Source organism: Homo sapiens, chromosome 17 (assembly GCF_000001405.40).
Source record: "Homo sapiens chromosome 17, GRCh38.p14 Primary Assembly".
Classification (NCBI taxonomy): Eukaryota; Metazoa; Chordata; class Mammalia; order Primates; family Hominidae; genus Homo; species Homo sapiens.
The window spans coordinates 22,685,746-22,753,508 of record NC_000017.11 but is presented as its reverse complement, the minus strand read 5'-3'; the positions used below and the strand labels follow the sequence as shown (position 1 = coordinate 22,753,508).

General features: G+C 41.1%; 1 long non-coding RNA gene and 2 pseudogenes across 1 annotated transcript, besides 15 other annotated features; 1 reads left to right on the top strand and 2 right to left on the bottom strand.

The window, feature by feature from the left end:
* Window positions 1-208: part of an enhancer, noted in NCBI's record as "OCT4-NANOG-H3K27ac-H3K4me1 hESC enhancer chr17:22252628-22253215 (GRCh37/hg19 assembly coordinates)", that runs on past the window's edge. NCBI's record gives its function as "activates a minimal SCP1, AML or CMV promoter by ChIP-STARR-seq in naive and primed H9 embryonic stem cells {active_cell/tissue: H9 hESC(naive and primed)}" and the evidence as "EXISTENCE:reporter gene assay evidence [ECO:0000049][PMID:30033119]".
* Window positions 209-795: an enhancer, noted in NCBI's record as "OCT4-NANOG-H3K27ac-H3K4me1 hESC enhancer chr17:22252041-22252627 (GRCh37/hg19 assembly coordinates)". NCBI's record gives its function as "activates a minimal SCP1, AML or CMV promoter by ChIP-STARR-seq in naive and primed H9 embryonic stem cells {active_cell/tissue: H9 hESC(naive and primed)}" and the evidence as "EXISTENCE:reporter gene assay evidence [ECO:0000049][PMID:30033119]".
* Window positions 796-1,384: an enhancer, noted in NCBI's record as "OCT4-NANOG-H3K27ac-H3K4me1 hESC enhancer chr17:22251452-22252040 (GRCh37/hg19 assembly coordinates)". NCBI's record gives its function as "activates a minimal SCP1, AML or CMV promoter by ChIP-STARR-seq in naive and primed H9 embryonic stem cells {active_cell/tissue: H9 hESC(naive and primed)}" and the evidence as "EXISTENCE:reporter gene assay evidence [ECO:0000049][PMID:30033119]".
* Window positions 1,385-1,971: an enhancer, noted in NCBI's record as "OCT4-NANOG-H3K27ac-H3K4me1 hESC enhancer chr17:22250865-22251451 (GRCh37/hg19 assembly coordinates)". NCBI's record gives its function as "activates a minimal SCP1, AML or CMV promoter by ChIP-STARR-seq in naive and primed H9 embryonic stem cells {active_cell/tissue: H9 hESC(naive and primed)}" and the evidence as "EXISTENCE:reporter gene assay evidence [ECO:0000049][PMID:30033119]".
* Window positions 1,972-2,559: an enhancer, noted in NCBI's record as "OCT4-NANOG-H3K27ac-H3K4me1 hESC enhancer chr17:22250277-22250864 (GRCh37/hg19 assembly coordinates)". NCBI's record gives its function as "activates a minimal SCP1, AML or CMV promoter by ChIP-STARR-seq in naive and primed H9 embryonic stem cells {active_cell/tissue: H9 hESC(naive and primed)}" and the evidence as "EXISTENCE:reporter gene assay evidence [ECO:0000049][PMID:30033119]".
* Window positions 2,560-3,147: an enhancer, noted in NCBI's record as "OCT4-NANOG-H3K27ac-H3K4me1 hESC enhancer chr17:22249689-22250276 (GRCh37/hg19 assembly coordinates)". NCBI's record gives its function as "activates a minimal SCP1, AML or CMV promoter by ChIP-STARR-seq in naive and primed H9 embryonic stem cells {active_cell/tissue: H9 hESC(naive and primed)}" and the evidence as "EXISTENCE:reporter gene assay evidence [ECO:0000049][PMID:30033119]".
* Window positions 3,148-3,736: an enhancer, noted in NCBI's record as "OCT4-NANOG-H3K27ac-H3K4me1 hESC enhancer chr17:22249100-22249688 (GRCh37/hg19 assembly coordinates)". NCBI's record gives its function as "activates a minimal SCP1, AML or CMV promoter by ChIP-STARR-seq in naive and primed H9 embryonic stem cells {active_cell/tissue: H9 hESC(naive and primed)}" and the evidence as "EXISTENCE:reporter gene assay evidence [ECO:0000049][PMID:30033119]".
* Window positions 3,737-4,323: an enhancer, noted in NCBI's record as "OCT4-NANOG-H3K27ac-H3K4me1 hESC enhancer chr17:22248513-22249099 (GRCh37/hg19 assembly coordinates)". NCBI's record gives its function as "activates a minimal SCP1, AML or CMV promoter by ChIP-STARR-seq in naive and primed H9 embryonic stem cells {active_cell/tissue: H9 hESC(naive and primed)}" and the evidence as "EXISTENCE:reporter gene assay evidence [ECO:0000049][PMID:30033119]".
* Window positions 4,324-4,911: an enhancer, noted in NCBI's record as "OCT4-NANOG-H3K27ac-H3K4me1 hESC enhancer chr17:22247925-22248512 (GRCh37/hg19 assembly coordinates)". NCBI's record gives its function as "activates a minimal SCP1, AML or CMV promoter by ChIP-STARR-seq in naive and primed H9 embryonic stem cells {active_cell/tissue: H9 hESC(naive and primed)}" and the evidence as "EXISTENCE:reporter gene assay evidence [ECO:0000049][PMID:30033119]".
* Window positions 4,912-5,499: an enhancer, noted in NCBI's record as "OCT4-NANOG-H3K27ac-H3K4me1 hESC enhancer chr17:22247337-22247924 (GRCh37/hg19 assembly coordinates)". NCBI's record gives its function as "activates a minimal SCP1, AML or CMV promoter by ChIP-STARR-seq in primed H9 embryonic stem cells {active_cell/tissue: H9 hESC(primed)}" and the evidence as "EXISTENCE:reporter gene assay evidence [ECO:0000049][PMID:30033119]".
* Window positions 5,500-6,087: an enhancer, noted in NCBI's record as "OCT4-NANOG-H3K27ac-H3K4me1 hESC enhancer chr17:22246749-22247336 (GRCh37/hg19 assembly coordinates)". NCBI's record gives its function as "activates a minimal SCP1, AML or CMV promoter by ChIP-STARR-seq in primed H9 embryonic stem cells {active_cell/tissue: H9 hESC(primed)}" and the evidence as "EXISTENCE:reporter gene assay evidence [ECO:0000049][PMID:30033119]".
* Window positions 6,088-6,675: an enhancer, noted in NCBI's record as "OCT4-NANOG-H3K27ac-H3K4me1 hESC enhancer chr17:22246161-22246748 (GRCh37/hg19 assembly coordinates)". NCBI's record gives its function as "activates a minimal SCP1, AML or CMV promoter by ChIP-STARR-seq in naive and primed H9 embryonic stem cells {active_cell/tissue: H9 hESC(naive and primed)}" and the evidence as "EXISTENCE:reporter gene assay evidence [ECO:0000049][PMID:30033119]".
* Window positions 6,676-7,263: an enhancer, noted in NCBI's record as "OCT4-NANOG-H3K27ac-H3K4me1 hESC enhancer chr17:22245573-22246160 (GRCh37/hg19 assembly coordinates)". NCBI's record gives its function as "activates a minimal SCP1, AML or CMV promoter by ChIP-STARR-seq in naive and primed H9 embryonic stem cells {active_cell/tissue: H9 hESC(naive and primed)}" and the evidence as "EXISTENCE:reporter gene assay evidence [ECO:0000049][PMID:30033119]".
* Window positions 7,264-7,851: an enhancer, noted in NCBI's record as "OCT4-NANOG-H3K27ac-H3K4me1 hESC enhancer chr17:22244985-22245572 (GRCh37/hg19 assembly coordinates)". NCBI's record gives its function as "activates a minimal SCP1, AML or CMV promoter by ChIP-STARR-seq in naive and primed H9 embryonic stem cells {active_cell/tissue: H9 hESC(naive and primed)}" and the evidence as "EXISTENCE:reporter gene assay evidence [ECO:0000049][PMID:30033119]".
* Window positions 7,852-8,440: an enhancer, noted in NCBI's record as "OCT4-NANOG-H3K27ac-H3K4me1 hESC enhancer chr17:22244396-22244984 (GRCh37/hg19 assembly coordinates)". NCBI's record gives its function as "activates a minimal SCP1, AML or CMV promoter by ChIP-STARR-seq in primed H9 embryonic stem cells {active_cell/tissue: H9 hESC(primed)}" and the evidence as "EXISTENCE:reporter gene assay evidence [ECO:0000049][PMID:30033119]".
* WEE1P2 (WEE1 pseudogene 2) lies at window positions 47,873-49,390 on the bottom strand (annotated as a pseudogene).
* On the top strand, window positions 59,116-60,181 carry LOC100533640 (WEE1 homolog (S. pombe) pseudogene; annotated as a pseudogene).
* LOC124904098 (uncharacterized) lies at window positions 59,896-60,761 on the bottom strand. The gene is made up of 2 exons (XR_007065974.1): window positions 60,604-60,761; window positions 59,896-60,351 (listed from the first exon to the last, which is right to left on the bottom strand). It is a non-coding gene; the product is annotated as an uncharacterized LOC124904098 (long non-coding RNA).
* Window positions 60,762-67,763: the final 7,002 nt, after the last annotated feature.

The window sequence follows — 67,763 nt, the reverse complement described above, 5'->3', positions numbered from 1 at the left end:
GGAAGATAATTCCTTTTCCACCTCAGGCCTCAAAGCCCTCCAAATATCCACTTGCAGATTCTAGAAAAAGAGTGTTTCAAAGCTTCTCTCTCAAAAGGAAATTTCAACTCTGTGAGTTGAAAGCAAACATCACAAAGAAGTTTCTGAGAATGCTTCTGTTTAGCTTTTCTGTGAAGATTATCCCGTTTCCAACGAAATCTTCAAAGAGGCCCAAACATCCACTTGCAGATGCCACAGAAAGAGTGTTTGGAAACTGCTGTTTGAAAAAGAACCTTCAACTCTGTGAGTTGAATGCAGTCATCACAAACAAGTTTCTGACAATGCTTCTCTCTAGTTTTTACGTGACGATAATTCGTTTTCCACCGCAGGTGGGAAATCTCTCCAAATGTCCACTTGCAGACCCTACGAAAAGCATGTTTCTCATCTGCTCTATGAATAGCAACGTGAAACTCTGTGAGTTGAACAGAAACATCACAGAGAAGTTTCTGAGAATGCTTCTGTTTAGTTTTTATGTGAACATATTCCCGTTTCCAAAGACATCTTCAAAGAGGACCACATATCCACTTGCAGATTCCACAAAAAGAGAGATTCAAAACTGCTCTATCCATAGGAGGGTTCAACGCTTTGAGTTGAATGCAATCATCACAGAGAAGTTTCTGAGAAGGCTTCTGTCTAGATTTTATTTGAAGATGTACCCGTTTCGAACGAAGGCCAAAGAGTGGTCTAAATATGCACTTGCAGATCCTACAAAAAGAGTGTTTCAAAGCTGAACTATCAAAGGAAGGTTCAACTCTGGGATTTGAATGCAAACATCACAAAGAATTTTGTGAGAATGCTTCCGTGTAGTTAGGTGCAGTTATCCCGTTTCCAACGAAATCCTCAGAGAGGTCCAAATATCCACTCGCAGATTCTACAGAAAGTGTGTTTCAAACCTTCTCCATCCAAAGGAATGTTCAGCTCTGTGTGTTAATCTCAATCATCACAAAGTATTTTCTGAGAATGCTTCTGTCTAGATTTTATGTGAAGCTCTTCCCTTTACTACCATAGGCCTCAAAGCGCTCCAAATCTCCACTAGCAGATTCTACAACAAGAGTGTTTCCAAACTGCTCTGTCAATAGGAATGCTCCACTCCGTGAGGTGAATGCAATCATCACAAAGTAGTTTCTGAGAAGCCTTCTATCTAGTATTTATGTGGAGATATTTCCTTTTCCACCACAAACCTCACAGCCCTCCCAATGTCCACTTGCAGATTCTAGAAAAAGAGTGTTTCATAGCTGCTCTTTCAGAAGGAAAGTTCAACTCTGGAAGTTGAATACAAACATCACCAAGGAGTTCCTGAGAATGCTTCTGTGTAATTTTTATGTGAAGATGATTCTGTTTCCAACGAAACCTTCAAAGAGGTCTGCATGTCCCCTTGCAGATTCCAGAGAAAGAGAGTTTCAAAACTGCGCTCTCAAAAGGAGTGTTCAACTCTGTGAGTTGAATGCAGTCATCACAGAAAAGTTTCTGAGAATGCTTCTGTCTAGATGTTATGTGAAGATATACCCGTTTCGAACGAAGTTCACAGAGTGGTCCCAATATCCACTTGTAGATCCTGCAAAAAGAGTGTTTCCAACCTGAACTTTCAAAGGAAGGTTCAATTCTGGGATTTGAATGCAAACATCACAAGAAGATTCTGAGACTGCTTCTGTTTACTTTGCTGAAATTATCCCGTTTGCAACGAATTCCTCAGACAGGTCCAAATACCCACTTGCAGATTCTACAGAAAGTGTGTTTTGAAACTACTCCATCCCAAGGAAAGTACTGCTCTGTGAGTTCAACTCAATCATCCCAGAGAATTTTCTGAGAAAGCTTCTGTCTTGTTTTTATAGGAAGTTATTTCCTTTACTACGATAGGCCTCAAAGAAGTGCAGTTATCCTCTTGCAGTTTCTACAAAAAGAGTGTTTCAAACCTGAACTATCAAAGAAAGGTTCAACACTGTGGGTTGAATGCAAACGTCACGAAGAAGGTTCTGAGAATGCTTCTGTTTAGTTCTGTGCTGTTTATCCCGTTTCCAAGGAAATCCTCAGAGAGACCCAAGTATCCGCTTGCAGATCCTACAGATAGTGTGTTTCCAAACTGCTCCATCCAAAGGAATGTTCAGCCCTGTGAGTTAAACTCAGTCGTCACAAAGAGTTTTCTGAGAATGCTGCTGTCTAGTTTTTATATGAAGCTGTTTCCTTTACTACCATAGGCCTCAAAGCGGTCCATATCTCCACTTGCAGATTCTACACGAGAGCTTCCAAAGTGCTCTCTGAAAGGGAATGTTCACCTCTGTGACTTGAATGCAATCGTCACAAAGTAGTTTCTGAGAATGCATCTATCTAGTTCTTACGGGAAGATAATTCCTTTTCCACCACAGGCCTCAAAGCCCTCCAAATATCCACTTGCAGATTCTAGAAAAAGAGTGTTTCAAAGCTTCTCTCTCAAAAGGAAAGTTCAACTCTGTGAGTTGAAAGCAAACATCACAAAGAAGTTTCTGAGAATGCTTCTGTTTAGCTTTTCTGTGAAGATTATTCCGTTTCCAAAGAAATCTTCAAAGAGGCCCAAACATCCACTTGCAGATGCCACAGAAAGAGTGTTTGGAAACTGCTGTTTGAAAAGGAACCTTCAACTCTGTGAGTTGAATGCAGTCATCACAAACAAGTTTCTGACAATGCTTCTCTCTAGTTTTTACGTGACGATAATTCGTTTTCCACCACAGGCCTGAAATCTCTCCAAATGTCCACTTGCAGACCCTACGAAAAGCGTGTTTCTCATCTGCTCTATGAAAAGCAACGTGAAACTCTGTGAGTTGAACACAAACATCACAGAGAAGTTTCTGAGAATGCTTCTGTTTAGTTTTTATGTGAAGATATTCCCGTTTCCAAAGACAACTTCAAAGAGTACCACATATCCACTTGCAGATTCCACAAAAAGAGAGATTCAAAACTGCACTATCCATAGGAGGGTTCAAAGCTTTGAGTTGAATGCAATCATCCCAGAGAAGTTTCTGAGAAGGCTTCTGTCTAGATTTTATTTGAAGATGTACCCGTTTCGAACGAAGGCCAAAGAGTGGTCCAAATATCCACTTGCAGATCCTACAAAAAGGGTGTTTCAAAGCTGAACTATCAAAGGAAGGTTCAACTCTGGGATTTGAATGCAAACATCACAAAGAATTTTGTGAGAATGCTTCCGTTTAGTTAGGTGCAGTTATCCCGTTTCCAACGAAATCCTCAGAGAGGTCCAAATATCCACTCGCAGATTCTACAGAAAGTGTGTTTCAAACCTTCTCCATCCAAAGGAATGTTCAGCTCTGTGTGTTAATCTCAATCATCACAAAGTATTTTCTGAGAATGCTTCTGTCTAGATTTTATGTGAAGCTCTTCCCTTTACTACCATAGGCCTCAAAGCGCTCCAAATCTCCACTAGCAGATTCTACAACAAGAGTGTTTCCAAACTGCTCTGTCAATAGGAATGCTCCACTCCGTGAGGTGAATGCAATCATCACAAAGTAGTTTCTGAGAAGCCTTCTATCTAGTATTTATGTGGAGATATTTCCATTTCCACCACAAACCTCACAGCCCTCCCAATGTCCACTTGCAGATTCTAGAAAAAGAGTGTTTCATAGCTGCTCTTTCCGAAGGAAAGTTCAACTCTGGAAGTTGAATACAAACATCACCAAGGAGTTCCTGAGAATGCTTCTGTGTAATTTTTATGTGAAGATGATTCCGTTTCCAACGAAACCTTCAAAGAGTTCTGCATGTCCCCTTGCAGATTCCAGAGAAAGAGAGTTTCAAAACTGCGCTCTCAAAAGGAGTGTTCAACTCTGTGAGTTGAATGCAGTCATCACAGAAAAGTTTCTGTGAATGCTTCTGTCTTGATGTTATGTGAAGATATACCCGTTTCGATCGAAGTCCACAGAGTGGTCCGAATATCCACTTGTAGATCCTTCAAAAAGAGTGTTTCAAACCTGAACTTTCAAAGGAAGGTTCAATTCTGGGATTTGAATGCAAACATCACAAGAAGATTCTGAGACTGCTTCTGTTTACTTAGCTGAAATTATCCCGTTTGCAACGAATTCCTCAGACAGGTCCAAATATCCACTTGCAGATTCTACAGAAAGTGTGTTTCGAAACTACTCCATCCCAAGGAAAGTACTGCTCTGTGAGTTTAACTCAATCATCCCAGAGAATTTTCTGAGAAAGCTTCTGTCTTGTTTTTATAGGAAGTTATTCCCTTTACTACGATAGGCCTCAAAGAAGTGCAGTTATCCACTTGCAGTTTCTACAAAAAGAGTGTTTCAAACCTGAACTATCAAAGAAAGGTTCAACACTGTGGGTTGAATGCAAACGTCACGAAGAAGGTTCTGAGAATGCTTCTGTTTAGTTCTGTGCGGTTTATCCCGTTTCCAACGAAATCCTCAGAGAGGCCCAAGTATCCGCTTGCAGATCCTACAGATAGTGTGTTTCCAAACTGCTCCATCCAAAGGAATGTTCAGCCCTGTGAGTTAAACTCAGTCGTCACAAAGAATTTCCTGAGAATGCTGCTGTCTAGTTTTTATATGAAGCTGTTTCCTTTACTACCATAGGCCTCAAAGCGGTCCATATCTCCACTTGCAGATTCTACACAAGGAGAGTTTCCAAAGTGCTCTGTGAAAGGGAATGTTCACCTCTGTGACTTGAATGCAATCGTCACAAAGTAGTTTCTGAGAATGCATCTATCTAGTTCTTACGGGAAGATAATTCCTTTTCCACCACAGGCCTCAAAGCCCTCCAAATATCCACTTGCAGATTCTAGAAAAAGAGTGTTTCAAAGCTTCTCTCTCAAAAGGAAAGTTCAACTCTGTGAGTTGAAAGCAAACATCACAAAGAAGTTTCTGAGAATGCTTCTGTTTAGCTTTTCTGTGAAGATTATCCCGTTTCCAACGAAATCTTCAAAGAGGCCCAAACATCCACTTGCAGATGCCACAGAAAGAGTGTTTGGAAACTGCTGTTTGAAAAGGAACCTTCAACTCTGTGAGTTGAATGCAGTCATCACAAACAAGTTTCTGACAATGCTTCCCTCTAGTTTTTACTTGACGATAATTCGTTTTCCACCACAGGCCTGAAATCTCTCCAAATGTCCACTTGCAGACCCTACGAAAAGAATGTTTCTCATCTGCTCTATGAAAAGCAACGTGAAACTCTGTGATTTGGACACAAACATCACAGAGAAGTTTCTGAGAATGCTTCTGTTTAGTTTTTATGTGAAGATATTCCCATTTCCAAAGACATCTTCAAAGAGGACCACACAACCACTTGCAGATTCCACAAAAAGAGAGATTCAAAACTGCTCTATCCATAGGAAGGTTCAACGCTATGAGTTGAATGCAATCATCACAGAGAAGTTTCTGAGAAGGCTTCTGTCTAGATTTTATTTGAAGATGTACCCGTTTCGAAGGAAGGCCAAATAGTGGTCCAAATATCCACTTGCAGATCCTACAAAAAGAATGTTTCAAAGCTGAACTATCATAGGAAGGTTCAAATCTGGGATTTGAATGCAAACATCACGAAGAAGTTTGTGAGAATGCTTCCGATTAGTTAGGTGCAGTTATCCCGTTTCCAACGAAATCCTCAGAGAGGTCCAAATATCCACTCGCAGATTCTACAGAAAGTGTGTTTCAAACCTGCTCCATCCAAAGGAATGTTCAGCTCTGTGTGTTAAACTCAATCATCACAAAGTATTTTCTGAGAATGCTTCTGTCTAGATTTTATGTGAAGCTCCTCCATTTACTACCATAGGCCTCAAAGCGCTCCAATTCTCCACTAGCAGATTCTACAACAAGGGTGTTTCCAAACTGCTCTGTCAATAGGAATTCTCCACTCCGTGAGGTGAATGCAATCATCACAACATAGTTTCTGAGAAGGCTTCTATCTAGTATTTACGTGGAGATATTTCCTTTTCCACCACAAACCTCACAGCCCTCCCAATGTCCACTTGCAGATTCTAGAAAAAGAGTGTTTCATAGCTGCTCTTTCCGAAGGAAAGTTCAACTCTGGAAGTTGAATACAAACATCACCAAGGAGTTCCTGAGAATGCTTCTGTGTAAATTTTATGTGAAGACGATTCCGTTTCCAACGAAACCTTCAAAGAGGTCTGCATGTCCCCTTGCAGATTCCAGAGAAAGAGAGTTTCAAAACTGCGCTCTCAAAAGGAGTGTTCAACTCTGTGAGTTGAATGCAGTCATCACAGAAAAGTTTCTGAGAATGCTTCTGTGTAGATGTTATGTGAAGATATACCCGTTTCGAACGAAGTCCACAGAGTGGTCCGAATATCCACTTGTAGATTCTGCAAAAAGAGTGTTTCAAACCTGAACTTTCAAAGGAAGGTTCAATTCTGGGATTTGAATGCAAACATCACAAGAAGATTCTGAGACTGCTTCTGTTTCCTTAGCTGAAATTATCCCGTTTGCAACGAATTCCTCAGACAGGTCCAAATATCCACTTGCAGATTCTACAGAAAGTGTGTTTCGAAACTACTCCATCCCAAGGAAAGTACTGCTCTGTGAGTTCAACTCAATCATCCCAGAGAATTTTCTGAGAAAGCTTCTGTCTTGTTTTTATAGGAAGTTATTTCCTTTACTACGATAGGCCTCAAAGAAGTGCAGTTATCCACTTGCAGTTTCTACAAAAAGAGTGTTTCAAACCTGAACTATCAAAGAAAGGTTCAACACTGTGGGTTGAATGCAAACGTCACGAAGAAGGTTCTGAGAATGCTTCTGTTTAGTTCTGTGCGGTTTATCCCGTTTCCAACAAAATCCTCAGAGAGGCCCAAGTATCCGCTTGCAGATCCTACAGATAGTGTGTTTCCAAACTGCTCCATCCAAAGGAATGTTCAGCCCTGTGAGTTAAACTCAGTCGTCACAAAGAGTTTTCTGAGAATGCTGCTGTCTAGTTTTTATATGAAGCTGTTTCCTTTACTACCATAGGCCTCAAAGCGGTCCATATCTCCACTTGCAGATTCTACACAACGAGAGTTTCCAAAGTGCTCTCTGAAAGGGAATGTTCACCTCTGTGACTTGAATGCAATCGTCACAAAGTAGTTTCTGAGAATGCATCTATCTAGTTCTTACGGGAAGATAATTCCTTTTCCACCACAGGCCTCAAAGCCCTCCAAATATCCACTTGCAGATTCTAGAAAAAGAGTGTTTCAAAGCTTCTCTCTCAAAAGGAAAGTTCAACTCTGTGAGTTGAAAGCAAACATCACAAAGAAGTTTCTGAGAATGCTTCTGTTTAGCTTTTCTGTGAAGATTATCCCGTTTCCAACGAAATCTTCAAAGAGGCCCAATCATCCACTTGCAGATGCCACAGAAAGAGTGTTTGGAAACTGCTGTTTGAAAAGGAACCTTCAACTCTGTGAGTTGAATGCAGTCATCACAAACAAGTTTCTGACAATGCTTCCCTCTAGTTTTTACTTGACGATAATTCGTTTTCCACCACAGGCCTGAAATCTCTCCAAATGTCCACTTGCAGACCCTACGAAAAGAATGTTTCTCATCTGCTCTATGAAAAGCAACGTGAAACTCTGTGATTTGGACACAAACATCACAGAGAAGTTTCTGAGAATGCTTCTGTTTAGTTTTTATGTGAAGATATTCCCGTTTCCAAAGACATCTTCAAAGAGGACCACACAACCACTTGCAGATTCCACAAAAAGAGAGATTCAAAACTGCTCTATCCATAGGAGGGTTCAACGCTTTGATTTGAATGCAATCATCACAGAGAAGTTTCTGAGAAGGCTTCTGTCTAGATTTTATTTGAAGATGTACCCGTTTCGAACGAAGGCCAAAGAGTGGTCCAACTATCCACTTGCAGATCCTACAAAAAGGGTGTTTCAAAGCTGAACTATCAAAGGAAGGTTCAACTCTGGGATTTGAATGCAAACATCACAAAGAATTTTGTGAGAATGCTTCCGTTTAGTTAGGTGCAGTTATCCCGTTTCCAACGAAATCCTCAGAGAGGTCCAAATATCCACTCGCAGATTCTACAGAAAGTGTGTTTCAAACCTTCTCCATCCAAAGGAATGTTCAGCTCTGTGTGTTAAACTCAATCATCACAAAGTATTTTCTCAGAATGCTTCTGTCTAGATTTTATGTGAAGCTCTTCCATTTACTACCATAGGCCTCAAAGCGCTCCAAATCTCCACTAGCAGATTCTACAACAAGGGTGTTTCCAAACTGCTCTGTCAATAGGAATGCTCCACTCCGTGAGGTGAATGCAATCATCACAACGTAGTTTCTGAGAAGGCTTCTATCTAGTATTTATGTGATTTAGCTTCCATAGATTCTCAGGAAGCTTCTGTGTAGTTCTTATATGAAGATATTTCCTTTTCCACCATAGGCCTCAAACTGCCTACATATTTCTCTTTGCAGATTCTGCAAAAAGACTGTTTCCAAACTGCTCCATGAAAAGAAATGTTCAAATCTCTGTGATGAATGCATACATCACAAAAAGTTTCTCAGAAAGCTTCTGTCTAGGTTTTATGTGAAGACATTTCCTTTTTCACCATGGGCCACAAAGGGATCACAAATATCCTTATGCAGATTTTAAAAAAGACTGTTTCAAAACTGCTCAATCAAAGGAAAGTTTGAACTCTGTGAGATGAATGCACCCATCACAAAGAAGTTTCTCAGAAAGCCTCTGTCTATTTTTTGTGTGAAGATATTTTCTTTTTCACCATTGGCCTCAAAGCACTCAAAAATGTCCCTTTGCAGATTCTAGAAAAAGACTGTTTCCAAACTGCTCAATCGAAACAAAGGTTCAACTCTGAGATGAATTCACACATCACAAAGAAGTTTCTTGGAATGCTACTGTCTAGTTTTTATGTGAAGATACTTCATTTTTCACCATGAGCATAAAAGCGTTCTCAAATATCACTTTACAGATTCTGCAAAAAGACTGTTTCCAAACTGCTCAATCAAAACAAAGGTTCAACTCAGTGTGGTGAATGCACACATCACAAGGAAGATTCTCAGAAACCTACTGTCTAGTTCTTATATGAAGATATTTACTTTTTCAAAATTAGCCTATAACTGCCTGCATATATCTCTCTGCAGATACTACAAAAACACTGTTTCCAAACTGCTCAACAAAAGAATGGTTCAACTCTGTGAGATGAATGTACACATCACAAAGTAGTTTCCTAGAAAGGGTCTGTCTAGATTTTATTTGTCAATATTTCCTTTTTCAACATCGGCATCAAACAGCTCACAAAAATCCTTTTGCAGAATTTACAAAGAGACTTTTTACAAACTGCTCAAAAAAAAGAAAGGTTCAGCTTTGTGAGATGAAAGCACACATCACAAAGAAGTTCCTCAGAAAGCTTCTGTCTAGTTTTTATATGAAGATATTTCCCTTTTCACCATATGCCTCAAACCCCTACAAATATCCCTTGGCAGATTCTACAAAAAGACTGTTTCATAACTGCTCAATCAAAAGAAAGGTTGAACTCTTTTAGATGAATGCACACATTATAAAGAAGTTTCTCTGAAAGCTTCTGTCTAGGTTTTATATGAAGATATTTCCTGTTTCACCCTAGGCCTTAAAGCGCTCACAAATGTCCCTATGCAGATTGTACAAAAAGTCTGTTTCCAAACTGCTCAATCAAACGAACTGTTCAAATCTGAGAGAGAAATGCAAATATCACAAAGAAGTTTCTCAGAAACTTCTGTCTAGTTTTTATGTGAACATATTTCCTTTCTCACCATAGGCCTCATACCGCTCACAAATATCCCTTTTCAGATTCTCCAAAAACACTGTTTACAAACTGCTCAATCAAAAGAAAGGCTCATCTGTGTGTGATCAATTCACACAACACAGGGAAGATTCTCAGAAAGGTTGTGTCTAGTTTTCATATGAAGTTATTTCCTATTTCACCATCAACCTCAAATCGCCTACATATTTCCCTTTGCAGAATCTACAAAAAGATGGTTTGCAAACTGCTCAATCAAAAGAAACATTCAACTCTGCAAGGTGAATGCACACATCACGAAGAAGTTCTCAGAAAACTTCTCTCTAGGTTTTATATGAAAATGTTTCCTTTTCACAGTAGTCCTCAAAGTGCTCACAAATGTACCTTTGCAGATTGTACAAAAAGACTGTTTCCAAACTGCTCAATCAAAAGAAAGGTTGAATCCTGTGAGATGAATGCACACATCACACAGAAATTTCTCAGAAGGTTTCTGTTTAGTTTTTATGTGAAGGCATATCCTTTTTCACCATAGGCCACAAAGGTATCACAAATATCCCTTTGCAGATTCTACAAAAACACTGTTCCCAAACTGCTCAATCAAGAGAATGGTTCCACTCTGTGAGACGAATGCACACATCACAAAGAAGTTTCTCAGAAAGCTTCTGTGTGGTTTTTATGTGAATATATTTCATTTCTTGCCAAAGGACTTTAACTGCTAACAAATATCCCTGCACAGAATATACAAAAAGACAATTTCAAAAGTGCTCAATCTAAGGAAAGATTCAGCTCTGTGATATGAATGCACACATCACAAAGAAGTTTCTCAGGAATCTTCTGTCTAGTTTTTATTTGCAGATATTTCCTTTTTCACCATAGGCCTCAGAGGGCTTACTTGTATCCATCTGTGGATTCTACAAAAACAGTGTTTCCAAACTGATTAATCATAAGAAAGTTTCAACTCTGTGAGATGAATGTACACATCATAAGGAAGTTTCTTAGAAGGCCTCCGTCTAGTTTTTATGTGAAGATATTTCCTTTCTCAGAGTAGGCCTCAAATCCCACCAAATATCCTTTTGCAGATTCTACAAAAAAACTGTTTCCAAACTGCTTGATCAAAAGAAAAGTTCAACTCCATGAAATGAATGCACACATCCCAAAGATATTTCTCTGAAAGCTTCTGTCTAGTTTTTATATGAAGATATTTCCTTTTTCATCATAGGCATCAAATGGCTCACAAATATCTCTCTGAAGATTCTACAAAAAGACTGTTTCCAAACTCCTCAATCAAAACAAAGTTTCAACTCTGTGAGATGAATGCACGCATCACAAAGAAGTTTCTCAGAAAGCTTCCACGTAGTTTTTAGGTGAATATATTTCCTTTTTCACCATAGGCCTCAAAGCGCTCAAAAACATTACTTTGCAGCTTCTACAAAAAGACTATTTCCAAACTGCTCAATCAAAAGAAAGTTGCAAGTCTGTGAGATGAATGCACACATCACAAAGTAGTTTCTCAGAAAGCTTCTTTCTAGTTTTCTTTTTTTTTTTCATTTTTCTTTTTTTTTCTTTTTTTTTTATTGATCATTCTTGGGTGTTTCTCACAGAGGGGGATTTGGCAGGGTCATAGGACAATAGTGGAGGGAAGGTCAGCAGATAAACAAGTGAACAAAGGCCTCTGGTTTTCCTAGGCAGAGGACCCTGCGGCCTTCCACAGTGTTTGTGTCCCTGGGTACTTGAGATTAGGGAGTGGTGATGACTCTTATGGAGCATGCTGCCTTCAAGTATCTGTTTAACAAAGCACATCTTGCACCACCCTTAATCCATTTAACCCTGAGTGGACACAGCACATGTTTCAGAGAGCACAGGGTTGGGGGTAAGGTCACAGATCAACAGGATCCCAATGCAGAAGAATTTTCCTTAGTACAGAACAAAATGAAAAGTCTCCCATGTCTACTTCTTTCTACACAGACATGGCAACCATCCGATTTCTCAGTCTTTTCCCCACCTTTCCCCCCTTTCTATTCCACAAAACCGCCATTGTCATCATGGCCCGTTCTCAATGAGCTGTTGGGTACACCTCCCAGATGGGGTGGTGGCCGGGCAGAGGGGCTCCTCACTTCCCAGTAGGAGCGGCCGGGCAGAGGCGCCCCTCACCTCCTGGATGGGGCGGCTGGCCGGGTGGGGGGCTGACCCCCCACCTCCCTCCCGGACGGGGCGGCTGGCCGGGTGGGGGCTGACCCCCCACCTCCCTCCCGGACGGGGCGGCTGGCCGGGCCGGGGGCTGACCCCCCCACCTCCCTCCCGGATGAGGCGGCTGGCGGGGCGGGGGGCTGACCCCCCCCACCTCCCTCCCGGGCGGGGTGGCTGCCGGGCGGAGATGCTCCTCACTTCCCAGATGGGGCAGCTGCCAGGCGGAGGGGCTGTTCACTTCTCAGATGGGGCGGCTGCTGGGCGGAGGGGCTCCTCACTTCTCAGACGGGGCGGTTGCCAGGCAGAGGGTCTCCTCACTTCTCAGATGGGGCGGCCGGGCAAAGATGCTCCTCACCTCCCAGACGGGGTCACGGCCGGGCAGAGGGGCTCCTCACATCCCAGAAGGGGCAGCGGGGCAGAGGCGCTCCCCACATCTCAGACGATGGGCGGCCGGGCAGAGACGCTCCTCACTTCCTAGATGGGGATGGCGGCCGGGAAGAGGCGCTCCTCGCTTCCTAGATGGGATGGCGGCCGGGCAGAGACGCCCCTCACTTTCCAGACTGGGCAGCCAGGCAGAGGGGCTCCTCACATCCCAGACGATGGGCGGCCAGGCAGAGACACTCCTCACTTCCCAGACGGGGTGGCGGCCAGGCAGAGGCTGCAGTCTCGGCACTTTGGGAGGCCAAGGCAGGCGGCTGGGAGGTGGAGGTTGTAGCGAGCCGAGATCACGCCACTGCACTCCAGCCTGGGCACCACTGAGCACTGAGTGAATGAGATTCCGTCTGCAATCCCGGCACCTAGGGAGGCCGAGGCTGGCGGATCACTCGTGGTTAGGAGCTGGAGACCGGCCCAGCCAACACAGCGAAACCCCGTCTCCACCAAAAAAATGCAAAAACCAGTCAGGCGTGGTGGCGCGTGCCTGCAATGGCAGGCACTTGGCAGGCTGAGGCAGGAGAATCAGGCAGGGAGGTTGCAGTGAGCCGAGATGGCAGCAGTACAGTCCAGCTTTGGCTCGGCATCAGAGGGAGACCATGGAAAGAGAGGGAGAGGGAGACTGTGGGGAGAGGGAGAGGGAGAGAGAGAGGGAGAGAGCTTCTTTCTAGTTTTCATGTGAAGATAATTCTCTTTTCACCATAGGCATCAAAGAGCTCAAATATCCATTTGAAGATTCTTCAAAAAGACTGTTTTTAAACTGTTCAATCAAAAGAAAGTTTCAACTCTGTGAGATGAATGCACACATCACAAAGAAGTTTCCCAGAAAGCTTCTGTCTAGTTTTGATGTGAAGATATTTCCTTTTCACCATAGGCCTCAAAGGGCTCACATTTATCTCTTTACAGATTCTACAAAAAGACTGTTTCAAAACTGCTCGATCAAAAAAAGGTTCAAATGTGTGAGATGAATGCACACATCACAAAGAATTTTCTCAGAAAGCTTCTGTCTACTTTTTATGTGGAGATATTTCCTTTTTCACCAAAGGCTTCAAATCGCTCCAAATATCCCTTTGCAGATTCTACAAAAAGACTGCTTCCAACCTGCTAAATCAAAAGAAAGTTTCAAGTCTGTGAGATGAATGCCCACATCACAAGGAGTTTCTCAGAAAGCTTCTCTCTAGTTTCTATGTGACGATAATTCCTTTTTCAACATAGGCCTCAAACCACTCAAAATATCCCTTTGCAGATTCTACAAAAAGACTGTTTCCAAACTGCTAAATCAAAAGAAAATTTCAGCCCTGTGGGATGAATGCACACATCATAAAGAAGTTCCTCAGAAATCTTCCATCTGGTTTTTATGTGAGGATGTTATCTTTTTCACCATAGACCTCAAAGCGTACCAAATATCCTTTTGCAGATTCCACAAAAAGACTGTTTCCAAACTGCTCAATCAAAAGAAAGTTTCAACTCTGTGAGATGAATCCACACATCACAAAGAAGTTTCTCAAAAAGCTTCCATCTAATTGTTATGTGAAGATATTTCCTTTTTCACCACAGGCCTCAAAGTTCTCCAAATATCCCTTTACAGATTTTACAAAAAAAACTGTTTCTAAACTGCTCAATCAAAAGAAAGGTTCAACTCTGTGAGATGAATGCAGCCATCACAAAGAATTTTCTCATTAAGCTTCTGTCTAGTTTTTATGTGAAGATATTTTCTTCTTCACCAAAGACCTCAAAGCACTCCAAATATCCTTTCGTAGATTCTACAAAAGACTCTTTCCCAATGGTTCAATCAAAAGTAAGGTTCAACTATTTGAGATGAAAGCACACATCACAAAGAAGTTTCTCAGAAATCTTCTGCCTAGTTTTTATGTGAAGATATATCCTTTTTCAAAATAGGCCTCAAACTGCTCTCCAATATCCCTTGGCAGATTCTTCAAAAAGACTGTTCCCATACTGCTCAAAGGAAAGGTTCAACTCTTTGAGAAAAATGAACACATCACAACGAAGTTTCTCAGAAAGCTTCTGTCTAGCTTACATGTGAAGATATTTCCTTTTTCACCATAGCCCTCAGGGTGCTCCAAATATCATTTTACCAATTCTACAAAAAGACTGTTTCCGAACTGATCAATCAAAGGAAATGTTCAACTCTGTGAGATTAATGCATACATACATAGAATTTTCTGAAAAACCTCTATCTAGTTTTAATATGAATATATTTCCTTTTTCACCACAGGCATCAAAGCGCTCCAAATATCCCTTGGCAGATTTTACAAAAAGATTGTTTCCAAACTACTCAATCAAAAGAAATGTTCAACTCTGTGAGATGAATGCACACATTACAGAAAAGTTTCTCAAAAATCTTTTGTCTATTTTTAAGGTGAAGACATTTCCTTTTTCAACATAGGCCTCAAACCATTCATGAATATTCCTTTGCAGATTCCACAAAAAGATTGTTTCTGATCTGCTCTATCAAAAGAAAGATTCAACTGTGTGAGATGAATGAATACATCACAAGGAAGTTTCTCAGAATGCTTCTTTCATGTTTTTATGTAAAGATATTTCTTTTTTCACCATAGGCCTCAAAGGGCTCACAAATATCCTTTTGCAGATTCTACAAAAAGACTGTTTCAAAATTGCTCAATGAACAGAAAGATTCAACTCTGTGAGATGAATACACACATCACAAAGAAGTTTCTCTGAAAGCTTCTGTCTAGTTTTGACGTGAAGATATTTCCTTTTTCACCATAAGCCTCAAAGGGCTTATGCATATCCCTTTACAGATTCTATAAAAATACTCTTTCCAAACTGCTCAATCAAAAGAAAAGTTCAACTCCATGAGATGAATGCAAACATCACAAAGAAGTTTCTCAGAAAACACCTGTCTAGTTTTCATGTGAAGATATTTCCTTTTTCACCTCAGGCCTAAAAGCTATCCCAATATCACGCTGCAGATTCTACAAAAAGACTGTTTCCATACTGTTCAATCAGAAAGCAGGTTTAGCTCTGTGAGATGAATGCACAGATCACAAGGAAGTTTCTCAGAAATCTTCTGTCTAGTTTTTATGTGAAGATATTTCCTTTTTCACCAAAGGCCTCAAAGGGCTCACAAATATCCCTGTGCAGATACTACAAAAAGACTCTTTCCAAACTGCTAAATGAACAGAAAGGTTCAACCCTGTGAGGTGAGTGCACAGATCACAAGGAAGTTTCTCAGAAAACTTCTCTCTAGTTTTTATGTGAAGATGTTTCCTTTTTCACCACAGGCCTCAAAGAGCTCACAACTATCCCTTTGCAGATTATACAAAAAGACAGTTTCCAAATTGCTCAATGAACAGAAAGATTTAACACTGTGAGATGAATGCACACATCACAAAGAAGTTTCTCAGATAGCGTCTGTCTAGTTTTTATGTAAACATATTTCCTTTTTCACCATAGGCCTAAAAGTGGTTCAAATATCACTTGGCAGATTCTACAAAAAGACTGTTTCCAAACTTCTCAATGAAAAGAAAGGTTGACCTCTATGAGATGAATGCAGACATCACAAAGAAGTTGCTCAAAAAGCTTCTGTCTAGTGTTTATGTGAAGATATTTCCTTTTTCACCATAGGCCTGAAAGTGCTCATATATCCCTGTACAGATTCTACATAAAGACTGTGTCCAAACTGCTCAACCAAAAGGAAGATTCAAATCTCTGAGATGAAAGCACACATCACAAAGAAGTTTCTCAGAAAACTTCTCTTTAGTTTTTATGTGAAGAAATTTCCATTTTCACCATAGGCCTCAAAGCGCTCACAAATATCCTTTGCAGATTCTAGAAAAAGACTGTTTCCAAACTGCTCAATCAAAACAAAGGTTCAACTCTGTGAGATGAATTCACACATCACAAAGAAGTTTCTCGGAATGCTACTGTCTAGTTTTTATGTGAAGATACTTCATTTTTCACCATGAGCATAAAAGCGTTCTCAAATATCACTTTACAGATTCTGCAAAAAGACTGTTTCCAAACTGCTCAATCAAAACAAAGGTTCAACTCAGTATGATGAATGCACACATCACAAGGAAGATTCTCAGAAACCTACTGTCTAGTTCTTATATGAAGATATTTACTTTTTCAGAATTAGCCTATAACTGCCTGCATATATCTCTCTGCAGATACTACAAAAACACTGTTTCCACAACTGCTCAACAAAAGAATGGTTCAACTCTGTGAGATGAATGCACACATCCCAAAGTAGTTTCCTAGAAAGGGTCTGTCTAGATTTTATTTGTCAATATTTCCTTTTTCAACATCGGCATCAAACAGCTCACAAAAATCCTTTTGCAGAATTTACAAAAAGACTTTTTACAAACTGCTCAATAAAAAGAAAGGTTCAGCTTTGTGAGATGAAAGCACACATCACAAAGAAGTTCCTCAGAAAGCTTCTGTCTAGTTTTTATGTAAAGATATTTCCTTTTTCACCATGGCCTCAAAGCACTCCAAATATCCCTTGGCAGATTCTACAAAAAGATTGTTTCCAAACTGTTCAATCAAAGAAAACATTCAACTCTCTGAGATGAATGGAAAAATCACAAAGAAATTTCTCAGAAATCTTCTGTCTAGTTTTTATGTGAAGATATTTCCTTTTACATCATAGGCCTCAAAGCACTCCAAATATCCCTTGGCAGATTCTATAAAAAGACTTTTCCAAACTGTTCAATCAAAAGAAAAGTTTAATTCTGTGAGATGAATCCACGCATTACAAAGAAGTTTCTCAGAAAGCTTTTGTCTAGTTTTTATGTGAAGATATATCCTTTTTCACCCTAGGGCTCAAAATGCTCACAAGTATCCCTTTGCAGACTCTACAAAAAGACTGTTTCCAAAGTGCTCAATCAAAAGAATGGTTAAACTGAGTGAGATGAATGCACAGATCACAAAGAAGTTTCTCAGAAATCTTCTGTCTAGTTTTATGTGCAGATATTTCCTTTTTTACCATGAGCCTCAAAGTGCTCACATATATCCCTTTACAGATTCTACAAAAAGACTGTTACAAAACTGCTCAATCAATAGAAATGTTCAACACTGTGAGATGAATGCACACATCACAAGGAAGTTTCTCAGAAAGGTTCTCTGTAATTTTTATGTGAAGATATTTCCTTTTTCACCATAGGTCTCAATGCGCTCCAAACATCCCTTTGCAGATTCTGCAAAAAGACTGTGTCTAAACTGCTCAATCAAAAGAATGGTTCAAATCTGTGAGATGAATGCACACATCACAAAGTGGTTCCTCAGAAAACTTCCGTCTACTTTTTAGGTGAAGATATTTCGTTTTACACCATAGGCCTCAAAGTGTGCCAAATATCCTTTTGCATATTCTACAAAAAGACTGTCGCCAAACTGCTCGATCAAAAGAAACGTTCAACTCTGTGAGATGAATGCACACATCATAAGGAAGTTTTTCTGAAAGCTTCTGTCTAAATTTTATGTGAAGATATTTCCATTTTCACCATAGTCCTCAAAGTGCTCCAAATATTCCTTTGCAGATTCTACAAAAAGACTGTTGTCAACTGCTCCGTGAAAGGAAGGTTCAACTCTGTGAGATGAATGCACACATCAGAAAGAAGTTTTTCAGAAAGCCTCTGTCTAGTTTTTATATGTAGATGTTTCCTTTTTCACCATAGGCCTCAATGCGCTCCAAATATCCCTTGGCAGATTCTACAATAAGAGTGTTTGCAAAATGTTCAATCAAAAGAAATGTTCGAATATGTGAGATGAATGTACACATTACCAAGAAGTTTCTGAGAAATCTTTGGTCTAGTTTTTATGTGAAGATATTTCCTTTTTCACCATAGGCCTCAGACCACTCACAAATATCCATGTGCAGATTCTACAAAAAGACTGTATCCAAACTGCTCAATCAAAAGAAAGTTTCAACTCTCTGACATGATTGCAGAGATCACAAAGAAGTTTCTCAGAAAGATTTTGTTTAGTTTTTATGTGAAAATATTTCCTTTTTCAACATAAGCCTCAATGCACTCCATATATCCCCTGGCAGATTCTACATAAAGAGATTTTCCATATTGATCAATCAAAGGAAAATTTCTCCTCTGTGAGATGAATCCACGCATCACAAAGAAGTTTCTCAGAAAGCTTCTGGCTAGAAGTTATGTGAAGATATTTCCTGTTGCACCAGAGGCCTCAAACGACTCAGAAATATCCCTTTGCAGATTCTACAAAAAGACTGTTTACATACTGCTCAATTAAAAGAAATGTACAACTCTGTGAGATGAATAGAGCTATCACAAAGAAGTTTCACAGAAAGATTCTGTCTAGATTTATTTGAAGATATTTCCCTTTTCACCATAGGCCTCAAAGTATTCAAAATATACATTTGCAGGTTCTACAAAAAGTCTGTTATCAGACTGCTCAATTCAAAGAAGGCTTCTAATCTGTGAGATGTATCCACACATCAAAAAGCAGTTTCTCAGAAAGCTTCTGTCTATTTTTAATGTAAAGATATTTCTTTTTCACCACAGGTCTCAAACTGCTCACAAATATCCCTCAGCAGATTCTTCAAAAAGACTGTTTCCACACTTCTCAATCAAAGGAAATGTTCAGCTCTGTGCGATGAATGGACACATCACAAAGAAGTTTCTCAGAATGTTTCTGTCTTGTTTTTATTTGAAGATATTTCCTTTTTCACCCCAGGCCTCAAGAGGCTCACATATATCCCATTACAGATACTACAAAAGGACTGTTTCCAAACTGCTCAATCAAAAGGAAGGTTTTGCTCTGTGAGATGAATGCACAGATCACAAAGAAGTTTCTCAGAAAGCTTTTGTCTAGTTTTTATGTGAAGATACTTCGTTTTTCAAGATAGGTCTCATAGCAATCCAAATATCTCTTTGCAGATTCTACAAAAAGACTGTTTCCAAACTGATCAATCAAAAGAAAGGTTCACCTCTGTGAGATGAATGCACACATAACAAGGAAGTTTCCCAGAAAGCTTCTGTCTAGTTTTTATATGAAGAAATTTCATTTTTCACCACAGGCCTCAAAGCACTCAGAAATATCCCTCTGCAGGATCTACAAAAAGGCTGCTTCCAAACTGCTGAATCAAAAGAAAAGTTCAACTGGGTGAGAGGAATGTGCAGATCACAAGGAAGTTTCTCAGAAAGCTTCTGTCTAGTTTTCATGTGAAGATCGTGTCTCTGAGATGTATGCACACATCACAAAGAAGTTTCACAGAAAGCTTCTGTATAGTTTTTATGTGGAGATATTTCCTTTTTCACCATAGGCCTCAAAGGACTCCAAATATCCCTTTGCCAATTCTACAAAAGACTCTTTACAAACTGCTCAATCAAAAGAAAGGTTCAGCTCTGTGAGATGAATGCACACATCACAAACAAGTTTCTCAGAAAGCTTCCATCTACTTTCTTGTGAAGATATTTCCTTTCTCACCATAGGCCTCAAAGTGCGGCAAATATCAATTTACAGATTCTACAAAAAGACTGTTGCCAACCTGCTCAATCAAAAGAAGGTTCAACTCTGTGAGATGAATGCAGACACCATAGAGAAGTTTCTCAGAAACGTTCAGTCTAGTTGTTATGTGAACATATTTCGTTTTTACCACAGGCCTCAAAGAGTGGCAAATATCAATTTGCAGATTCTAGAAACGACTGCTTCCAAACTGTTCAATCAAAAGAAAGGCTCACCTATGTGAGATGAATGCACACATCACAAAGAAGTATCTCAGAGATTTTCCATCTAGCTTTGATGTGAAGATATTTCCTTTTCACTATAGGCCTCAAAGTGCTCACATATATCCCTTTACAGATTCCACAAAAAGACTCTTTGAAAACTGCTCCATCAAAAGAAATTTTCAACTCTGTGAGATGAATGCACACATCACAAAGAGGTTTCTCAGGAACATTCTGTCTAGTTTTTATGTGAAGATATTTCCTTTTTCACCAGATGCCTCATAGCGCTCCATGTATCTCTTTACAGATTCTACAAAAACACTGTTTCCAAACTGCTCAATTCAAAGAAAGCTTCAACTGTGTGAGATGAATGCACACATCACAAAGTAGTTTCTAAGAAAGCTTCTGTCTAGTTTTGATGTGAAGATATTTCCTTCTTCACCAAAGACTTCAAAGTTCTCCAAATATCCCTTTCCAGATTCTACAAAAAGACTGCTTCCAAACTGCTCAAAAAAAGGTTTAAGTCTGTGAGACGAATGTACACATCACAAAGAATTTCTCAGACAGCTTCTGTCTAATTTTTATGTGAAGATATTTCCTTTTTCACCACAGGCCTCAAAGAGTGGCAAATATCAATTTGCAGATTCTACAAAAAGACTGTTTCCAAACTGTTCAATCCAAAGAAAAGTTCAACTCTGTGAGGTGAATGCACACATCACAGAAAAGTTTCTCAGAAAGCTTCTGTCTAGTTTTTATGTGAAGATATTTCCTTTTTCACCATAGACCTCAAACAGCTCAAAACATCCCTTTGCAGATTCTACAAAATGACTGTTTCCAAACTGCTCAATCAAAAGAAAGGTTCAACTCTGGGAGATGAGTGCTCACATCTTAAGTAAGTGTCTTAGAATGCTTCCATCTAGTTTTTATGTGAAGATATTTCCATTTTCACAGTAGGTCTCAAAGCACACCAAATATCCTTTTGCAGATTCTACAAAAAGACAGTTTCCAAACTGCTCAATGAAATGAAAGGTTCAACTCTCTGAGATGAATGCCCACATCACAAAGAAGCTTCTCAGAAAGCTTCTGTCTAGTTTTTATGTGCAGATATTCCCTTTTTCAACTTAGGCCTCAAAGCGCTCCAAATATCCCTTTGCTGATACTACAAAAAGACTGTTTCCAAATTGCTCAATCAAAAGAAAGGTTCAGCCCTGTGAGTTGAATGCACACATAAGAAAAGTTTCTCAGAAAGCTTCCATATACTTTTCATGTGAAGATATTTCCATTTTCACCATAGGACTCAAAGCGTGACAAATACTGAATTGCAGATTTTACAAAAAGACTGTTTCCAAACTGCTCAATCAAAGGAAGGTCCAACTCTGTGAGATGAATGCGCACATCATAAATAAATTTCTCAGAAAGCTTCTGTCTACTTTTTATGTGAAAATATTTCCTTTTTCACCACAGGCCTCAAAGAGCGGCAAATATTGATTTGCAGATTCTACAAAAAGACTGTTTCCAAACTGTTCAATCCAAAGAAAGATTCAACTCTGTGAGATGAATGCACACATCACAGAGAAGTTTCTCATAAAGCTTCTCTCTAATTTACATATGAGGAATTTCCTTTTTCACCATAGGCCTCAAACTGCTTCACAAATATCCCTTTGCACATTCTATAAAAAGACTGCTTCCAAACAGCTCAATTAACAGAAAGGTTCAAGTCTGTGAGATGAATGCACACATCGCAAAGAAGTTCCTCAGAAAGCTTCTAACTAGTCTTTATGTATAGATATTTCCTTTTTCACCATTGGCCTAAATGCAGTCCAATTATCACTTGGCAGATTCTATAAAAAGACTGTTTCCAAACTGCTCAATCAAAAGAAAGGTTCAACTCTCTGAGATGAATGCACACATCACAGAGAAGTTTCTCAGAAAGCTTCCATCTAGTTTTTCTGTGAAGATATTTCCTTTTTCACCATAGATGTCAAAGCACTCACAAATATCCCTTAACAGATTCTACAAAACGACTCTTTCCAAAATGCTCAATCAAAATAAAGTTTCAACTCTGTGAGATGAATGCAGAGTTCACAAACAAGTTTTCCAGAAAGCTTCCATATAGTTTTTATGTGAAGATATTTCTTTTTTCACCATAGACCTCAAAGCACTCCAAAGTATCCCTTTGCAGATTCTACAAAAAGACTGTTTCAAAGCTGCTCTATCAAAAGACAGGTTCAACTCTGTGACATGAATCCACAGCTCACAAAGAAGTTTCTCAGAATGCTTCTGTTTAGTTTTTATGTGAAGATATTTCCTTTTCACCATAGGCCTCAAAGCACTCACAAATATCCATTTGCTAATTCTACAAGGAGACTTTTTCCAAACTGCTCAATGAAAAGGAGCATTTATGTCTGTGAGACAAATGCCCACGTCATAAATCAGTTTCTCAGAAACCTTCTGTCTAGTTTTTATGCGAAGATATTTCCCTTTTCACCGTAGGCCTAGAACTGCTCACTAAAATCCCTTTGCAGATTCTACAAAAAGACTTCTTCAAAACTGCTCAATCAAAAGTAGGGTTCAACTCTGTGAGATGAATGGACATATCACAAAGAAGTTTCTCAGAAGGCTTCTGTCTAGTTTTTATGTGAAGATATTTTCTTTTTCACCATAGGCTTCAAAGGGCTCACAAATATCCCTTTGCAGATTATACAAAAAGACTGTTTCCAAACAGCTCAATGAAAAGAAAGTTTCCAATGTGAGAGATGAATGCACACATCACAAAGAAGTTTCTCAGAAATGTTCAGTATAGTTTTTATGTGAAGATATTTCCTTTTTCACCATAGGCCTCAAAGCCCTCACAAATATCCATTTGCAGATTCCACAAGAACAGAGTTTGCAAACTGCTCAATGAAAAGAAGCATTTACGTCTGTGAGATGAATGCACACATCAAAAATCAGTTTCTCAGAAACCTTCTGTCTAGTTTTTATGTGAAGATATATCCTTTTTCACCAAAGGCCTCCAAGTGCTCAAAAATATCCCTTTGCAGATTCTACAAAGAGACTGCTTCCAAACTGCTCAATGAAAAGAAAGGTTCAACACTGTAAGATGAATGAACACATCCCAAATCAGATTTTGCGAAAACTTCTGTCTAGTTTTTATGTGAACATATTTCCTTTTTCACAATAGGCCTTAAAGCACTCCAAATATCTCTTGGCAGATTCTACGGAAAGACATTTTCCAAACTGCTCAATCAAAAGAAAAGTTCAACTCCGTGAGATGAATGCACACATCTCAAAGGAGTTTCTCAGACAGCTTCTGTCTAGTTTTAATGTGAAGATATTTCCTTTTTCAACATAGGCCTCAAACCTCTCACAAATTTCCTTATGCAGATTCTATAATAAGATTGTTTCCAAACTGCTCAATTGAAAGAAATGCTCAAGTCTGTGTGTGTTGAATGGACACATCACAAAGAAGTTTCCCAGAAAAATTTGTCTACTTTTAAAGTGAAGATACTTTCTATTTCACCATAGTCCCCAAGTGCTCCAAATATCCATTTGCAGATTCTAAAAAAAGACTGTTTCCAAACTACTCAATCAAAAGAAAGTTTCAACCCTCTGAGATGAATGCACACATCACAAAAAAAGAGTCCAGGACCAGATTGATTCACAGCCGAATTCTTCCAGAGGTACAAGGAGGAACTGGTACCATTCCTTCTGAAACTATTCCAATCAATAGAAAAAGAGGGAGTCCTCCCTAACTCATTTTATGATGCCAGCATCATCCTGATACCAAAGCCTGGCAGGGACACAACCAAAAAAGAGAATTTTAGACCAATATCATTCATGAACATTGATGCAAAAATCCTCAGTAAAATACTGGCAAACTGAATCCAGCAGCACATCAAATAGCTTATCCACCATCATCAAGTAGGCTTCATCCCTGGGATGCAAGTCTGTTTCAACACACACAAATCAATAAATGTAATCCAGCACATAAACCGAACCAAAGACAAAAACCTCATGACTATCTCAATAGATGCACAAAAGGCCTTTGAAAAAATTCAACAACTCTTCATGCTAAAAACTCTCAATAAATTAAGTATTGATGGGATGTATCTCAAAATAATAAGAGCTATCTATGACAAACCCACAGCCAATATCATACTGAATGGGCAAAAACTGGAAGCATTCCCTTTGAAAACGGGCACAAGACAGGGATAAACTCTCTCACCACTCCTATTCAACATAGTGTTGGAAGTTCTGGCCAGGGCAATTAGGCAGGAGAAGGAAATAAAGGGTATTCAATTAGGAAAAGAGGAAGTCAAATTGTCCCTGTTTGCAGACGACATGATTGTATATCTAGAAAACCCCATTGTCTCAGCCCAAAATCTCCTTAAGCTGATAAGCAACTTCAGCAAAGACTCAGGATAGAAAATCAATGTGCAAAAATCACGAGCATTCTTATACACCAATAACAGACAAACAGAGAGCCAAATCATGAGTGAACTCCCATTCACAATTGCTTCAAAGAGAATAAAATACCTAGGAATCCAACTTACAAGGGATGTGAAGGACCTCTTCACGGAGAACTACAAACCACTTTCCAATGAAATAAAAGAGGATACAAACAAATGGAAGAACATTCCATACTCATGGGTTGGAAGAATCAATATCATGAAAATGGCCACACTGCCCAACGTAATTTATAGATTCAATGCCATCCCCATCAAGCTACCAATGACTTTCTTCACAGAATTGGAAAAAAACTACTTTAAAGTTCATATGGAACCAAAAAAAGCCTGCATCGCCAAGTCAATCCTAAGCCAAAAGAACAAAGCTGGAGGCATCACCTTACCTGACTTCAAACTATACTACAAGGCTACAGTAACCAAAACAGCATGTTACTGGAACCAAAACAGAGACATAAATCAATGGAACAGAACAGAGCTCTCAGATATAATGCTGCATATCTACAACTATCTGATCTTTGACAAACCTGACAAAAACAAGAAATGGGGAAAGGATTCCCTATTTAACAAATGATGCTGGTAAAACTGGCTGGCCATATGTAGAAAGCTGAAACTGGATCCTTTCCTTACAACTTATACAAAAATTAATTCAAGATGGATTAAAGACTTACATGTTAGACCTAAAACCATAAAAACCCTAGAAGCAAACCTAGACAATACCATTCAGGACATAGGCATGGGCAAGGACTTCATGTCTAAAACACCAAAAGCAATGGCAACAAAAGCCAAAATTGACATATGGGATCTAATTAAACTAAAGAGCTTCTGCACATCAAAAGAAATACCATCAGAGTGAACAGGCAACCTACAAAATGGGAGAAAATTTTCACAACCTACTCATCTGACACAGGGCTAATATCTAGAATCTACAATGAACTCAAACAAATTTACAAGAAAACAAAACCCATCAAAAAGTGGGCAAAGGATATGAACAGACATTTCTCAAAAGAAGACATTTATGTAGCCAAAAGACACATGAAAAAATGCTCATCATCACTGGCCATCAGAGAAATGCAAATCAAAACCACAATTAGATACCATCTCACACCAGTTAGAATGGTGACCATTAAAAAGTCAGGAAACAAAAGGTGCTGGAGAGGATGTGGAGGAATAGGAACACTTTTACACTGTTGGTGGGACTGTAAATTAGTTCAACCATTGTGGAAGTCAGTGTGGCAATTCTTCAGGGATCTAGAATGAGAAATACCATTTGACCCAGCCATCCCATTACTGGGTATATAACCAAAGGACTATAAATCATGCTGCCAAAAAGACACATGCACACATATGTTTATTGTGGCACTATTTACAATAGCAAAGACTTGGATCCAACCCAAATGTCCAACAACAATAGACTGGATTAAGAAAATGTGTCACATATACACCATGGAATACTATGCAGCCATAGAAAATGATGAGTTCATGTCCTTTGTAGGGACATGGATGAAACTGGAAATCATCATTCTCAGCCAACTATCACAAGGACAGAAAAACCAAACACTGCATGTTCTCACTCATAGGTGGGAATTGAACAATGAGAACACATGGACACAGTAAGGGGAACATCACACTCTGGGGACTGTTGTGGGGTGGGGAGAGTGGGGAGGGATAGCATTCGGAGATATACCTAATGCTAAATGATGAGTTAATGGGTGCAGTACACTAACATGGCACATGTACACACATGTAACAAACCTGCACATTGTGCACATGTACCCTAAAACTTAAAGTATAATAATATTACACTTTAATATTTTTATTAAAGTATGGTAATAATATTATACTTTAATATTTTTAAGTATAGTAATAATATTATACTTTAATATTTTTATTAAAGTGTAATAATACTATAATATTTTTATTAAAGTATAATACTTTAATATTTAATGCTAACCCTAAAACTTAAAGTATAATAATAATAAAAGAAAAAAATAAGTACAGCTAAAGTGGAAAACAAAATTATGTTGTGGAACAACATATAAAGTGGAAACAAAATTATGTTAAATTTACATGGCCAATTGCCTTGACTTATTTTGGTAATGACAACTCTACTTACTTTCTTTGAAGATATTATTAAATCATCATTTCTTAGCATAAAAGACTATGATAGAATCAGCGTAAGCCACGTGTCACATTAAAATCCTGTATGATACTTTTCCTAATAATACATTCTTTCATTAGCAGCTCAAAAAGACAGAGTTTACATATTCTACATTGAAGAATATTTACTTCCCTTCCATATTCTGTGTTGGTTTTACAAATATAAATGTTGTTTTCAAATTAATCCCTATGAATTTCAAAAAACAACAAGTATTTTGTTTCACACAATAATTTGATACATTTCACATGACAAAGATAAATTCTCTAACAGCTCTGTAATTGGGACTGACAGAGTCCCAACCAGAATTTTCTGTGTCTGTAAAAGTAGGCAAGCAAGTATCTAGTGTTTCCTGAGGAAGTTACATCAGCTAATTAATTCCCCATGAGTGGAAAAGTAGTATTAAATCCAGTGCCAGAAATAGCAACAAAAGCTCTTATATCTAAGTTTTGCACCACAGCTGCATTCATGCAAATGTATACACACTTTTGTTAAAGGAAAGAGAAAAACGGTTTTTTACAATCTATACAGTTTTCCTTTCTCTTCAACATAGTAAGACTTACTCCATGTTTGTAATACTTTCAGAACTCTTATTAAATAAAGACTGAGAAATTATTTTTAAAAAAAAGCTTCTGTCTAGTTTTAATGTGAGGATATTTCCCTTTTCACCATGGCCTCATACCGCTCACAAATATCTCTTTGCAGATTTTTCAAAAAGACTGTTTTGAAGTTGCTCAATGAAATGAAATTTTCAACTCTTTGTGATGAATGGACACCTCACAAAGAAGTTTCTCAGAAATGTTCTGTCTAGTTTTTATGTGAATGTATCTCCTTTTTCACAGTAGGCCTCAAAGCTCTCACAAATATCACTTTGTAGATTGTATAAGAACAGAGTTTCCAATCTGTTCATTGAAAAGAAGCGTTTATTTCCGTGAGATGAATGCACACACCATGAATCAGTTTCTCAGAAAACTTCTGTCTAGTTTTTATGTGAAGATATTTCATTTTTCACCATAGACCTCAAAGCACACACAAATATCCCTTTGCAGATTCTACAAAAAGACTGTTTCCAATCTGCTCAATCATAAGAAATGTTCAACTCTGTAAGATGAATGCACACATCACAAAGAAGTTTCTCAGAATGCTTCTGTCTAGTTCTCACGTGAAGATATTTCCTTTTTCACCATAGGCCTCAAAGGGCTCACAAATATCCCTTTGCAGATTCTACAAAAAGACTGTTTCCAATCTGCTCAATCATAAGAAATGTTCAACTCTGTAAGATGAATGCACACATCACAAGGAAGTTTCTCTGAAAGCTTCTGTCTCGTTTTCATGTGAAGATATTTCCGATTTCTCCATAGGCCTCAAGGTGCTCACAAATATCCCCTTGCAGATACTACAAAAAGACTGTTTGCAAACCGCTCAATCAAAAGTAACTTTCATCTCTGTGAGATGAATGGACACATAATAAAGAAGTTTCTCAGAAAGCTTCTCTCTACTCTTTATGTGAAGATATTTCCTTTTTCACCATAAGCCTCAAAGTGCTCACAATTATCCCTTTGCAGATTCTAAAAAAAATACATTTCAAAACTACTCAATCAAAAACAAGGCTCAAATTTGTGAGATGAATGCACACATCACAAAGAAGTTTCTCAGAAATGTTCTGTCTAGTTTTTATGTGAAGGTATTTCCTTTTTCACCATAGGCCTAAGAACACTCACAAATATCCCTTTGTAGATTCTACAAGAAGAGAGTTTCCAATCTGTGCAATGAAAAGAGTCATTTACCTCTGTGAGATGAATGCACACATCACAAATCAGTTTCTCAGAAAACTTCTGTCTAGTTTTTATGTGAATATATATCCTTTTTCACCATAGGCCTCCAAGGGCTCACAAATATCCCATTGAAGATTCTACAAAAAGACGCTTCCAAACTGCTCAATCAAAAGAAAGTTTCAACTCTGTGAGATGTATGCACACATCACAAAGCAGTTTCTCAGAAAGCTTCTGTCTAGTTTTTATGTGAAGATATTTCCTTTTTCACCATAGGCCTCAATGGGTTCACAAATATCCCTTTGCAAAATCTACAAAAAGACTGTTTCCAAACTGCTGAATCAAAAGAAAGATTCTACTCTGTGAGGTGAATGCACACATCACGAAGATGTTTCTCAGAAAATTCAGTCTAGTTCTTGTGTGAAGATATTTGGTCTTTCACCATAGGCCCCAAAGCACTCACAAATATGCCTTTGCAGATTCTACAAAAAGACTGTTTCCAAAGGGCTCAATCAAAAGAAATTTCCAACTCTGTGAGATGAATGTACACATCACAAAGAAGTTTCGCAGAAAGCTTCTACCTGTTTTTTACCTGAAGCTATTACCTTTTTCAACATAGGCCTCAAAGCACTCCGAATATCCATTTGCAGAATCCACAAAAAGACTGTTTCCAAACTGCTCAATCAAAAGAAAATGTCAACTCTGTGAGATGAATGCACACATTACAAAGAACTTTCTCAGCGTGCTTCTCTCTAGTTTTTACGTGAAGATATTTCCTTTTTCATCTTAGGCCTCAAGGAGCTCACAAATATCCCTTTGCAGATTCTACAAGAATGGAGTTTCCAGTCTGCTCAATGAAAAGATACATTTACATCTGTGAGATGAATGCACACATCGCAAAGTAGTTTCCCAGAAACTTTCTGTCTAGTTTTTATGTGAAGATATTTCCTTTTTCACCGTAGGCCTCAAAGGGCTCACAAATACCACTTTGCAGATTCTACAAGAATAGAGTTTCCAATCTGCTCAATGGAAAGAAAGCATTACCTCTGTGGGATAAATGCACACATCACAAAGAAGTTTCTCAGAAAGCTCCTGTCTGGTTTTTATGTGAAGATATTTCCTTTTTCACCATAGGCCTCAAAGCGCTCACAATATCCCTCTGCAGATACTACCAAAAGACTTTTTCCAAAATGCTCACTCAAAAGAAAGATTCAACTCTTTGAGATGAATGCACACATCACAAAGAAGTTTCTCAGAAAGCTTCTGTCTGGTTTTTATGTGAAGATATTTCCTTTTTCACCATAGGCCTCAAAGCACTTGCAATATCCCTCTGCAGATACTACCAAAAGACTTTTTCCAAAATGCTCACTCAAAAGAAAGATTCAGCTCTTTGAGATGAATGCACACATCACCAATAGTTTCTCAGAAAGCTTCTGTCTAAATTTTATGAGAAGACATTTCCTTTTTCACCATAGGCCTTAAATCGCTCACAAATATCCCTTTGCAGATTCTACAAGAACAGAGTATCCAATCTGCTCAATGAAAAGAAACGTTTACTTCTGTGAGATGAATGCACACATCACAAAGCAGTTTCTCAGAAACATTCTGTCTACTTTTTATGTGAAGATATTTCCTTTTCAACAATAGGCCTCAAAGGGCTCACAAATATCCCTTTGCAGATTCTACAAGAACAGAGTATCCAATCTGCTCAATGAAAAGAAACGTTTACTTCTGTGAGATGAATGCACACATCACAAAGCAGTTTCTCAGAAACATTCTGTCTACTTTTTATGTGAAGATATTTCCTTTTCAACAATAGGCCTCAAAGGGCTCACAAATATCCCTTTGCAGATTCTACAAAAAGACTGTTTGCAAACTGCTCAATCAACAGAAAAGTTCAACTCTGAGAAATGAAAGCGCACATCATAAAGAAGTTTCTCAGAAGTCTTCTGTCTAGTTTTTATGTGAAGATATTTTTCAGCATAGGCCTCAAAGTGCTCACAAATATGCCTTTGCAGATTCTACAAAAAGACTGTTTACAAACTGTTCAATAAAAAGGAAGGTTCAACTCTGTGCGATGAATGCACACATCACAAATAAGTTTCTCAGAAATCTTCTGTCTAGTTTTTATGTGAAGATATTTCCTTTTTCATCATAGGCCTCAAAGCGCTCACATTTATCCATTGCAGATTCCACAAAAAGACTGTATCCAAACTGCTCAATCAGTAGAAAGGTTGAGCTCTGTGAGATGAATGCACACATCACAAAGAAGTTTCTCAGAAAGATTTTGTCTAGTTTTAATGTGAAGATATTTCTATTTTCACCATAGGCCTCAAACCACTCACAAATATCCCTTTGCAGATTCTGTAAAAAGACTGTTTCCAAAGTGCTCAATCTTAAGAAAGGTTCAGCTCGTGAGATGAATGCAAACATCACAAACATGTTTCTCAGAAATCCTCTGTCCAGTTTTCATATGAAGATACTTACTTTTTCACCACAGGACTCAAATCGCTCACCAATATCCCTTTGCAAAGGTTCAACTCTGTGAGATTAATGCACAAATCACAAAGAAGTTTCTCAGAAAGCTTCTGTCTAGTTTTTAGTAGAATATATTTCCTTTTTCACCTTAGGCCTCAGTGCGCTCAAAAATATCCCTTTTCAAACTCTACAAAAACACTCTTTCTAAACTGCTCAATCAAAAGAAATTTCAACACTGTGACCTGAATATCCATATCAAAAAGAACGTTCTCAGAAAACTTCTGTCTAGTTTTTATGTGGAGATATTTCCTTTTCCACAATAGGTCTCAAAGCACTCACAAATATCCCTTTGCGGATTCTACAAGAACAGATTTTCCAATCTGCTCAATGAAAAGAAACGTTTACCTCTGTGAGATGAATGCACACATCACAAAGCTGTTTGTCAGAAACCTTCTGTTTAGTTTTTAAGTGAAGATATTTCCTATTTCATCATAGGCCTCAAATCGCTCAAAAACATCCCTGTTTGGATTCCACAAAAAGACTGTTTCTAAACTGCTCAGTGAAAAGAAGAGTTCAACTCTTTTAGATGAATGCACACATCACAAGGAATTTTTTTCAGAAAGCATCGTTCTAGTTCTTATGTGAAGATATTTCCTTTTTCACCATAGGCCTCAAAGCACTGACAAATAAACCATTGCAGATTCTACAAGAACAGAATTTCCAATCTGCTCCAGGAGAAGAAGTGTTTGACTCTGTGAGGTGAATGCAGAAATCTCAAATCTGTTTCTCAGAAACTTTCTGTCAGCTTAAGGATATTTTGGGCTGAGACAATGGGGTTTTCTAGATAAACAATCATGTCGTCTGCAAAGAGGGACAATTTGACTTCCCCTTTTCCTAATTGAATACCCTTTATTTCCTTCTCCTGCTTAATTGCCCTGGCCAGAACTTCCAACACTATGTTGAATAGGAGTGGTGAGAGAGGGCATCCCTGTCTTGTGCCAGTTTTCAAAGGGAATGCTTCCAGTTTTTGCCCATTCAGTATGATATTGGCTGTGGGTTTGTCATAGATAGCTCTTATTATTTTGAAATACGTCCCATCAATACCTAATTTATTGAGAGTTTTTAGCATGAAGCATTGTTGAATTTTTTCTAAGGCCTTTTCTGCATCTATTGAGATAATCATGTGGTTTTTGTCTTTGGCTCTGTTTATATGCTGGATTACATTTATTGATTTGCGTATATTGAACCAGCCTTGCATCCCAGGGATGAAGCCCACTTGATCATGGTGGATAAGCTTTTTGATGTGCTGCTGGATTCGTTTTGCCAGTATTTTATTGAGGATTTTTGCATCAATGTTCATCAAGGATATTGGTCTAAAATTCTCTTTTTTGGTTGTGTCTCTGCCTGGCTTTGGTATCAGAATGATGCTGGCCTCATAAAATGAGTTAGGGAGGATTCCCTCTTTTTCTTTTGATTGGAAAAATTTCAGAAGGAATGGTACCGGTTCCTCCTTGTACCTCTGGAAGAATTCGGCTGTGAATCCATCTGGTCCTGGACTCTTTTTGGTTGGTAAGCTATTAATTATTGCCACAATTTCATATCCTGTTATTGGTCTATTCAGAGATTCAACTTCTTCCTGGTTTAGTCTTGGGAGAGTGTATGTGTCTAGGAATTTATCCACTTCTTCTAGATTTTCTAGTTTATTTGTGTAGAGGTGTTTGTAGTATTCTCTGATGGTAGTTTGTATTTCTGTGGGATCGGTGGTGATATCCCCTTTATCATTTTTTATTGCATCTATTTGATTCTTCTCTCTTTTTTTCTTTATTAGTCTTGCTAGTGGTCTATCAATTTTGTTGATCTTTTCAAAAAACCAGCTCCTGGATTCATTAATTTTTTGAAGGGTTTTTTGTGTCTCTATTTCCTTCAGTTCTGCTCTGATTTTAGTTATTTCTTGCCTTCTGCTAGCTTTTGAATGTGTTTGCTCTTGCTTTTGTAGTTCTTTTAATTGTGATGTTAGGGTGCCAATTTTGGATCTTTCCTGCTTTCTCTTGTGGGCATGTAGTGCTATAAATTTCCCTCTACACACTGCTTTGAATGCGTCCCAGAGATTCTGGTATGTTGTGTCTTTGTTCTCGTTGGTTTCAAAGAACATCTTTATTTCTGCCTTCATTACAGCAATAGCAAAATATGCCTATCAATTGGAGATCATTTAAGTAAATTATGGTTGATTCATAATTTGAATCAATATGGCTGATTTGAATATGTTTGAGTCTATGGAATATTGGCTAAAGAGAAAGATGTAAATATATTTGTGCTAACTTAGAAAGATCTCCACCATTAACTAGCAAGATGGAGAGCTGTATGTAATATGCTTGTAAACAGTATTTTAACAGATACACAAGAAACTGCTAACATTGGTTCTCTGGGTTGTGGAATTGGGAGGATTTGGATTAAGATGAAGATTTAATTTTATTGTATGCATGGGATTGTTTTACTTGTTTTCTTATATGTATGTGTTAATTTTTCCAATTAAAAACAAAAATAATTTAGACAGTAGACAGAGGAGCTCAGTAGCCTGGTATTCACTGTAAAATACTATGTCAGAAGTCTCTTTGTGGTCTCAAAATAGAAAAATCTATCAACTTAGGCTTTTTTATCTCTAATAACATTTCTAATTATATTTCCTGGTTCTGGAGCTCCAGTGAACCAGGGAGAGTTCATCAAGATCTACCACATGCTGAAATCCAACCCTAAGGGAAGAATATTTTACTGAATGACTATGATGAAATGCTAGGATGGGTCTCTAAGATGGAGGAGATAGCATTGTGGTATTGCTTGTTTTATTTTATTGACTTAAAAACATGTCATTTAAAGGGGAGCAACTAAACATCACCTAGTTAGTACTCTTCCCAAAATCTAAGCATGAGGAAACAAGCAAATAGAAATTTAGGGACATTCTACAAAAAACCAACTTGTCTTCTTAAAAAAAAAACCAATGTCACAAAACTAAAAAAAGAAGGGATTTATAATAAAGGGCACTAAAGAAACAACAAAAAAAGAAACTTTCTGTCTAGTTTTTATGTGAAGATAGTTCCTTTTTCAACAATAGGCCTCAAAGGCCTCACAAATATCCTCTTGCAGATTCAACAAAAAGACTGTTTCCAAACTGCTCAAGCAAAAGAATGGTTCAACTCTGTGAGGTGAATGCACTCATCACAAAGAAGCTTCTCAGAAAGCTTCTTTCTAGTTTTTATGTGAAGACATTTCCTTTTTCACCATAGGTCTCAAAGCACTCACAAATATCTCTTTGCAGATTCTACAAAAAGTCTGTTTCCAAACTGCTGAATAAAAAGAATGGTTCAAATCTATTTGATTAATGTGCACATCACGAAGAAGTTTCTCAGAAACCTTCTGTCTAGTTTTTATGTGAAGAATATGATATACATTTTTATATAATTATGTGAATTATATCTATACAATTACATATATAATCATATATGCAGAATATTTTACACATATTACGTATGTTTTTATTAAAATAACAAATAAAGACTTAAGGACTCAGGAGATGAGTGAGTTTTTTAGGACAGCATCCATGGTCCACTGGATGTTTGGGCTTGATGATTAATTGAGACCAGAAGGCACGTGTGTTTCTCTCTGGCTGTGCTCAGCCACCTGAGTGCAGGAGCAGAGGGAGTGTGTGGCTGGGTTTCAGGGGAGTGTGGTTTTGCCCTGGGAGTACAATCAATAGTGGGGCAAGAGAGTGGAGAGTGTTAAGAGGATGGATGACAGGCTGGACCATATAGTCTCAGCTGGGAGGAGGGGAAATTTGAAAGAAGGTGAGTAAGACACAAAGTGAAAATTTGGAGTCATTGAAGTGTGTTGGAGTTGGGAGGCAGCTGGAAAAAGGAAAGTGGTTGGTCAAAAAAATGGTGTTTTAAATTCAGGGTCTGGAGTAGCTACAGTTTCTGCAGTGATATGGTCAAGAATATACAGGTAGGAGTGGGTGACTCAGGGAGGGTGCAGACAATGTCTCTAGAGGTGGAGGGACCAAGAGCCAGAGCATGAGAAGGGCTCTGTATGTGCATGTTGGCATCCTCCCCACAGGAGAAAGTGCCCATGAACTGGGAGCTAAGTCTTCAGTGAATAGGGATGTGGTCCTGGGTGCAATCTGAGAGCAAGAGCTTCAATATTGATTCCCTTCATGTGTCACCATCTCCTTTGGTAAATTTTCTTTGTGCAAACTTCACAGAGTGTGCTTACACACATCTGAATATTGTACCTACCGCACACCTAGGCTCTATGGCACAGCCTACTGCTCTCAGGCTGCACACCTGGGCACAGTTTACTGCAGTGAATACTGTTGGCAGTTGTAGCACAATTGTCAGTACTTGTACATCTAAACATATCATGAAAGGTACAGTAAAAACAGAGTATTGCACTATATAAAAATATAGTATGGTACCTAGACATGGTGCACTGGTCTAGGACACTTATGATTGATGCAACGTGCAGGGCTGGAAACTTCTCTGGGTGAATCAGTGAGTGGTGAGTGAAGGTGAAGTCATAGGGCATGACTGTGCACTATTATAGATTTTATAAACACTGGAAGCTTAGGCTACACTACGAGATATATATTTCTTTTTCTATAGTATTATAAATCTTTTTTAATAAATATATTTTTAAAGTAACTCTGCCATAATATTACACTTGTTATGTCACTGGGCTAAGCAGTAGGTGTCTTTCAGCTCCATTATAGTTTCATGGGTCCACCATTGCACATGTGGTCTATGTTGACCGAAACATCATTTCGTGGCACATGAATGTCTTTATATGGGAGAGAAGTATGATGAGCTGAAAGAGGGAGGCAATGAGAAGCAAGGAGGATCTACCCTGCTCAGGCCCAGGGAAGGGCTGCAGCAGAGGACAGCAAGGGAGCAGTGTCCTCAGGGGATTGGGCCTCTTACTCACAGCAAGGAACAAAAGGAAGAGTTCCCTGAGGCTGCTGAAAACCAGGGGGCTGCTGGTGCTGGAGCAGGATTTTGAGGACATGCAAAAGGGTTTCGGCAAGGGACAGAGGGAGGAAGGAACTGGGGAGTGAGGGTCAGCCCAAGATAACCAGGCCTCTCCCAGGAATCTTCGGGACACTCAGAAGCAGTGGCCATGCCCAGTTGGGCCCACAAAGGGCACCCAGTGCCTAGCATGAGAAACAGGCCTGCCTATTGCCCAGGCCTGACAAAGCCCAGCCATTGCTGGCACCTGCTGTAGCCCCTAAGATGGATCAGCCTGGCCCAGTCCTCAACAGCCCACACTGAGGAAGGTAAAACCACAGGCACCTGTGATAAGAGGCAGGCAGATGCAAGTCACATAGTAGGGACAGACCAGGTGCTGCAGGAGCCCACTCAGATGGGCACTCAATCCAGGTAGGCTTTCTAGAGGCGGTGACTCAGGATTTGTGTTCCAGTTGTGATGGTGGCACATCCAGGAAGCAGCACATGGTCCAGCTGGGCACATTGGGACTGGAGGCTGGTTTTTTGTTTTTGTTTTTGAGATGGAGTCTCACTCTGTCTCCAGGCTGGAGTGCAGTGGCATGATCTAAGCTCACTGGAGGAGTCTGGTTTTTAATGAATCTTGAGGCCAAGGCAAGGGTCATGACCAGAGTCCAGCCTCAGTAATGCATTCACCCCTTCACCCTGGGGCACTGCTCCTGGCCCACCATCACCAGCCTACACTTGTTCCCCTCCTACCCTCTCTTCCAAGGAAACCCCTCACCTGTCACTTCATGAAGAATATGGAAGCCAAGGAGGTCTTCTTCAGGCATTCCTCTCCACCCATGCACTTCCTCCCTCCCTGCCAGCTTCAAAGGAATTGATGTCCAGAGAGACCCTCCCCAGTTGCCTTACCTTTCCGTCAGCCTCTTCCAGGAACTGTCCTCTGACATCTCTCCATCTAGGTCTCCCTGTCACTCTTGTGCACACCAGGACTGTTCTTCCTTTTCCTGTCAGCCACTGAGTCCAATCAGATATCTTCTGCTTCCCAAAATTAAAATTACAAACCAAAACATAAAAAGCTTCCATGAACTCACACATTGTAGATGCTTGGCTACAGCAGTGAATGACATACATAAAGTCCCTTTCCTCATGTAGCCCTCATGCTAATAGAGTAAAACAGGTAATAACTGAACTAGTCAAATGGTCAGCATGTGAGTTGGTGACGAGAGCATGATGCTTCATGCCTGTAATCCTAGTGCTTTGGGAGGCCGAGATGTGAGGATGGTTGAGGTCAGGAATTTGAGACCTGTCTGGATAACATAGGGAGACCCTGTATCTACAAAAAGTAAAATAAAATAAAGGAAAAGTGAAGGAGGATAGAATGTGTCAGTGGGAGAGGGGGATGGGAGAGCCATATTTTAGACAGGGTCATACAGGAGGGTATAGATCTAACCACTATTCCTCTGGCCCATTCCACATCTATCCCCATCCCACCCCCTGCACAGTGCTTGGGTCAAAGCCTCTCAGTCCTGCTTGTATTTCTCCAAGAGTGATCCGGGGACCAACTGCATCAGAACTGTGGGGCGAGGTCACAGCCCCTGCCTGTGAGAAGTGCAGATTCCTCTGCCTGGACCAGAATCCCTGGGAACTGGACCCAGGAATTTCCCAAGATCTCTGGGGGATTCTGAGACAGCCCAAAGTATGGGAACTGCAGATGTCCTCCTAAAAGGGGAGCACTGTCTCAAGGGGTCCAGGTCACCTAGCTCTACCCTGCAGTGACCACACCAGTCTGAGCCTTGGAGAATGCTGCTCTTTCCTCCTGGAATTCCCTTCCCAGCATTCCTCACCTGGTAACTCTTACACATCCCTCAAGACCCAACTCAAGGGCCACCTCCTCCTGATGTCACTTCCTGAACTTTCTCCTGTGCTTCCACTCTCCTCTACCAAGTGATGTTGACATTTCTACGGGACCATCTCCCTCTCTAGACCAGAAACGCCTACAGTTGGGGCCCCCTGTAGTGCAATTTGTGTCAGTCTGGGGAGGGTAGATTTGGAGCCCAACCACCATTGAGGAAAATCTGTCTGATGGACATGGTGGGATCCAACCAAGATGCAGGGGTCAGCGAAGGGTGGTGTGACAGTGAGCACAGGCTCTGGGTGGTGGTGACAGTGGTTGTCATGGGGAGGAAAGGAATGGAAAAGGGACCTCATGGGAGCAGAAAGACAGGCCTTAGCTGCAAATGGGCCAGGACCCCGCCAGGAATCCAGAACACGCATCCTAATCCCAGCTCCACTATAAGTCCACAGCGGAACCCTGGGCAACGACTTTCCCCTTTCTGAGACTCATTTTACTCATCAGTAAAATGGTGACAATAACTCCAACTTCACCAAGGAGATGCAAGTCTCAATGAGATGATGGATCTGAAAATGCCTTCTATTTCATGGCACAAAGGAGAGGGATTCCTGACATGCGACAAGCATGGGGAGAGAGGAAGGACAGGGTCTGTAAATGGTCAGAGGGCAGCCCCACCCCTCCACACACACAAACACTCACCATATCACCCACACTGGTGATTTTCCCAGGAGGGCCCCTGGCCTGGAATTAGCACTGCCAGATGGGCAGGGAGGACTGCAGTCCCATTACAGGGGTGAGGAAACAGGCTGTGGATGGTCCCACAGGGAAAAAGGAGTAGGGTCTAGCTCCTCACTGCAAGCAGGGAAGATTGAAGTTGCTCCCTGGGAAGAGGAAGGGAGGCATTGACTGGCACTCCGTGATTTAGATGAGAAGCCCAGGCTTAGCTTGGTGACTTGAGCTTCCTGATGTAGAAGGTGAAGAATGCAGAGGAGGCAGAGGGCAGGAGGAAGAAGATAAGGAAGAGAGCAGCAAACTGGAGTCACTACAGGACACTAGCTGCTCGAGGCTGCTCTGTCCCATTCTAAGAGAAAAGGAAAAGTGGGATAGGGGATTACAGATTGCGTCCCGATTCCTCACTGGTGTTGATGCTGCTATGGAAACGTCCCTGATGGTCCAGGTTTATGGTGGGAGAGATTGCAATGCTCTGCCTCCTAGAAATCTGTGTTTACAGCCAACAGAGTTGCTGCCCGAGACAGCCCCACCTGAGGACCCCAGAGCTGCCCCAGCATGCCAGGCTTCCCCTCGTCCTGTTATCACCCCATGCTGCTGAGAACCTGCCTAGCATGCTGCCCAGCCAAGGCCAGGGCCTAATCTCAAGTGAAACTGACATGTCCTTGTGAGGGCTGAGGAACATCCTCTCTCCCCACAGAGCCTCACTCAGCTTCTCATCTACTTCCCTGGGGTCTGCCCCGCTGCCCTCAGGAGTTTGGAACCACATACTGTTCTGGAGGGGACCTCTCACTGCTGCCGAACCTGTCATCCAGGAAACCCACAAGTGTTCTTCTCGGTTGTGGCTAATTAACTTATCATATGGTAGTGAACTACCTTCTGGAGCCCCAATATTTTGTTTATTTTTAAAAAATAAAATTAGTACCATTGTTTATTTTCTGAATGTACAGAAATATGTGTTTGATTATTATTTACACGCCGTTTGGGAAAACTTTATAAAATAAAAAATATGAAGGAGAATCCTACCACACAGAGATAATCACTTTAATTATTTTTCTATTCATACTTGCACATACAGGTATATATGGGATCATGCTCTGTATCTGTTGGGAGTGCGTTAATCTGAAAGTTCAGTCACCTAAACAAATACAGGTTCATTTTTCTTACATAGTTAGAGTATCTATGGTCCCTGGCTATGGTGCACTGGTTCAACAATGTTAGGCCCAGCATCTTTGTGAGTCTATTGGAATTTAGCTCATGGCTGTAAGATGGTTGCTGCAGCTCCAACCACTACAAGTGTTTCCAAGGCCAGCAAAAGCAGTCACTTCTACATTTTTATTAGAAAAGCAAGAACTTCTGAGGTGACCACCAGAGGATTTCTCTTTAGGTCTGGAAATCTGTGTTTAGATTGGCCAGAACCTGATCTCATGACCAACCCTAGCATCAGAGAATAGCATTGTCATGATTGACTTTGTGCTACAGCTAGGCAAGGGGCAATCATAATTTATTGACTGAGAGTGCACATTTGGTCCCCCAAAGAAGATCAAGAAAGGAGGGAATTTGCAGTGTGTACTACAGCATGCATGCTGTTTTATAATCTGCTCTTTCTCTTAATTGCATATTTCAAACATCTTTCCATACTAAGAAATATGGACTCAGTCATTCATTTAACAACAAATTATTGAGAGTGTACTGTGTTCCAGGAACTTAACTTGGTACGGAAGACACAATAATGAGCATAGTATACTCCTTGCCTCCATGGAGCTTGGCAACTAATGAGGGATACAGAAAGTCATCAAAGAGGTTCACAAAGAAATGTAAAATTATGATGGTAATTTGTGCTGAAAAGGAGGGAGGTGTGTGAGAGCAGTGACAGGAGGTTTGACTCAATCAGGAGGGTCTGTGTCCTGAATGGCCATAAGCCAGCCCCTTGCCTAGCTGTAGCACAATTATTTGGCCAATCTCTTATTGCTGGACATTTACATTCTTCCCACATCTTACCTACTATCATCAATGCAACAATAAATACCCTTCTCTAAGTACCGCTTGGCACACTTGTCTGATTATATCCTCAGGATAAATTCCTAAGATAAAACCAGGCACCACTGTTCATGCCTGTAATCACAGCTACTCAGGAGGCCAAAGTGGGAAGATCACTAGTGGCCAGTAGTTCATGGCCTGCCTGGGTAACGTAGGGAAGTCTTGACTCAAAAAAAACCCTAGAAGAAATGAACAATTCTCAGATGTCGAATTGCCAAATCAAGGGGTGCATCATCACCATCCCCATACTCACCATCACCATCCTCATTATCATCATCAGTCTCACCCTCACCATTCTCACCAGCATCAGCAGCAGCATCCTCACCATAATTATCACTATCATCCCCAACTCCACCATCACCATCCTCACCATCACCATCATCATCATTATCACCGTCACCATTTTCACCATCACCATCCAGACCATCACCATTATTATCACCTCACCATCACCATCCTTATCATCACCATCACCATACTCACCTTCACCATTCTCAGCATCATCATCATCATCACCATCATCCTCAGCATAACTATCACTATCATTATCACCACCTTCACCGTCATCTTCCTCACCATCACCATCATTATCACCATCACTATCCTCACCATCATCCTCAACTTAACTATCACTATCATTATCACCACCTTCACCATCCTCACCATCATCCTCAACTTAACTATCACTATCATTATCACCACCTTCACCATCACCATCCTCACCATCATCATCATCATCACAACCACAATTATGAAAATCTTGGAGGAAAAGGAGAGGAGGTAGCATATTAAAATACATGTACTTTGATGAGGAGGAAAAGGCAGAGTTGAAGCTGGGGAGGGGATATCAAAGAATGCAGACCCCCAGAACATAAAACTAAGAAGCTCAGGCTTTGCCCAGAATCAGAGGCATCCTTGAAGATTTATCAGCAGGAGAGTATGCCGTCAGATTTATGGTTAGGCAGAACACTGAGCAATCCTCAGAAGGAAGAAGCAGAGGGAGGGAGGCCCACAGGGGAGACAGAACCTTTAACACCAACCAGGGTCCTGGTCCTGGGTCCAGCAGATCTGGCAGGAATGAGGAATGGGAGGCTTATGGGTAAGGGCTTCAGCCAGGCAGGGAAAGGCCTCACTCTCCCTTCCACTCCTTTCCCTGCTCCCCACTTTCCTGTCCCATCTTTGGTAACAGGCTCAGCATCTCCAGCTGCACCCACCCACTAGATTTGCCCCAATTCCTTCTCCTCTCTCATGCCTGAGGCCCAGGTGGCTTCCAGAGCTGACCAGGTCTACTTTAGAATTTTAATGAAATAACCTGGGTAGAAGTGCTGGTGCCCTGCCAGCCACAGCAGGTACTCCACATATGGTAAACTGGAACTGTCTTCTCAGTTTCTACAGCCTTGGGTTCAAATTCTCCCTAATCCAGATGACCACCATCTCTCACCTGAGCAGAGAAGCCTCCCATTGGTCTCGCTGCCCCAGACCTTCCTCTTTCCAGATATCAGCCTGATAATTTTCTCAAACTGCAAACCTGGTCATGCCCCTCCCTTGTCCTATCAACTAAAGGGTAAGATCCAAATTTCTTAGCATGACACCCCAGGCACTGAGGAGCTAAGGCCCCTCCATTTCCACCTTGACTTGTTCTCCTCCCCCTCTAGTAGCATTGCTGACCCACTTGCCTTCTCCTTTCACCACATGGCTTTGATCCTGTTGCTCTTCTTCCTGAAGTGTCTTCCTACATCTTCTCTGCCTGGTGAATTTCTACTTAACCTACAAAGCCAAACTCACCTTCTCTGTGAATCCTACTTCTTCCCCATCATGCAGCAAATTGTCTCTCTCACTAGACCTCCAGCCCCTAAAAATCAGGGACAGCTTAATGTATGTTGGAAATGGCTACTCCTCACTTAATTACCCTAATTAGCTAGTTATATTCCCTTATATTTATGTTTCCCCATTTACTGAAGCTTTCCACAGGCCAGGCACTGAGGTCCAAGGGAGGACCCTGAGGGTAGGACATGCATGAGCACCGAAGGCTACAATGGCACAGGCACCAAGAGGCCATGAGGGGTGCCGGAAGCCTCATCTCTAGAGCGTCTTCCTGGTTTACCATGCGCTTTCCTCCCTTCCCTTATTAGAGTCAACTTGTGCTGGTTTGAATAGCCTGTGTCCCTGAAACATGCACTCCCACACACACAAACCGACCCACACCTATCCACATGTAACTGCCCATACATACAGAGACCTCTGTGTGTATCCCCTAGAGCTACAAATGCCAATCTTGAGAATGAAGATTTTGCAAACTCTCTGTGCCAGGCATGATGCCAGGTCCCCGACAACACAAGACCCTTCTGGTTTCTCCCACTCAGCTATGCAAGGTTCGGGGTTGAGGAGCTTCCCCTGCCAAGGTCACAGATGTGGAACATGAGGTAACAGCTATTTGAATGTAAGCCTGTAGGTCACCAAAACATACGCCATCTGCACCCCACCACACTGCCTCCACAGCACATGAAGACATGAATCTATCAACTGTGACTCATTAGTATCCAGCAATATTTCCTCCTCCACTTTGCTTCCCACTGCCACTCCTGTATCCCTGCCCAGAGCCCCAGAGCCACCTCTGGTTAACAGGGAGGTCAGGACAGATGCTTCGTTCCACCCGATGCCATCTCCCAGGGTGCACCCTCCTCACGGGGAAGAGGACTACCATGGCTAGTGGTGACACGGGTGGCTCTGGCCCCCAGGACTTCTTCTCTCTGGGGCCTCTGCTCAGGACATGGCATGGACAGAGGTGAGGCGACCATAAACTGCCTCGGAAATGACTACAAACCAGCTCAGACCATTCCAGCACCTAACACGCTGACAGCCTAGGGTGGGCCCACAGAAGGGGAATGGCTAGGGAGTCCAGGGCCACAGGAGTCCCCCCTCCCTGAGCCCTTGAGTACAGCCACCCAGGTGTAAAGGACAATATGGGGGTTCTGGGGATTCCCAAGCCTGGGCCGTAGAGGTGAGCTCTAGCAGGTCCCTCCCTCCATCTTCCATCCCCTCATCCTGTCTCACATATTGTACTAACAAGGTAACTGAGGCCCAGAGAGGGAAGGAGCTTGAGCAGTATCCCAGGCAGTTAGAGACAGAGCCCAAGTTAGAATCCATGTTTCTCTTCTTTTTTCCCCTAGGTCTGTCTCTGACTAGCTATGTGACCTTGGAAGAGTCACTCCACCTCTCTGGGCATTGAAGGTTTACAATTTCTGACATCTTCATTCCAGAGGGTTATCAGGATCTGACAGCCCTTCACCTAAACAAAACACTCTACAATCTACAAATATTCATATGTCTCTTCTCTTCTCTGACCTCTGCAACAACCCTATGAGGCTATGAAAATTAGTGCTTGTGTCCTATTGTGCAGATGCAAATACTGGGCTCAGAAAGACAAAGATCACACAGCAAGTTTGGGACAGAACTGGAACTAGAACCCAGGTCTCCCAAAGCAGGGTCCTTGCCATCACTAAGGCTAAGAATACATTAAGACTCCAAAATATGGAGAGTTGCTCAATGCATGCCACCAAGGTTAGAGCTGACCAACCCCAGAATGCTCAGCAGCTCTGGGACCCTGGAGTGGAGGACTCAAGGCAGAGGGTGATGTCTAAGTCACACACATCTGAGCTCCAATCTAAACTCCACTATGCAGCTGAGTGACCACATATTGTGAGGCTCAGCATTCTCTACTACAAAATGAAACTACAGAAGGTACCAAAAACTCAGGATGAGGGGAGAACTGCACCCTGAATGCAGGACTGCCAGGCAGGTGGTAAGCACTCATTAACTTTTGTTTCAAGCACACAAATTATATCTTCTTTTTCATCATGTCTCCCCATGGTGTCTGGTCCATGGCTCCAGAACCAGGAGGCTTATGATCAATCTTTATGCTAAATGATGGACAGATAGATGGATGGGTGGTTGGATAAATAAATGGATGGATGCATGGATTGATAGATTAATGCTGAAATGAATGGAGGGATGAATAGATGGATGAATGGATAAATGAATGGATGGATACTCAGAAGAGAAGACAGAATAAAACAGGGAGTCAAAATGAAAAGAACAAGAAGATGATTGAAGGATGGGGCTCATACACGGAAGAGAGGAACAAGATCCAGCCCTTCTGGCTCCACTCAGCCCCACCACCATATACCTTGGGGTAGCACTGGCACATGCTACAGATTATACCCCTGGACACCATGATGCTGCCGCAGAAGGTGTCATTGAACTGGGGCCAATCATGGCTCAGGAGGAATGTACTGAGAGCTAGGAGAAGACCCATACATTGAAGCTGAAGCAGAAGGTCTTCTCATCTGCCAAGGTCTCCTCACCTGCCATGGCTGCCAGCCAGGCCCTGACCTTTGCAGCCCTGCCAGAAGGGGCCCGTGCCATCCAGCATAAACATCCAGACAGGCTCACAGGAAGAAGTGAAGCTCTTGGGTCACTGCAAATGAAGGCTTAAAGTTAAAGGGAGATCAAGACCCCTTCAGCTCCAGGCCCATTCCCTGGACCCACCAGTTTAGCAGGGCTGGAGGCAGCATGCTCCAGTGGACCAGTGAACCCACTCCCCACCCTCTCTCCTTCCCTTTGGGCCCAGAAGACCTGGAGTGCATGTGTGAATCTGGGTGAGGGAGCATGCAAAGGAGGGATGGGGGAGGTTACAGGGGCTGGGCCCCAGACAAGCCTGTGACAAAACTTTCTTTTCCTACTTTGGGGCTGAACTGGGTAGCAGGTTACCCCACACCTTCTAGCCCTGGGAAGCAGGGTACAATTCTGCAGTCAAAAGATGTTAGAATGCTGCCAGAGGATTTCAGGATACCACTTCCAGGTATTTCAGGATCCTGGATTTTAGACCCTTCAAGGATATGTGTCCATCTGGGATTCAGGTATGATGGCCTATATGTAGTGGATGGTGATGATGGACATGACACCATTCTAAGCATGTTACAGCTATTAACTCACTTAAGGGACTCCATGAGGCAGGTACTGCTACACCCACTGTATAGAGGACACTGAGCACAGACAAGTAACTTGCCCAAGGACACACACCTTGAAGTGGTAGAGCAGCTAGAATGTGAACCCAGAGGCTGTGACCCTGGCCACAGGGCAATCCTGCTTAACAGCAGCATGAGGTTATGGGTGAGAGCTCTGATAGCAAGGCAGGCTGCCTGGGTTTAGATCCTGGCTCCTCTACTGTGGGGCAGCGTGGTCTTGATCATATTACCTGCCTGTGTCTCAGTTTCCTCCTCTGTAAAATGGGGATAATAACAGTACCTCCCGGGATTGGAGCTATCTCCAGGCCTAGGTGTCCTGGGTCTTTCTGCTCCCTTTACACTCTGTGCAGCATCCAGACCTGCCTGCAGTGAGCTCCTCTACTCCCCCACCAAAGCTCTGTTGAATTAATGTCCCTGTGGGGTTTAAGTGACTGACAGTAACTTCCTCAGTCTCCTTGCAGCCTAGTCTAGGAAGGTGCCTTCTAAAGAATAGCATTCTAATGTGAAATTTTAGTACTGTGAAAGTCTAATGGGAGAAATCAGATTCCTTTACAAGATTACAGAAAAAAAACAGGGCAATGAGTATCTCTAAAAGAGAATGCTCACTTGGAGTGTCGATGGGGTTAGGTGGCCGATACAGGATGAAAGGCTTTCATTTGGCTCCCTGACTTGCTGGGTTTGGGGATTTCCCTGGTCCGCGTCATTATCTCTTCCCTCCTGCCCAGCATGTGCTCACACTAGCCCCTCTGCCTGGTTGTCCTTCCCACAGGCCCTTTTTCTTACATTTTTTTAGACAATTAAGGTAAACTCAGAGGGACTTTTAATATGCCAATCTATGTTAATAAAATGCAAGTCAAAGACAAGTGCAAATATGCTTTCAACCAACATTAATGAGGAAACAAACAAGACACAAATTCTTTTTAATTTTATATTTTATTTTATTTTATTTTATTTTATTTTTGAGACAGAGTCTCGCTCTGTCGCCCAGGCTGGAGTGCAGTGACGCGATCTCCGATCACTGCAAGTTCTGCCTCCTGGGTTCACACCATTCTCCTGCCTCAGCCTCATGAACAGCTGGGACTACAGGCGCCTGCAACCACGCCCGGCTAATTTTTTGTATTATAGTAGAGATGGGGTTTCCCCGTGTTAGCCAGGATGGTCTGCATCTCCTGACCTCGTGATCCACCTCCCTCAGCCTCCCAAAGTCCTGGGATTACAGGTGTGAACCACTGAGCCCAGCCACTTTTTTTATTTTATTTTTTGTGACATCTTTTAGCTGATATTATTAGTCAAGTGACTAATCACAAATAAAATATATTTTGTGAAAAACCTGGAATGTCAGAAATCATTCTGGCATTGCAAACAGCCATGTACAGGATCACCAGGATCAATTTATATACATGAATATTGAGGATAAACTAAGTAAAACATTTAGAATCAGACTAACCACAGTCTAGTATAAAACTTGGGAGGAGGGAAGGGACATTTTTAAAGAGTCAGAGAAGAACATTACCAGAAAAAAAATTACAAAACCAGTAATTATTATACTTCATTAATATAGCATTACAAGGGAAGGGAAAGGAGCATTTTTCAATGAACTAGCTTCAAAGTTCCTCAAGAACAGCTGTACATTTCACATAATTGTTTCAAAGAGAAAGCCTATTAACTACAATGTTTGTTTAATGCTACAAGCTTACAGCAAAGACAGCAAATTCCCAAGGCAATGCTTCCATGGAATTATCATATCAGGCTTCACGCAATGCTTACAAAGCACTAAAAGTATACTTTTGGACCTAAAAGTATATTTTACAGTTTTGTATAAAAAAAGAAATATAAGATTGACACACAGGTGTATTGAAGTCTGAGTAGTAATGAGTCTTTTAGCTTTTCTCTTTTTGAAGGGAGAATATTTTTGTAACAATGCCCTTGAGTTCTTCTTACAAATCACGACAGGGAAAGATATCTTTTATTACAATACAAGAGCAAGCTATAAGCAGCACACCACCACAGTGGCTAGCCCTGGACAGGATGGTGTAATATCCAACAGTGACTGCCATCCTACAGAGGAAAGACTGGTAAGGCCAGATGAAAGCCTGACATAGGTAAAAATGCAGCTTTCAACTGTAATTCACAAATAAAAGTCCCAAGCAGTAAAACTACTGACACCAAGAGTGAAAGTCATTACAAACGGGATTCCAGCAGTGATTTCAACCTAGCTCCCTTTTGTCACAGTTTCTAGAAGAGGTGGGACATGAGTAGGTGAGTATGCAGGAAGGTTGATGGAGCAGCTCATGTGCCTTCCACTAGGCTGAATGGCCCATTACTCTGGGTGCTGGACACGATGGCTGTCCCGCCAGCAGAGCGCTCTGCTTCAGCTGCAGCCTCTGCCATCTGTGCTTCCTTGAGTTATCCTTCTAAAAGCAAATTTTTGAACTTTCCAGGCTTCGATTCTATTTGTTACTGTTCTTCTCTCTTTCTAGAAGCAGACAGCAGTACCGAATGCTTACCAGGGCCATTGCTTGAAGGTCTTCTCTCTGGATCTGGAGGAATCATAACTTTTATCAACTCTGTAAACTTTTGGGAAAGCCCTTGTGGTATCAGGGTAACCTGGCCTGTGTGAATTCATGCACTGGTCTCTATTTCTGGGAAGAGGTTCAGCAGCAGGAACACATCTCTTTGGGTAGATGGGTATAATTCTCCTGTAAAACTTCATTTGCAGGAAAACACCTATCACCCTCTTCAAACTGTGGACTAGAGATGCTTGTTACAAGTCCAAGATCACCTGTGTTTAACATAATTTGGTTGGATCCCCAGTCATCTTCCTCTTCTTCAGAGGCAGCATCTGGTATTGAGACTCGAGAAGTAAAAACAGTACTAGATTTTATATCCCTGTGAACCAAAGACATTGAATGAATATAGGTCAAACCCCAGCTACCTTGCAAAAGGAGACCCTTCAACTCTGCTTCTTTGAAGTAACTCATGATTCTGCAGTTTTCACTGCAGCATAGCTAAACTTCCACTATGACAGTATTCATCCTGAGTAAGCATAGCACCATCTTCTGCCCAGGCAGAGAAACACGGAACTGCATGAGGAAGACGTCCAGGCACTGCAGTAGAGCCTGTGCTCCTCTCAGAGCGCTTTGCTCACTGTAGAATTGGCCTAAGGCTTTTCTGATCACCTAATGCGGTGCATGCATCCATCCTGCCTCTTCACACAGTAAACACAGAACCAAAACCTCCAGAGCAATTATCTGCAGCTCCTGAAACTGCTGTGCGCCTTAACCTCGCTTTGCTCTCAGTCACTGCAGTTCTCTCAGCAGGCCACGTTTCATCTCCCAGCTCCTGAGCACTGGCTTCCATGTCTTCATCACAAGAATCACCCCCATGACCCCAACAGAATCCGGAGTGAAAGGATCCGAATTCACTTGGAGTCTGTTGCACATCCAATTCCCCTTTTCCTGACTTTTCTGTATCACGAAGAAGAACCGTCCCGGAGTTTAACAGAGCTGGGATTAATTCCTCCAGTTCTGGAGAGGAAAACCGGGAGTGCAAGTGGCAGGTGGCAGAGCCGAAGCTTGCAGGAGGTCCACTAGGGAGCCCGGATCCCTCAGCGCCCAGCACAGCCCTCCCCGCCTGGGGCCCCTACAGTCCCGCGAAGCCTCCCCCAGGCGCCCCCAGAACTCGCCAGAACCAGTGGCCCAGGAAGCAGGTGCCGCTGGCCACCAGGAGCCCAAGCACCCTCCCCTCACCGGTCGCACTGGGACCCGCTGCCAGGCCGGTCAGCGCTGGGCAGGACCCCAGCAGCTCCTCAGGCTCCAGCTCCTGGGGCTGCTGAGCCTGAAGTACAAGGTTCCGCTCACTCCGCCCCCCGAAAAGGAGACGAAGAGCCGCAGAGACCTCAGCCAGTCTGGTGCTAGAGCCTGGGCTGCCAGAATGCAGCTCTGTGTTGCGGCCAGCGGCAGCCTCGCGCGCCCCCTTCTGGCCGCGGTCAGAATCTGTCACAGCCTGTGGGAGGGGGTGCTTCAGACCAGCAAGGGGAGGGCTGGGGGTGCCACCCCCATTCATAGACCAGGAATCAAAGCCCTCGGGTGGCAGGGTCTGGTCAAGATTCTCCCAAACTGAGCGGGGACGGAGACCAACTCAACCCCAGCCGCACTGTATGCAGTGTAGGCAGATCAGGACTTCAGCCACTCCTGAGACTCCCCCCTTGCCTCGCCGGTACATGCCCAGCCCACCTTTCCCTTCCTCTCCAGTATTCACACCCCGCGCTCTGAGTCGCTTATTTCTTTTAAACAAATAGGAGTTATAGCGGGTAACACTTCAGTAACAAGAAACTAGCAGGTGCTCAGTAAAATGGTCTACACTGGCCTCTTCCACAGTCAAGGTGAGCATTAACAGGAAAATGAATCCACTTTCCAGGAAGTGGACAGTCACCGGAAGCCCCTCCGCCTCCCTCTGGCTTTGCCTTCCCCCAGCACCAACTGGGGCACGGAAAGGGTGTGGGCGAAGACCCCGTCACCTCCCAGCAGAGGGCGCACTGCCCGCGGTTTTCAGGATCCTGGGCCTGGTGCCCTCCGCATAGGACCCTCAGACGTGGGGAGGAGAAAGAGCACACCCATTTAACAGGTGCAGAGACTGAGGTCCGTCGGGGAGGGGTGAGCGGCCTAGGGCGGCCAGACCTGTGAACAGTAGAGCAAGGAGTCCAACAGGCCCCCAGCCAGTCAAAGGGTGAGCCCCTGTTGTGTGGGGATCACTGAGGTGCAGGCATTCTGATAACCACCAGCATGAGGAACTCATGGCGCTCCATCCTGAATTCTGGGGCGCTTTCTGGGACACAATACAGTAAAGGCTGTGCAACATGTGTGAGGTCCAGCATGTGCACGAAGCAAAGAGGGATAGATAGGTGTGGGAGTACAGGGACAGAATCACAGTTGGGACCCTTGAGAAGGCAGTTGGAGTTTTTCTGCCAGGGCAGGAGAAGTCTTCTGGGCACCCAGACTGGCACGTGCAAAGGCATAGAGGCAAGCTTCCCCTGACACACGGCTGGAGGGGAAGCTCTAAGTGCTGCGCACAGGCTGTTCACACTGCATCCTTCTCCCTGGACTTGCTCCCCCCACAGCACCTCCATCCTTCCAGTTAGCTATCCAGACCACCCCCCTCACCCTCTCACACCCACATCCTGTGGGCCCCACATTTGAGAAACAAGAATTCAGTTGCTTCTCACCCCCCCACCCCATGGCTGCTCATCACCTGGTCTGAGTCCCCATCCCCTCTCTCCCCATACTTGGTCTCTGCTTCCATCCTTGACTCCTGACGTCTAATTGCAACTCAATACTAGGTCAGATCATGTCACACTTCTGCTCTGGTGCAAGAATTATGTGGTTCCTTCAGTTCAGTGTCCACCAGGATTTGATATTCCCAAGGTATGTCTCTCACTCCTTTGTTCTCATTTTACCTTTACACAGGAAGACACTTTTTCTTCTTGAAGTGTACTCTTATGTAGCTACTCTTGGTAATGAAATCTCTGTGTTATTACTTTTGAAGTTATTTTAATACTCCTTACCAAGAAAGATAGTTAGCTATATATTCAATGCTAGCTTGAATAATATTTTTTCTAAGCATGCTATTTGACTTCTTAAAATTTAAGATGACATTGGATGATTTTTATTACATACAGCATGATGTTTTGAACATTCCACATATAGATTGTTGAATGGTTAAATCTAAATCTAGCTAATAACAGAGGCATTATTTAACATAGTTATCATTTTCATTGTGAGAACACATCCACTATCGTTGCAATTTTCTAGAATGCAATATATCACCAGTAACTGTAGCCACTTTGCTATACGATAGATTTCTTGAAATTTACTTTATCTATCTAATTTTAATTACGTGACCTCTGACCAACATCTCCCCATCCTGTTCCCCTCTCTAACCACTCCAGCCTCTGGTAACCACCATTCTGCTCTCTACTTCTATGAGACCAACTTGTTTAGATCCCTCATATGCATGAAATAATGCAGCATTTTTCTTTCTGTGCCTGGCTTATTTCACTTAATATATCCTCCAGGATCATCCATGTTGACAGTAACGACAGCATTTTATTCTGTTGTATGACTAAGTATCATTCCATTGTATGTGTTTATGTATGTACATACATGTATGTATACAAGCATATGTAGACATACCATTCTTCAAATATATTATTTTGCATTTATTTTCATTAAAATATATCTCCCTTATCTAAATACTGATAAAAATTTGAGGTCTTTTCAGGCCTTCCTTTTAATAAAAGCCAAAGTTAAAGGGCAGTTTCCCCATTTTTTAATGATTCTTTTTTCTTGCCGATTTTTTTGAGTTCCCTGCAGAGTCTGCATATTACTGCTTAATCGTAAGTATAGTTTGGAATTTATTTCACATTCTATATAATGTCTGTTTCCTCTGTGATTTATTGTGAGTTTTTTATTAGGTTTCTCTTCTAGAATTTTACTGTCTCAGGTCTTAGATTTAGTCTCTAATCTACCAGGAGTTAATCTTTGGATATGGTGAGTTTCATTCTTCTACATGTGGCCACCCAATTTTCCAGCACCATTTATTATGTATGTGTTTGTTTTTGTCTGATTTGTCAAAGGTTGTTATTGTTTGGCTATATATCTAGATTCCCCATTCTGTACCATTGAACTATGTGTTTATTTTTATACCAGCAAAATGCTGTTTTTGTTACTGTATCCTTGCAGTATAAATTGAAGTCAAAGGAGAGATAAAGGAATGTTTTTGTCTTTCCTTTATTTTGAAGGAGAGTTTTAGCAAATATAAGTGTTCTTAATTAGAATTTTTTCTTTCAATACTTTGAATATGTTATCCCACTCTGCCCTGTCCTGAGAGCTTTCTTTCCAAATATTTTAGAATTTATTCATTCTACTGTTGACAAACATTTGGATACATTCCCTGTTTTAGCCATTATAAAGAAAGGTGCCATGATTATAAGGATACATTTCTGTGGTATATATATTTACAGGAACATTGCTTAGTCACAGGGAGAGCATCTGTTTGGCTTAAATAAATACTAAAATACAGTTTTTCTAAATGATTGCAGACATTCACTATGTTTTGAGCATGCTCCAATTGTCCCACACATTCTTCCATAGCATAATTTGAAATAATTTTATTGAGGTTCAATTTACATTCTTTAAAATTCATCAATTATAAATGAATAATTTGTAAAATTTTATACATTTTCATTTCAAAATGCATGTGACTGTATAATCACTACCACAAACATGTTGTAGAACATTCCCATGACCATGAAAAGCTCAATCTGGTCCTTTTCATTAAATTCTCTCCTTATACATGATGCCCATGACAAAACTATTATATTTTAGCTACTGTATTTGCCTTTTGAAAAATTTCACATAATTGCGATTTTAACATTTATGTAGTCTTTAGTGTCTTCTGTTAATTCATAATAATTCCTTTGAAATCATCCAAGTTGTACATATCATTAATTTCTTACTTGTTATTGCTGAGAAATAGTCCATCATATGGGCACGCCGCAATGTGTTTACCCATCAGCAGCTAATGGACCTTGCCCATTAATGTTTGTCAGGTCATTTGCCTTCTTTTAACGGAGCTGTATGATTTATGTATATACAAATCTGAACACCAACATTTATTAAATATATGTATTTCAATATTTCTCTCAGGCTATGGTTGTCAATTTATTTTTAACAGTGTCTCATGAAGACTCAATTTATACATTTTATTTTATGTTTTCTGCATGTGTAGGCTATCTAAGAAACCATTTCCTATCCCAGGGTCACAATAAATTTCTCCTATGCTTTATTCATACAAAATATATACTTTTATCTATTACACTTACATCTCAAATTCATTTGAAGTTAATTTTTCAGATGTACTTTGATTAATCAATGTTCACATATTTACATATGGGTATTCAACTTCTCCGAGAATATTTATGTAAATTTCTATTCTTCCCTTTGAATTGCCTTCATGCATTCCTTAATAAAAAATTATATATGTGTGTAAATATATACATCTATATACACACATATATGTGTGTGTTTATATGTGTGTGTATATATATATAATCTGAGCTTCCTATATCATTACAATTATTTATAATTATTTCCTCAAGTAACAACACACTGTTGTGAATACTGTAGCTTTATAGTATTTATTTCAGATATGTCTCTAAATGTGACTGTTTTTCATTATTGTTTTCACTAATTTAGATTATTTATATTTTCAAAGTACTTTAAGAATTGGTTTATCAAATTTTACAAAGCCCTTTGTTGAAATTTTACTGAATTGTGTTGATGCTGCGTATTAATTTGGGGAAAATTTACATATTAATTATATTGAATATTCTGACATGTGAACATGATAGCTCTATTTATGTAGGTATTCTTTAATTTTCCTCGGTATTTCCTTCAGGTTTTTCAGGGTAAGGTTTGATTTTCACTGCCAGTCTATAAAAATACACATTGACTTTTTTACACATTTGGCTTATATACTGTGGCTTCACTCAACTCATCTGTTAGTTTTAGTAATGATTTCTAGACATGTTTGTATTTTCCTATTTTACAAATTACTGAGAGATTGAGAGATGGAAGTGGTTGGATGTAGAGGGAGTCTGGTAAGATGGTGGAATAGTAGGTTCCCAGCCCTGTTTCCCTCAAAGAGACATCTATTTGGCAACTACCCACAGGAAAGAATGCTTTTGTGAGAACTCCAAATACCACTGTGAGATTGCAAAACCCAAAAAGAGCTCAAAAGCAAAGACAGACTCATTAAAAAGGATAAGAGGAATGATTTTACTTTGTTTGCTTTACCACTTCCATATCCAGAACAATACTGTGCTGAGAAGTATACCCTCAGCCCATTATTTTTCCAGTGGGAGAAAAGTAGATCAAAGTGGATATTCAATGTCTATCTGGGGAGTGCTGCCTGATGGACAAACTTCTGCTTTGCCTCAAAACAAACGCTGGAAGAATTTTAATACTTAGACCACATGAAGATAACTAGCACCAAAGAAATGGGGTGAAACACTCAGTGACTGGTACATGCAAATCTCAATGTGCCCCACAGTGCTTCAAGTGGCCTCACCCAACAAAGCTACCAAATCAGAGGGATTAAAACCAGCAGACATTTCTGACCCTGAAGCACCGCCAGTCAGCCAAATCCATCAACAGGCTCAACCACCTGACCGAACAAGAACACCAGGCCACACTTAATGGTGAAGAACTTTTCCTGCTGAAGCCAACCTGTAAAGACTAGAAAAAGTGACCACCTTCTCAAAAATATGTATACCAGCACAAGGCCACAATAATCATGAAGAATCAGGAAAATATCACACAATTTAAGTAAAGCAAAAAAGCTTCAATAGCAGACCCCAAAGAAATAGGAATTGACAATGTGCTTTTAAAAATTGGAAGTAATTATTTTAGATACTAAGCTCAGTGAACTATATGGGAACAAGTATAGACAACTAAACAAAATTAGGAAAGCAATACATAAAGAAAATCAGAAGTTACAGTAATAAATAGAAGCGATAAAAATAAACACAGAAATGTTAATGCTGAAGAATATAATGACTAAACTGAAAAATTTAATAGAGAGTTTTAACAGCAGGTTCAGTCATGAAGAGGAAATGGCAAAGTGGGAAACAGCTATCTTGAAATTATCCTGACAGAGGTGCAAAAAACAAAAAAAAAAATAGCAAAAGATAAAGAGTAAAAAAAATCTATGAGACTTATGAAACATCATCAAATAAAGCAATATATGCGTTATGTGGATACAAGAAGGTGAAATAGAGGAAAGAATAGAAAGCTTATTTTGAGAAATACTGACTGAGAATTTGCTGAATTTGAGGTGGGAGGTGGACATCCAGAATCATGAAGTTCAAGAGTCCTTAAGTAGATTGAACATGAAGAACCTTACACCAAGACATATTTTAATAAAGTTGTCAAAAGTCAAAGAGAAAAAGTGAATTTTAAAAGCAGCAAGAGAAAATCTACTCATCACATAACTATCAGCGCAATTCTCAAATTCTTCTTTCAGGCCAGGGCCAAAGGGGATAACATATTCAAAGTATTGAAAGAAAAAATTCTAATTAAGAACACTTATATTTGCTAAAACTCTCCTTCAAAATAAAGGAAAGACAACAACTTTCCTTTGTCTTTCCTTTGACTTCAATTTATTCTACAAGGATACAGTAACCAAAACAGCATTGTGCTGGTATAAAAATAAACACATACAACAATGTAACAGAATAGAGAATCTAACAAATACAGCCAAACAATAACAACCTTTGACAAATTAGACAAAAACATACACATACATAATAAAAGGTGCTGGGAAAATTGGGTGGCCAGATGTAGAAGAATGAAACTGTGTTTGTATCTCTCACCATATCCAAACATGAACTCCAGGTGGATTAGAGACTTAAATCTAAGACCTGAAACCATAACAATTCTAGAAGAAAAGCCTAGTAAAAACTCTTCCAGACGTTGGCCTAGATAAATAATTTATGACAAATACCCCAAAAGCAAATGCAACAAAAACAAAAATAAATAAATGGGACCGAATTAAACTAATAAAAAGTTTTGGCAAAGAAAACAAATAAACCACAGAGGAAACAGACATTATACAGAAAGGAAAAAAAAAATCCAAACCATGCTTACGATTAAGCAGTAATATGCAGAATGTGCAGGGAACTCAAAAAAATCAGCAAGAAATAGAATCTTATTAAAAAACAGGGAAACAGACCTTTAACTTTGGCTTTTATTAAGAGGAAGGACTGAAAATACCTCATATTTTTATCAGCATTTAGATAAGGGAGAAATATACTTTTAATAAAAATAAATGCAAAATAATATATTTGAAGAATGGTATATCTACATATGCTTGTATACATACATTTATGTATGTATTACATAAACAGATACAATGGAATGATATTTAGTTAGTCATACAACAGAATAAAATGCTGTCATTACTGTCAACATGGATGATCCTGGAGGACAGTATATTAAGTGAAATAATCCAAGTGCAGAAAGAAAAATACTGCATTATCTCATTCATATGAGGGATCTAAACTAGTTGGTCTCATAGAAGTAGAGAGCAGAATGGCGATGAGCAGAGGCTGGAGTGGTTAGAGAGGGGAACAGGATGGGGAGATGTTGGTCAGAGGGCACATAATTAAAACTGGATAGAAAAAAACAAATTTCAATAATTCTATTGTATAGCAAGGTGGCTACAGTTACTGATGATATATTGCATTCTAGAAAATTGCAACGATAGTGGATGATAAGTGTTCTCACAACAAAAATGATAACGATCTTAGATAATGCATTTGTTAATAGTTAGATTTAACCATTCAACAATCTATATGTGGAATGTTCAAAACATCATGATGTACATAATAAAATCATCTAATGTCATCTTAAATTTTAAAAAGTCAAAACGCATGCTTAGAAAAATTATTATTCAAGCTAGCATTGAATATATAGCTAAATATCTTTAGGGCATAAAGACAATTAAAATAATTTCAAAAGTAATAACAGAGATTTCATCGCCAAGAGTAGCTACATAACAGCACACTTCAAGAAGAAAAAGTGTTTTCCTGTGTGAAGGTAAAATGAGAACAAAGGAGTGAGAGATGTGCCTTGGGAATATCAAATCCTGGTGGACACTGAACTGAAGGAACCACATAATTCTTGCACCAGAGCAGAAGTGTGACATGATCTGACCTAGTATTGAGTTGCAATTAGACGTCAGGAGTCAAGGATGGAAGCAGAGACCAAGTATGGGGAGAGAGAGGATGGGGACTCAGACCAGGTGATGAGCACCCATGGAGGGTGAGAAGCAACTGAATTCTTGTCTCTCAAATGTGGGGCCCACAGGATGTGGGTGTGAGAGGGTGAGGGTGGTGGCCTGGATAGCTAACTGGAAGGATGGAGGTGCTGTGGGGGGAGCAAGTCCAGGGAGAAGGATGCAGTGTGAACAGCCTGTGCGCAGCACTTAGAGCTTCCCCTCCAGCCGTGTGTCAGGGGGAGCTTGCCTCTACGCCTTTGCACATGCCAGCCTGGGTGCCCAGAGGGTTTCTCCTGCTCTGGCAGAAAAATTCCAACTGCCTTCTCAAGGGTCCCAACTGTGATTCTGTCCCTGTACTACCACCCCAATCTATCCCTGTTTGCTTCGTGCACATGCTGGACCTCACACATGTTACACAACCTTTACCATATTGTATCCTAGAAAGCGCCCCAGAATTCAGGATGGAGCACCATGAGTTCCTCAAGCCGGTGGTTATCAGAATGCCTGCACCTCAGTGATCCCCACACAACAGGGGCTCACCCAGTGACTGGCTGGGGACCTGCTGGAATCCTAGCTCTACTGTTCACAGGTCTGGCTGCCCTGGGCCGCTCACCCCTGCCCCACGGACCTCAGTCTCTGCACCTGTCAAATGAGTGTGCTCTTTCTCCTCTCCACCTCTGAGGGTCCTGTGAGGATGGCTCCACGCCCAGGATCCCGAAAACCGCGGGCAGCACGCCCCCTGCTGGGAGGTGACAGGGTCTTCGCCCACACCCTTTCTGGGCCCCAGTTTGCTCTGCGGGAAGGCCAAGCCGGAGGGAGGCGGAGGGGCTGCCGGCGACTCTCCACTTCCAATGAGCATTTTCCTGTTAATGCTCACTTGACTGTGGAAGAGGCCAGGGTAGACCATTTTACTGAGCACCTGCTAGTTTCTTGTTACTGATGTGTTACTCGCTATCACCACTATTTGTTTCAGAGAGGAAGCGACTCAGAGGGAGGGATGTGGGGTCCTGGCGAGGAAGGGAAAGGTGGGCCGGGCATGTACGGGTGAGGCAAGGGGGGGCTCAGGAATGGCTAAAGTCCAGATCTGTCTACACTGCATACACTGCAGCTGGGGGTGAGTTGGTCTCTGTCCCCACTCAGTTTGGAAGAATTTTGACCAGACTCTTCCAGCCCAGGGCTCTGATTCCTGGTCTATGAATGGGAGTGGCACCTCCAGCCCGCCCCTTGCGGGGCTGAGGCGCCTGCGCCCATGGGATGTGACAGCTTCTGGCCGCGGCCACTAGGGGGCGCATGCGGCTCCCGCCTGCCGGAAGGCGGAGAGGCATTCTGACAGCCCAGGCCTCCAGCACCAGACAAGCTGAGGTCCTTGTGGGTCTCCGTCTCCTTTTCTGGGGGTGAGCGGAACCTTGCCCGCCAGGCCCAGCAGCCCCTGGAGCTGGAGCCTGAGGAGCTTCTGGGGCCCTGCCCTGCGCTGACCGGCCTGGCAGCGGGTCTCTGTGTGACTGGTGCGGGGAGGGTACTTGGGCTCCTGGTGGCCAGCGGCACCTGCTTCCTGGGCTACTGGTTCTGGCGAGTGCTGGGGGCACTGGGGGGAGGCTTCGCAGGACTGTGGGGGCCCGGGCGGGGAGGGCCCTGCTGGGCGCTGAGGGATCCCGGGGGTCCCAGTGGATCTCCTGCAAGCTTCGCCTCTGCCACCCGCCACTTGCACTCCCGGTTTTTCTCTCCAGAGCTGGAAGAATTGATCCCAGCCCTGTTAAACTCTGGGACCGTTCTTCTTCGTGATACAGAAAAATCAGGAAATGGGAATTGGATGTGCAACAGACTTCAAGTGAATTCGGATCCTTTCACTCCGGATTCTTTCACTCCGGATTCTGTTGGGGGTATGGGGATGATTGTTGTAGTGAAGACATGGAAGCCAGTGCTCAGGAGCTGGGAGATGAAACGTGGCCTGCTGAGAGAACTGCAGTGACTGAGAGCAAAGCGAGGTTAAGGCGCACAGCAGTTTCAGGAGCTGCAGAAAGTTGCTCTGGAGGTTTTGGTTCTGTGTTTACTGTGTGAAGAGGCAGCATGGGTGCATGCACCACATTAGGTGATCAGGAAAGCCTTAAGCCGACTCTGCAGTGAGCAAAGAACTCTGAGAGGAGCACAGGCTCTACTGCAGTGCCTGGACGGCTTCCTCATGCAGTTCCGTATTTCTCTGTCTGGGCAGAAGATGGTCCTATGCTTACACAGGATGAATATTGTCATGGTGGAAATTTAGCTGATACTGAAGTGAATGAAAACTGCAGAATCATAAATTACTTTAAAGAAGCAGAGTTGAAGGCTCTCCTTTTGCAAGGTAGCCAGGGCTTGAGGTATATTCATTCAATGTCTTTGGGTCACAGGGATACAAAATCTAGTATTACTTTTACATCTCGAATCTCAATCCCAAATACTGCCTGTGAACAAGACGGAGATGACTGGGGAGCCAACATAAATATGTTAAACACAGGTGATCTTGGACATGTAAGAAGGATCTTTATTCCACAGGTGGAAAAGGGTGATAGTGGTTTTCTTGCAAATGAAGCTTTACGGGAGGATTATATCCATCTACCCAAAGTGATACTTTTTCACTTGCCCTCACAGTGGTATGTGCTGCTGGTGCTGAAGCTCTTCCCAGAAATGGAGACTAGTGCATGAATTCACAAAGGCCAGGTTACCTTGCTAGCACAAGTGCTTTCCCGAGAGTTTACAGAGTTGATAAATATTATGATTCTTCCGGATCCAGAGAGAAGATCTTCATCCCGGGCCTCGCAGGGACTCCTGTTCTCAGCACGGCTCTCTGAGAAGGCAGGAACCAAGACAAAGGCAACTCCAAGGTGGAGCAGTGTTCTCACACTTCGAACTGGCCTCTCACGGGTTCAGATAAGGTTGAGAGAGTGTCTCAGAGGCCCACTGGGGCAATTGCAAGCCTGAAAAGGGTGTCCACAAGTTCTGTTCATTGGCACTGTGGAACCCCCATAAAATCAAAGAAAAATCAAGGCCCGCCTGGGAGAACGAGCGGACTTGTGCTTGACTCCAAGCCACGTTCAAGGATTCCAGCTAGAGGACCCAGATGCCTCCCGCAAACTGCAAACCACCCCAGACCCCTCAAGGAGACCACTAGGCATGCTTGGCGCATCCTGCAGTTCCTTTTGGATCCTTAGAAATTACGCGATTTATACCTGAAGCTTCACTAGATGTTTCTTTAGGCTTGCTTCCCCCTGCCAGTTCCTAGAATCGGGGGACTATCCCGTGGATCCCCCAGAGAGCACAGGCGAGAGTCCAACACCAATGCATGTCCACAGAGGTCTCCTCCACCAAGCCGCAGGGAGTTGTCTCCAGGCAACGGTGGCCACTGTGACGCGAGCCATTGCTCACCACTGGCGCCTGGTGCCTAGAGACTGACGCATTCGCATTCGTGAAGCAGTCTTGGGCGCCGGGTTGTCAGTGCTGTCAGCCTACCTAAGCAGAGGAAAATGGTGCAGGCAGAGCGCACCTGGTCTCGGGAAAATGCTGCCCGCGACAACCCACTGCGGGACCCTAAATGTCTCGACAATAAGGCCTCCTCGGCACGTCTCTGAGGTCGGGTCCCGCTGGAGGAGGAGGCGTTTCGAAACTGTGAGGTGGGTGCTGGAAATTGCTCTTCTGACTCTGTTCCAGAAAGAGGCTGTGTGCAAGAATCCGGTCGCATGGGAATGAAAATACAGTCCGGTGAGTTGTTGACGGGTGTCCACGTGATGGAATCATACCTGAGACCCCAGAGGCGGGGGTCAGTGGAAGATGGCCGGGCCCTTGAGCTCACTACGTCCCTTCATTCTGGGCCTTGCAGGGGCTCCTGCTTCTCAGCAGGGCACTCTAGAAGGCAGGAACCATGACAAAGGCAAGTCCGAGGTGAGGCAGTGTTCTCAAACCTCGAACTAGCATCTCACGGGTGCAGATGACGTTGAGAGGGTGTCTCAGAGGCCGTTTAGGGCAATTGCAAGCCTGAAAATGGTGTCTAGGAGTGCTGTTGAGGGGCACTGTGGACCCACCATGAAAGCAAAGAAAAATCAACGCTTGCCTGGGAGAACAAGCGGATTTGTGCTGGAGTCCAAGCCATGTTCAAGGATTCCTGTCAGAAGACCCAAAAGTCTCCTGCAAAGTGCAAACTAACCCAACCCCCTCAATGAGATCGCTATCCACAACTTGGAGCGCAGCCAGCCTACCTGAAATCCCTTTTGCTCTCTGAAATCCGTGACAGACAAAAGATCCCCAGTGAGAGGCAGTCCCACCCAGCAACAGCCCAGTGAAAGACCCCCTCTACAATGAGAGAGGATGGGCAGATGAAAGGAAACAGCCTAGATTACCAGGTAAAAGCCAGACATGGCTGCCTGTTTCTCATCCTACAGGAATCATGCAGCCCTCCGATAGAAGCTGGGAGAACAAGAGTTTCCTTGCTGGGGGATAAGGTGAAAATTCTTTAGGGTGTGTGGATTTGTTATACAGAGTTAAACGCTTGTTTTGATTCAGAAGGATGGATACACTCTTTTTGTACAATCAATGAAGGGACATTTAAAATTCTTTGAGGCCTATAGTGTAACACCGAATATCCCGTGATAAAAACTACAAAGAAGCCATCACTGAAAATGCTTTCCGATTTGTGGTTTCATTTCACAGTGTTAAACCTTTCTTGTGATTCAGCTGTTTGGAAGCACTCTTTTTCTAGAATCTACCAGGGTGATTCAGAAGCCAATTGAGACTATAGTGGAAAACAAATTATCCTGCGATAAAAACTAGAAACAAACTATCAGTGAGATGCTTTGTGATATCTGGATTAATCACACAAAGCTAAATCTTTGTTTTGATTCAGCAGCCTGTAAACACTTTTTTTTTTGTAGAACCTATGAAGGGACGTTTCAAAGCCCATTGGTGCCTATAGAGAAAAGCAGAATATCCCACAATAAAAACTTAATGAAAGCTATCTGTCAAATGGCTTTACTGCATGTTGATTTATCTCACAGAGTTAAAACCTTGTTTTGATTCAGCTATTTGGAAGCACATTTTTTGTAGATTCTAAGAAGGGACATTTCAAAACACATTGAGGTCTATAGTGAAAAACTGAATATCCTGCAATAAAAACTACAAACAAGCTATCCATGAAAATGCTTTGGGATGTGTAAAATTATGTCACACAGTCAAACATTTGTTTCAATTCAGCAGTTTGGAAACACTCTTTCTGTAGAATCTACAAGGGGACACTTTGGAGCCCATGGAGGCCTAGAGTGAAAAACAGAATATCTGGTGGTAAAAACTAGAAGCAAGCTATCTGTGAAAATGCTTTACGATATGTGGGCTAATCTCACAGAGTGAAATCTTTCTTTTGCTTCAATAAGTTGGAAACACTCCTTTTTTACAATCTACAAAAGAAAATTTTGGAGCCCATTGAGTTCTATAGTGAAAAACCAAATATTCCCAGTACAAACTAGAAACAAGCTATCAGTGAAAATGCTTTGTGATGTGTGGATTCATCTCAGAGAGTTAAAGTTTTTTTTGTTTGTTTGTTTGTTTTGATTTAGCACGTTGGAAACACTCTTTTTGTAGAATCAATGAAGGGACATTTTGAAGCCCATTGAGGCATTCAGTGAAAAACTCTATATCCCGCCATGCATGGTGGCTCATGCCTGTAATCCCAGCACTTTGGGAGGCCTAGGAGGGCGGATCACCTGAGGTTGGGAGTTCAAGACCACCCTGACCAATGTGGAAAAACCCCATCTCTGCTAAAAATACAAAATTAGCCGGGTGTGGTGGCACATGCCTGTAATCCCAGCTACTCGGGAGGCTGAGGCAGGAGAATGGCTTGAACTGGGGAGGAGGAGCTTGCAGTGAGCCAGAGATAGCACCATTGCACACCAGCCTGGGCAACAAGAGCAAAACTCCGTCCCCTGAAAAAAAAAAGAAAAAGAAAAAGAAAAACTATATATCCCACGATAGAACCTAGAAAAAACCTATCAATCAGTGAAAAGCTTTGTAATGTGTGGATTTATCTCATAGAGTTAAACCTTTGTTTTGTTTCAACAGGTTGAAAACACTTTAATTGTAGAATCTACAAAGGGCCTTTTCAAAGCCCATTGAGGCCTATAGTGAAAAATCGATTATCCCATGATAAAAACTAGAAAAAAAGCTATCTGTGAAAATGCTTTGCAATGTGTGTATTTATCTCACAGAGTGAAACCTTTGTTTCCATTTAGCAGGTTGGAAACATGTTTTTCATAGAATCTAATAAAATACTTTTTGAAGCCCAATGAGGCCTATAGTGAAAAACCAAATATCCCACGATAAAAAGTACAAACAAGCTTCCTGTGAAAATGCTTTGTGATGTGCGGATTCACCTCACAGGGTTAAACCTTTGTTTTAATTCAGCACTTCATAAACAGTCTTTTTGTAGAATCAACAAAGGGACACTTCAGAGCCCATTGAGGCCTATAGTGAAAAACTGAATATTTGCAGCAAAAACTAGAAGCAAGTTTTCTGTGAAAATGCTTTGTAATGTGAGATGCATCTTACAGAGTTGGAAACACTTTTTTTCGTAGAATCTAGGAGAAAACATTTCAGAGCCCATTGAGGCCTACAGTAAAATACAGAATATCCGACGATAAAAATTACAAGCAAACTATCTGTGAAAAGGCTTTGTGATGTTAGGATTTATCTGACAGAACTAAACCTTTGCTTTGATTCCACAAGTGGATACACTTTGTACAATCTGTGAAGGTACATTTCTGAGCCCATTGAGGCCTATAGTGAAAAAATGAATGTTCGTCGATAAAAACTAAAAAGAAACTATGTCTGAAAATGCTTTGCAATGTATGATTTCATCTCACAGAGTTAAAACTTTGTATTTATTCAGCCAATTATGAACACTTGTTTTATAGGTTATATGAAGGGACATTTAACAGCCATTGACACCTATAGTAATGAACCAAATATTTCATGATAGAAGCAATAAAAAATCTAACTCTGAAAATGCATTGCCATGTGTGGATTCACCTTACAAAGTTAAACCTTTGTTTTGATTCAGCAGGTTGGAAACAATGTATTTGTAGAATCTAAGAAGGGACATTTTGGAGCCCATTTAGACTTAGGGTGAAAAACAAAATATCCTGTAATAAAAACTAGAAGCAAGGCACCTGTGAAAATGCTTAGTGATGTGTGGATTTAGCTCACAGAGTTAAACCTTTTTTCTGATTTAGCAGAGTGGAAACCATGTTTCTGTAGAGTCAACGAAGAAACATTTTGGAGCCCATTGAGGCCTACAGTGAGAAACCAAGTATAAATATATATAATATATATAATAAAAAGTAGAAACAAGCTCTCTGTGAAAATGCTTTGAGATGTGTAGATTCATCTCATAGAGTTAAGCCTTTGTTTTGATTCAGGAAATTTGAAACACTCTTTTTGTAAAATCTACAAATGGGCATTTCTGAGCCCTTTGAGGTCTATAGTAAAAAAACGAATATCCCTCAATAAAAACTAGAATCCAGCTATCTGTGAAAATGCTTGGCAATGTCTGGAATTCATTTCACAGAGTTTAACATTTACTATGATTCCACAGGTTGGAAACACACTTTTCGTAGAAACAAAGAAAAGACATTTCAAACCTCTGAGGCCTACAGTAAGAAACCGAAGTAAACTATCTGTGAAAATGCTTTGTGATGTGTGGATTCAATTTCACAGAGTTAAACCTTTGTTTTAATTCAGCAGTTTGCAGAGTCTACAAAGTAATATTTTGGAGTCCATTGCAGCCTATATGGAAAAACCAAATATCCCATGGCAAAAACTGGAGGCAGGCTATCTGTAAAAATGCTTTGCAATGTGTTTATTCATCTCACAGAGTTAAACCTTTCTTCTGATTCAGCAGGTTTAAAACACTTTTTATGTAGAATCTACGAAGAAACATTTCAGGGCCCATTGAGGCCTATAGTGAAAACCCCAATATCCCACAATAAAAACTAAAAGCAACCTAGCTGTGAATATGCTTTGCAATGTGTGGATTTATCTCACAGAATTAAACCTTTGTTTTGATTCAGCAGATTGGATACACTCTTTTTGTACAATCTACAAAATGACATTTCAAAGCCCATTGAGACTAACAGTGAAAATTTGAATTTCCCATGATAAAAACTACAAAGTAGCTGTTTCTGAAAATTATTTGCAAAGTGTGATTTCATCTCACAGAGTTACACTTTCTTGTGATTCAGCAGGTTGATGAACAACTGATTATCCCACGATAAACACCAGAAACAAGCTATCAGTAAAAATTCTTTGCAATGTGTGAATTCATCTAACAGAGTTAATCCTTTGTCTTGATTCAGCAGGTTGGAAACTCTCTTTTTGTAAAATCTACAAAGTAACATTTTGAAGCCCATTGAGGCCCATAGTGAAATACCAAATATACTGCAATAAAAAGTAAAAACGAGCTATCTTTTTAAATGTTTTGCAATGTGTGGATTTATCTCACAGAATTAAACCTTGTATTTATTTAGCAGGTTAAAGACACTTTTTTATAGAATATACAAAAGGACATTTCACACCCATTGATGCCTATAGTAAAAAAATGAATATTTTGTGATAAAAACAATAAAAAATCTATCTCTGAAAATGCTTTGTGATGTCTGGATCCATCTCAAAGAATTAAACCTTTGTTTTGATTAAGCATGTTGGAAACACTGTCTTTGGAGGATCTAAGAAGGGACATTTCAGAGCCCATTAGGGCCATTAGTGAAAAACTGAATATCCCATGATAAAAGCTAGAAACAAGCTATCTGTGAAAATGCTTTTTAATGTTTGGATTCTTCTGATAGAGATAAACCTTTATTTTTATTCAGCACATTGGATGCAGTCCTTTTGTACCATCTAGGTGGGGACGTTTCAGAGGCCATTGAGGCCTACAGTGAAAATCCAAATATCCCAACAAAAAAACTAGAAACAATCTATCTGTAAAAATTCTTTGCCATGTGTATATTCATCTCACAGAGTTAATCCTTTATCATGATTCAGAAAATTGGAAACACTCTTTTTATAGACTCTATGAGGGGACATTTTGGAGAAAATTGAGATATATAGTGAAAAACCAAATGTCGTGTGACAAAAACTAGAAACAAGCTATCTGCGAAAATGCTTTGCAATGTGAGGATTCATCTCACAGAGTTAAACCTTTGTTTTGATTTAGCAGGCCAGAATCACACTTTTTGTAGAATCTACGAAGGGAAATTTTGTAGCCAATTGAGGCCTACAGTGAAAAACTGAATATCCTGTGATAAAACTAGAAACAAGCTATCGGTGAAAATGATATGTGATGGGTGTATTCATCTCTCAGAGTTAAACATTTGTTTTGATTGAGCAGATTAAAGACTCTTTTTGTAGAATCTACAAAGGGACATTTTGGAGCTCACGGACCAGCACAGCGAAAAGCCAAATATCCCATGACATAAAATAGAAAAAAGCTATCTGCAAAAATACTTTGCAGCATGTGGATTCATCTCACAGAGTTAAACCTTTGTTTTGATTGTGGAAATGCTTTGTGATGTATGGAAATGCTTTGTGATGTATGGATTCATATCACAGATTAAAACCTTTGTTTTGATTTAGCATGTTGAAAACACTTTTTGTGCAATCTACAAGGGGACATTTTGGAGCCTATTGAGGTCTATAGTGAAAAACCAAATTTCCCATGATAAAAACTAGGAACAAGTTATTTGTGAAAATGCTTTGCAATATGTGGATGTATCTCACATGTATGAACTTTTGTTTTCATTCAGCCAGTTGGAAATATTCTTTTTGTAGACTCTATGAAGGGACATTTTGGAGACCACAAAGGCCACTAGTGAAAAACCGAATATCACTTGACAAAAACTAGAAAAGTTATCTGTGAAAATGCTTTGTGATGTGTCAATTCATCTCATGGAGTTAAAACTTTGTTTTGATTCAGCAGGTTGGAAACACTGTTTTTGTAGAATCTAAGAGGACACATTTCAGAGAACGTTGAGGCCTACATTTAAAAACCTTATATCTCGAGATAAAAACCAGAAACCAGCCATATAAGAGAATGCTTTGTGATGTGTGGATTCAACTCACAGAGTTAAGCATTCATTTTGATTCAGCATGTTGAAAACACTCTTTTTGTAGAATCTACTAAGGGACATTTCAGAGCCCATGAAGAAGTGTATGAAAAAACAGAATGTCCTGTGATGATAACTAGAAAAAGCTGTCTGTGAAAATTCTTTGCAATGTATGGATTCATCTGTCAGAGTTAAACCTTTGTTTTGATTCAAGAGGCCAAAATAATTCCTTTTGTAGAGTCTACAAA